This window comes from Branchiostoma belcheri, unplaced genomic scaffold (genome assembly GCF_001625305.1).
Source record: "Branchiostoma belcheri isolate BF01 breed outbred unplaced genomic scaffold, Haploidv18h27 scaffold29, whole genome shotgun sequence".
Lineage (NCBI taxonomy): Eukaryota > Metazoa > Chordata > Leptocardii > Amphioxiformes > Branchiostomatidae > Branchiostoma > Branchiostoma belcheri.
Window position 1 is genome coordinate 1,947,670 of NW_017803898.1, and position 72,089 is coordinate 2,019,758.

The 72,089-nt window shown below is 39.4% G+C and overlaps 5 protein-coding genes across 5 annotated transcripts in view; all 5 read right to left on the reverse strand.

Moving 5' to 3' along the window:
- Nucleotides 1-9,809: 9,809 nt before the first annotated feature.
- LOC109473065 (neuronal acetylcholine receptor subunit alpha-7-like) lies at nucleotides 9,810-17,060 on the reverse strand. The gene is made up of 7 exons (XM_019772972.1): nucleotides 16,956-17,060; nucleotides 16,390-16,434; nucleotides 15,844-15,953; nucleotides 13,693-13,891; nucleotides 13,226-13,304; nucleotides 12,664-12,918; nucleotides 9,810-10,580 (listed from the first exon to the last, which is right to left on the reverse strand). The coding sequence occupies exons 1-7, from the start codon at nucleotides 17,049-17,051 to the stop codon at nucleotides 10,000-10,002; spliced, it is 1,365 nt and encodes a 454-aa protein (XP_019628531.1). The 5' UTR covers nucleotides 17,052-17,060; the 3' UTR covers nucleotides 9,810-9,999.
- A 15,546-nt stretch (nucleotides 17,061-32,606) lies between these two features.
- LOC109472949 (cell adhesion molecule 2-like) lies at nucleotides 32,607-34,424 on the reverse strand. Its single transcript, XM_019772815.1, has 5 exons — nucleotides 34,415-34,424; nucleotides 33,843-34,139; nucleotides 33,041-33,319; nucleotides 32,802-32,843; nucleotides 32,607-32,632 (listed from the first exon to the last, which is right to left on the reverse strand). The coding sequence occupies exons 1-5, from the start codon at nucleotides 34,422-34,424 to the stop codon at nucleotides 32,607-32,609; spliced, it is 654 nt and encodes a 217-aa protein (XP_019628374.1).
- A 6,088-nt stretch (nucleotides 34,425-40,512) lies between these two features.
- LOC109473039 (tyrosine-protein kinase receptor Tie-1-like) lies at nucleotides 40,513-45,800 on the reverse strand. The gene is made up of 11 exons (XM_019772931.1): nucleotides 45,769-45,800; nucleotides 45,516-45,569; nucleotides 45,163-45,207; nucleotides 43,356-43,530; nucleotides 43,151-43,261; nucleotides 42,665-42,846; nucleotides 42,252-42,365; nucleotides 42,003-42,114; nucleotides 41,664-41,760; nucleotides 41,167-41,266; nucleotides 40,513-41,015 (listed from the first exon to the last, which is right to left on the reverse strand). Exons 1-11 carry the CDS (start codon nucleotides 45,784-45,786, stop codon nucleotides 40,941-40,943), a joined length of 1,083 nt encoding a protein of 360 aa, XP_019628490.1. The 5' UTR covers nucleotides 45,787-45,800; the 3' UTR covers nucleotides 40,513-40,940.
- Nucleotides 45,801-46,175: 375 nt separating this feature from the next.
- LOC109472951 (basement membrane-specific heparan sulfate proteoglycan core protein-like) lies at nucleotides 46,176-52,841 on the reverse strand. The gene is made up of 14 exons (XM_019772816.1): nucleotides 52,805-52,841; nucleotides 52,048-52,401; nucleotides 51,482-51,787; nucleotides 50,923-51,207; nucleotides 50,543-50,809; nucleotides 50,138-50,425; nucleotides 49,508-49,783; nucleotides 49,078-49,356; nucleotides 48,057-48,341; nucleotides 47,619-47,894; nucleotides 47,030-47,341; nucleotides 46,779-46,891; nucleotides 46,599-46,657; nucleotides 46,176-46,371 (listed from the first exon to the last, which is right to left on the reverse strand). Exons 1-14 carry the CDS (start codon nucleotides 52,839-52,841, stop codon nucleotides 46,176-46,178), a joined length of 3,333 nt encoding a protein of 1,110 aa, XP_019628375.1.
- Nucleotides 52,842-70,495: 17,654 nt separating this feature from the next.
- LOC109472952 (tyrosine-protein kinase receptor Tie-1-like) overlaps nucleotides 70,496-72,089 on the reverse strand; it is a 5,754-nt gene continuing 4,160 nt past the window's right edge. Inside the window, exons 8-9 of the mRNA XM_019772817.1 lie at nucleotides 71,059-71,158; nucleotides 70,496-70,716 (exon numbers count right to left, since the gene is read on the reverse strand). Of these exons, the coding sequence (XP_019628376.1) occupies nucleotides 70,642-70,716; nucleotides 71,059-71,158 (175 nt within the window). The 3' untranslated portion in view covers nucleotides 70,496-70,641. The remainder of the gene's footprint in view (nucleotides 70,717-71,058; nucleotides 71,159-72,089) is intronic.

A 72,089-nucleotide genomic window follows, 5' to 3' on the forward strand; every position in this document is an offset into this window, starting at 1 on the left:
AATTGGATAGCAACGTGCGTGTAAGAAAGACAAATCATTTATTTATTTCCAAGAAGGACAGAGGTCCAGAGGGATGTTGTTGTTGTTGTTCTTTACCTCTACCAGGCTTCGGGAGACGACTAGAAATCAGTCAAATAGAGAGATGACATACCAGGGTCCGCTAGAGAGCACATTTGGTGCGGCAAAAATCCCTCGGTATGTTATCTCTCTAATAATTTGACATTTCTACTCTTTCCGTCTGTCTCCCGAAGCCTGGTAGAGGCTAGTTGTTCTGGCAGTGGCAGGTCTAGACCTGTTCGGGCATGACGCACCCGCCATACACGAGTCAGGGGTAGGAGGAACCCCTTATATCCTTGACTGGAAGTCCTCCTAATAGATGTAATGGATAGACATATTAACATGGATAGGTCTTGTACTATGTGATCGGGGTGTACAGTTCTAATAAATGTGGGTTACATTTTGAATACGCATTTGTGCTGAGCGTCTTTGTGTTGGTAACTTTGCGTGCTGCATAGACCATCCACAAAAATCGATACGAAAAGACTGAAATGGCTTCTTGACCATGCACTAAGAATTGATGACTCAAGAAGACCCAAGACAGCCTAAACTGGAGACCGTTTGGAAAAAGAAAAAAAAGAGGCAGGTCTAAAAACACATAGAGAACAACTGTGACGGACAACGTGGCGTCCATAGGATTATCCTGGCGTTCAGAATAGGAATTGTGCCAAGAACAGGCCCAGACGGAAAGAAAAATGGCTCACCAGGAATATAAAGAATAAATAAGTAACCATCAAGTGTACCAAAGTATCCAACTGTCTGGAAGATAAAATCGCAAACAAAAAAGGGCAGGAGCTTATAGAGTTACTGACCTACGTTTAAGCATAAGTGGCTTCACGTCTGCATAATTCTTTACACGGGTTATGAGTGGCGAGGGTGGGAAAAACAAAGTTCGCAACAAAAAAACTAGAAGCCTTTTATAGGCGCCAATGTGACTTTGATATGAATGGCCCAGTTCCATTTTAAACACTTGTGACTTCAGGGTTAAATGCTGTCTAAAGTCGATATCGTCTCCGACACGGTCCAGTGAGGATTTATGAGTCCTGATGTAAATTTTCTTTCACTCTGCAAATGGTTCCACTAACGTTCACCCAACCAAAACGGTGACAATGTCGTCTCACAGCCACCTTTTAACCCGAAATTTGAATTACCATGCTGAGTACAAAAAGTAAAAGTCACCATTAAAAATGCATCTAAGTCCATTCTGAAAATGTAGACCATTAAACTTCTGAAATTTCCTACTTAAATATCAAATATCTTTAATAAAGCCTATCATATTTGTAATTTTAAAAGAATAGTTCCACCGTCAGATGTATTAGTATTAGTACCCAAATGCATCGAAAATTTGCTTCCATGTTAAACCATACTGGATCAAATGTGCTTCCATGCCATACTGGATATTAAAACACACTTATTCCTCAACCAGCCTGATGCCATATATACACACCAACGGTACCGTCTGTTAGAGAGAGCAGTTTTATGCTTAACCAGTGGAAATAATTTCCATCATTAATCTCATTTAAACCAAGCGGCAATGCGGCATTGCAGCATGTCTGATTGACGACGGCCGTTACAATAAGTGGCCCCCAAGTGGAACATGTGTCTTAATTAAGAACCGGGTCCCGCGCTCCCTGGAGCCCGGGTGTCTGCAACGGTTACTGTCGCCGTGATTCGTTTTAAAATTTGTCCCAATACTAATTACTTTCTTATCTGCTAGAACGCATAAAACGGTCTTTACTGCATCGCATGCTGTCTGCATGCACCCTGCATTATGGTGAATTACTCATTTAATGCTAATGCCACCCCTATTACCCCACCGCAAAGTGCTTTTTCATGATAGAACGCAGCATCGGCGGATGTTAGATGATGTTAGATATCGTCTCCGTAAGATTAAATTGCCGTTCAATGATCTGATGACCTTCCTGATTACATGATGAAGTTCATTAGTCATTTCTGTCTGCTTAGTATTTACTGGCCCTTTCGTCTGTGTAATGTCATAATTCATATAACAGTTTAGTGTGCCAGTAATTAAACAACACGTTTGTAATCTTGAACCATTTAATATGAGTGTTTTCTGTGTTTTTCAAGGCACTGTCAGAAGGTTTGTCTTTCCTTTCAAACAGTTCGTCGACCCCTCACATGTACAGCTGTTTGAATTCTGTCAGAGGGAGGCGCGCGAAATATTGGCCAATCAGCGGAGGCTTCCTGGGCATGAGAGCAGATCGGGTTACACCTTTCCCGACACACCCTCGTCTGCACCTGGTGACCCAAATACTGCACCTTACTTCTTGTATGCTGTGTTTCTGTTGTCTAAACTTGTGCTATTTCGGTCAGCCTTTACCTTTTAGATGAGCATTGAGCACGTGTGTGAAAATAGTAACATTTAGGCTATATAATTATACTCACCCCTTTATTATATCCTGCTAATTCAAAACTAAATATAAGAGGAGAAGTCTCGCCAACAAAAGCCATTTTTAGACCTGGCATTTTCATCGATGCATCAGGCTTTCTTGTTTGCACTAGCACCTTTTTGTATGCCAACCAAATTCGCAGGGCAAATGGTAACTGCCTGGCAAATGGATACTGCCTGGCCAATTTGATACTGTCTTGCAGTCACCAAAAGAAAGATCTGCTTGGAGATTAGACTTCTTGATCCCGTGCCCACAAGCCTAGCCACTGGACGCCATGTCCCAAAGACCTCATCAAGCTTAAGCAGCAGTTTCAGAATAAAAGATCACGGGCAAGACGCTGGCAAACCTTCAAGTACCAGAGTTATCAACCAAGGATTGAGGTGTTCAAAAATTCATTCTTTCCAAGAACTATCGCAGAGTGGAACTCGCTGTCACCAAGTACTGTAGGGGCATTATCATTAGATAGCTCTAAACGATGTTAAGAGTTAGATGTTCAAGGGTTAGGTGTAACAAGTCGTTCGATGTAATATAGCTAGCTGCCGCCGCGCAGTGTGCCTGCGAAGCTGGTGTGTTATGTCGCTTTTAAAGGCTATACAGATACAGACAGACATGGACGCAAGCCAGAAACCGTATAAGCTAATGTCTGCACATCCCACAGCGTGTGGTAATAGGAAGATAGGGCTCGTTTAGGTCCAGATAACGGAGAAAAGTGCCGTAAGGGAGGCATCTGTGTCTATCAGCATTGGCACTAAAACATTAAATGCGTGGCTGGAATCCCCATTAACTTTATGGTAAGTTTCAAGACTGAAAAGAACATGTGATAGCTTTTGCGAAAAGAGACGTGATATTACGGAAATTGAGTTGCACATTTCTATGAATCTATGGACGCAACAGTAAGACGAGGCAATCGGCTTTCTCTGACAGATTATCTATATCGTATAGCATAACCGCTATCAGCGCAACACACCAGCTCTACTAAGGGCACCAATTGTTTGATGAGAAAACTTCTATATCATTTTCCTCATTCTAAACCTTACTAATATTTGTTACAAGATCGAAAAATAATATTTTACGTCGGCATTGCAGACAATTGAAGGGCTTGGTCACATTTGCCGTATGTTTACGAACTGAGAACTATAAAATCCAGCTTCCCTGATAACAAAAAAATGACTGTTTCATATTCCTATTGACCTTTGATTCAGCCACAAACTGCTGGTTGACCCACGACATAAAAATCGCACAAAGACCTAAAATAAATGTTACAGTGCCGTAAAAGACAATTTGAAGCTCACAGTAATCACGTACACTCGTTCTAAAGTCTGGGCTTAAGTACAAGTTCGTGATCTGCTTTGCTTTAATGTCAAGGCCGGGGTACGTACCTGTCTTTTATCTGTACCTGATGGAAGGCCATGAAAACAGACTAAGCATCGCTGAAAATTGCAAAGCCTCCATCAAGGCGAAGGCCAGGTGGGGTCAGGACTGCAGGTAATGAGAGCGGCGACTGGGTAAGCCTGGCTGGCAATCTGTCAACCGTAAGGCCACAGCAAGTATTTTTTATGGATGACATCAGCGCGCGCATTAATTTTCGCCAGATTTTGAAAGAAAAAAGAAACTTTGTTGCCCTCTGACGGTGGTCAACATGCCGAAAATGTCTGTTGCCATGCCGGAAGGTTAATAGAAAATAACTTTGAAGAGAGGTGATTTAATGTTTTGTTTCTTACTTTGATGCAGTGATATGTAAAGGTGGCTGTGTATATGTTCCCACTAAATAAAAACTATTTGTACCATGATTGAGTCAAAATTTAAAACTGTAGAAACCTACTTTTATTCCATGACCCGCCTTGTTTTGTTTTCGCCCACTCGCATTAAATTTAAAGTCTGCGGAGGATTTCATCCATAGAATTTACATGCTGCGGCCTAACAGAACGCCCGAGGAATTAAAGTTATGTCTGCAGTATTGTCTCTTTGTACAGTTCAGCAGTTTCTGACAGGCAGACATGCAGAGATGAATGCAAATACAGCATTTCGCCTTACAGTGCACATTGTGTGTACTATTAATATTGTATGTATAGCTTAGAATCTACGTGTAAGTTGTACTTAATGAATGCAGTCGGCTAGTACGTAGTCTTGTACAGCTCTTTGCCTTAGATTGTACCTGTTACAATTTGTTGTAGAATGAACTTTGACTTGGCTTGACTATTTTTGGTTGTGGCTGTTCAATGATTTTCTGAATTTCAACTTTTTTGTTCTGTTAATTTCTCCTGTGTACAGTCCGTTATTTTGTTTTATCTATCAGAATTTTGATTTTGTTTTATTTATCAAAATTTGGATGATACTGAGTTTTTTAATGCAAATGAATAAGAATAATATATATGTAAAAATATGCTGACTGAGTCGATTCACATTTTCTTGATAAGGCCATACAAGTCTAGCCCAGTAATCTTTGAAGTTTTGATATGAGACTCTTGTTTTAACGTAGAGTACTGACAGCTCTAGGTTTGCGTGAACTTCAAACGCTATCAAGTTAATTCAAAATCTGCTCTAGAGAACATTTTCAATCGAAAAGCCACCATATGACATATGAAAAGCAGCTACACAGGCTCACCTCAGCTCATATTTTAAACCTTATCTTACAAGACATCTTAACCTTACCTTAACCAGAAGATATTTCTATAATGAAAAGGTCAGTTGTACAACCGGTTGGTATTTTCGCCTAAAGCTGTTGATAGTGAGTGCGTTAAGTTGTCGTGGTGATGACATTTACTTCTGCACCTTTCTGTATAATGTGACGCCATGCAACGTATGTACTGCAAATTTATACCCAACGGACAAAAAAATAACGGCTCTTGGTGGCAAATGTTAGCAAATTGGCGCACCCAATCTGTAGTGTGTTTTGGCACACACGTTGGCAGATTAGCCAAAGAGGCTCGGTGGGCGTCACTCCACCGTACAGGGAGGGAAGTCGTGTCAAAGGTTTTTCCCAAGCGCACAACGCCGGGACATTGTGAGTATCGAACCCGGGACCTGTTGGTTCCGAGTCCAACGCTCTTACCGTTGCGCCAACAACGGATGATGTCAAAAATATCACAGAACTTGTAATTTTTATCAAATTATACCTTTATTAGGTAGTAAGCTAAAGATAGTTACGTTTTCTTTGAAGGCAACGGAAGAGAAGACGGTATTCCCACATCTTCCGTGTAGGTTTCTTGATTGTTAAAATACATTTCCTCTTCTCTTCCTCTGTAATAGCATAATCTCATACACACACAACCCAACTGCATTATATGGCTTTCCTAACTTCGTAGTATTCTATCAGCTTTTATGTTACCAGCAATATTAGTGTGTGGGAGGGATGATGCTATCATACACACACACACCGCCCACCCCTACTCCCACACACGGCGGTGTTCTATTTGAAAGAAGAAGCCATAGAGATGCACTGGGATGAACCCTGAGTGTTACCTAGAGTAACGTCTACTGCTTTGCTATCTGAGGTAAATTAGGTCCCCTTACTACAAGTAGAGTTAACAGTCTAACGACCGTGTACGTTATGTACTTTTCGTTTGCTGACAAATGGATGACTGCAATTTAACCGAAGTAATAAGAAAAACACAGAACAAATCCTACTTTGGTTCGTTAGAAGTTACACTGGATAACGAATTTAATCCAGAAGATTCATGAATGTATAAAATATTTAGTTTGACTCCTCTGTATCCGTATCAGTGTGGCAGGTATAACGGCCCTTCGGTGTAAGACACCAGCTTCCCAAGCGCGTGTCACAGCAGCCACAGCCAAATTAAATGAAAGACTCATGAAATCTTGCCTTGGTGCCCGACGCTGGCGTTTCATAAGCGATACATTTTTGGAGAAACCCTAATGTCCGCTACCAAAAGTATCCGCCCAAGCCCTTTATCTTTCATGCCGGTAGCGAGGAGATCGACTAGGTCCTGGCGGGGCGTATGGCTTCCGTGGCCGAAGGAGATTATCACTCACTCGAGAAAGGGGCTGGCACCCAGGCTACAGAAAATCCTGAGCCCATTATTTGTGACTGGCAGAAGCGGAGTCATTGACCACCTTACATTTCGCTTTGCCACCCTCCACACGCTTCGCCATCTTATCTGACTCTCCCAGCAAACGTTTATCTCCGCACAAGTTATAAAACCCAAAGGTCGAGCGGCTTTCATGCTCCTCAGATTACATCAAAGACGCGGAGAAATTTCCGTGCGTGGGGTTAATCCGGCGGAACTGATAATTCAGGAGAGAAGCGGCCTGTTCTATCGACTGCGGGCTTGCTGTCTCCCTCTAATTCAAGACCAGGTCTTTAACCTCTAAAAGTGTACAACGCATACAGACTAGGTCAAGTAGAGGATTATCTATCTTAAAACCTGTAGCTGTGAAAAGCTCCGGAACTGATAATTCAGGAGAGACGGGGCCTGTTCTATCAACTCGAGGACGTGCTGTTCGTCCCGCTCTGATTCAAACCAGGGTCTTCAACCTCAGAAAGTGTAATCTCCAAGCAGATCCCTTTCGGTGGCAAGACAGTACTAGTATCCATTAGCCAGAGGAGTTTGCACGGCCACCGTGGCTAATTGGCACTCCTCTGTCCAATGAATACTGCCTTGCCACCGTATGATCTGCTTGGAGATTACAAAAAATAAAAGTGTACAGTGCATTCAGACTTGGTCAAGTAGAGGGATTATCTATCTAAAAACCTGTATCTGTAAAAAGCTGCGGAACTGATAATTCAGGAGAGACGCGGCCTGTTCTATCAACTGGTGGATTTGTTGTTACATTTGTCCGTCCCGCTCTGATTCAAGCCGAGGTCTTCAACCTCTAAAACTGTACAACGCATGCAGACTAGGTCAAGTAGGGGGATTATCTATCCGAAAACCTGTATTTGTGAAAATCTGCGGAACTGATAATTCAGGAGAGAAGCGGCCTGTACTATCGACTGCGGGTTTGCTGTTCGTTTCGCTCTGATTCAAGACCAGGTCTTTAACCTCTAAAAGTGTTCAACGCATGCAGACTAGGTCAAGTAGAGGGATTATCTACCTGAAAACCTGTATATGTGAAAAGTTGCGGAACTGATAATTCAGGCGAGGTCGACATCTGATCTTTCGACTGGTGGGTTTGTTGTACCTTCGTCCGCCAAGCTCTGATTCAAGCCGAGGTCTTCAACCTCTAAAAGTGTACAGACTAGGTCAAGTAGAGGACTTATCTACGTGAAAACTCGTTAAAAATTATTAAATGATTGCTATGTTCATTGTGTGTTAAAAGAAAATTATTAATATCAGGCATCCCTATCTATATCTATGCAGTTTTAATTCAGGTGGCGGTCTTCGACCTAACATAGTGTCGTAAACATACAAATTAGGAAAAGTAAAGGATTGGTTCATCTAAAAAATCGTATTTTACATGGTCACCATTAATATTGCGTGTTGACAGGAAAGCTTGGCACGCACTTTGCAGGGGATTCTTGTTCTGAATCGGGTCTTTAACATTAACCCAGCAGTGTCTCATACATACAGATTAGGTCAAGAAGTGACATACTCTTGTACGATAATTTGTGTGATATTTATGACGACCAAGTCAATTATACATCGTGTGTTAACAGACGAACATTCGACATCGAGAGCGCCAAGACGTGTACCCTTAGGAATTTTCTGTCCTTCGTTGAATCACAAGCTCTTTACCCCACTTCGGCACTTGGTGTTTCGTGCATACAAATTTGGTTAAGCAAAGGGGTTGTGTATCCGGAAGTTAGGTATTATAAGGTTACTAGTATAAAATCATTATTAGACGTACATTGTGTCCTCCGCACAGATATCAGAGCGTTCACTCTTCTCCTCTCCACCTTTTATTTCTTATGTTTCTATACATAGTAACCTATACTAATCCATATAATAATCAATACGTACTAACCTTTCATTTCTCAAGTCAAGTTTCAAGTTTATTTACTTCTCTAGCTAGGGAATATCTCAGATCTCCTTCTATTTCTGTCACAGTATTATGTTTTGCTGCGCGCGAAATGTTAGCCAATCAGCGGTGGCCACCTGTGTAAAGATCGGGTTACACTATCTTCCGCCACACCCATATTTGGCTTCGCGCGTAATGCTGGCCAATCAGCGGAGACATATAGGGTTACACCTTTCCCGCCACACCCTCCTATGCACCTGGTGACCTGAATACTGCACTCTGTCTGCATGGTAGGTTTCTGTAGTCTAAAACTGTACTAATACCCTTGATTTTTTTTATTGGTATTTTGTTAGAGTTGACAGGAAAGTTTTGCTCGTATGTGACTAGCTTCTCAAACAATATGGAAACTGTTGGTTACGGAGGTAGGTGAATTTTTCCGAACGTGTATACTAGTAAATAGTGGCTTTTAGGGTCGATATGCTAGTACTACTACCCTTCATTGCATTTCGTCGACAACCTAAAAGAGGGTAGGGTGCTTTGTCTAACTAGAACCCACTTTATCTCAGCCTGCTAACCAAGAAGTCAACAGGAAACGTTTAACCGATATGGACATTCTGCGGAAAGATGCAGGACCAACTGAAGTCGCTAGATGGCTACGGTAAAGTGGAGTTTTTGATGTGTTCTGCCCCACTTGATCTACATACATGTATAAGGCTGTTGTGTTTAAGTGTTGTTTATATCTAAGTCAGTCCAAAAACTACATATATTGCAGTGAATAAGAACAACACACAAACGTCAGTGTTGATAGAATAACATTTATTACATATAGATATTTTTCGACATGGACGTCGACTACAATACATTTATATTCTGGGGTGGTGTACAGTTCTCTTAGTCTATATAGAAGAACGCCCCTACAGTATGATATGAAAACAGGACTAGTATGAACAATTAATTCGCCATAGTCAAGTGACGTTTCTAAATCATCCTCTGTATCATACAACATTATTTACAACCGTGCAATGTGAACTATGTTTGTATGTGTTTACATACAGGTTATGAACATTAAAAGCACTTTACAGTGGACATCCGTATATTACTATACATACTCATTTATCTATCTAAATAGATACCTATTTACAGAGAAATATACCTATTATGTAACATTTTATTTTACAGGAATCCTTCACGTACATATTGCATTTAGTAGCAGCCAAACATATATATTGTAGTTGAAAGAGACAGATAGTGAGCGAATGTGCGTTTATAGTCAGGTATTTACAAAGGCATCTTTATACAGGGAGTGCAATATCTGAACCAACGGCTTACTCACTAATTGGCTAAAGATATCCATGAATTGTATTACACTTCAATTGAATAAAATTCCACCATTCAGTCTGCATACTACAGAGTGAATAACTTCGCGATTGAATGCAGCTGCTATTCTCTGTGTCATACCTTGTATATACATGTAGAAATATAGCTAGCCTAGGGGTTTTACATATTGAGCAAGAGATAGGCCGTAATGCAGTAATTTTTTAGCAACTGTTATGTTGGATTGAACAAACCAAATGGGTCTTTATTAATTTTTTTCCCACGAATCCAGCCTGACTTTTCACCAGTTAATATTTGGAACCTGTGCAAACAGACAAACACACGTCAGAACCGTAGCCACCGTGAACTGTATCATCAAAACTCGGTCCATCACCTTAGCAACAAGTTTCCACTCATTCGCCAAAGCTCTTTCCGAATCCGCGCGATGGAATCTCTCGTTTATTATGCAAATTTCCTTACGAATGGACTGCAAAGCATCCATAAGGTGGATTTGCTGCCCGTTGATACTACTTACGGGCGTTTCGTGCTTCGATTCTTTTCGGCAATCTCCAACTTTTGGAGTGAGTTTTGGGGTTTCTTTTGCAGTCTCAACAGTATCGATATCGCTACGTCTGTGGTGGTGGGTATCGAGTTTCAAAATGGCGACCGGGTTCTCCACCTGGTGGTGGCCAGGGTTCGTTCGCGTGTTCTTCGACTTGGGCACCTCCATGCGGCAAAGTCTCGCGAGATAGGACAGCACGAGATTTCGGATCCAGCCGGGTACCTCTGTGGTGTCGGCTGCGCAGTGGTGGATGTTGAGAACAGCGATGGTCATGATGGTCGACAGGCCGACAAGCAACATCGTCACGGTGTAGTACACCACTGCAGAAGGACAGAATAATACGAAAAAAATTATCTATTAAATGATTTACTGTCACATCATACTTTACACTGCTTATTTGAAGCAACAACATCAAGATGTTGGGTAGATTTGTTTTAATAAAAACAAAACTTGGGTAAGTCTCAATTCCGTAATCTAAGTGTTGGAAGTTAATTTAGTCTTTATTTCATAACATCAAGATGTAGTTAGTCGTAGCACTACATAATTGCAGTATGACAGCTAGAGGGGAAAGTAGAGCAAGGTTGAAATCACTTCTAATTCTGCTTCAGCTATCACAAAATTGTTGGATCTATTTTGGCAGCTGTGACCATATAATTTATCGCAGAGTAGTCAATAGTCGATACTAAGTGTGTTACAGAATGAAATACTACCAAAGTAAAGTGCGTTACATAAGTCTATTAGTGGTACAGCTACAAATTAAACGAGCCAGCTCTACATCTTGTCTCGTTTGGTCTTCTGTTGTCTTCGTTATCAAGTGATACGTCGTTTTCATCGAGGTGGATCCAAGAAGCAAGCTCTGAATCTTTGCCACGTTTGGTCTTCTTTTAGTAATTCTTCATCAATTAGATATTTTAATTAAGACGAATCCGAGAATGGGAGCTTTCTAACAAAGTTAAAATCCAACTGCAGTGATATTTCCCCTTATATATTACGGGGGCATTGAAGAAAACGTATCCTTATTCCATTTATTATTATTGAATTCAGCTAAATTACGTGTCACAAGATTGCGTTTAGACGCAACTAATGAAGTAAAACTTGTCAGCCTGACGCACCAATATAGATTGAGAATCAGAACAAATGTTGCCATTTTCTGTTACGCAACTGTAAAATGACTATTTTAAGTGATTTGCTGCGCCATGGATGGCAACTGCCAATTTCGTAAATGGAACGAAATTATTTTACCGACACAAGACAGTTAACGGTAGGTACATCCAAACGTACTAAAATATAATTATATCGATGTATATGTATTGATATATAGGTTGGTGCATTGAGTGATTGATTGATTAGTTTATTGATTGATAACAGCTCGAAAATAAATTGCGCCCTCCCCCCCTCTCTCTCTGTGTCTCTGTCTCTATCTCTCTAGCTGTCTCTCTCTCCGTCTCTCTCTCTCTCTCTTTCTCTGTCATTTACAATGCTGAAAAGAAAACTCTACTTCCATGCTGAATACAAATTCCGTACATCCCCCATTTACTCATGCACCAGTTATCTCCTTTCCTAATACATGATGTAAGACATGTTACGCAGTTATGTAACGGACGCGGGGGTATTACGCGTGGAAGGAAGGAGTGCTGTTAAGGCGAGAAAACGTGCATCAGATAAAAAAAAATTGCAATAGTGTGGAAAGCAACTCGCTTTACTGAATTCTGATTGAATAACACGATACAAAACAAAGACTTCAAAGTAGCAACTGTGGTTGTTGTGACCATAAAAGGACCGTTTGGAATTTCGGTCATGTTTTTGTTTTTAACCCTAAGATGTGCGTAAGACTACTCCATAGGGAAGCAATTAGTGCTAGAAAGAAGAAATGAGACGGATAATGTTGGTTGAGCAGTAAACAAGTCACGGTTGATTAAGCTTGTTTTTGTTCTCATAGGACCAATCCTTCCAGTATAATTGTTGTCTAATGATATAAGTCCTTATTAATGGTTACACGCAAACAAATTACGGTTTGATTAGTGATGGTCCAGTTCCTGTACGTCAATGCAAATTGGCAAAAGTGGCCAACCTGTCAGCTCTGATTTGTGACAAAGTGTCGAACCGCACTCTTATTGCAGTACATATCTCAGATATGTATGTATCGATCTTCAAAACTGCAAGAAAATGCATCGCATCAAAAGCTTGTATCTAATACAGGGGATTTGAACAGGATTTGCAAAAAGGGAGTACATACTTAACTCTTAATCCAACAAAAAACATGAAAAAAAACTGTGTTCCACGCTGGTCTATATTGTCTTTGATAAAAATTATACAGAGTGATTTTTATCAACATATATGGCTTCTCATAAAAAGCTGGTTCTCACTCGGAAGTTTGTAAAGAAGAAACAAAAAATACCCTACCGATGAGTGGCACAGTCCGTGACGTGGGCGGCATCCACTCCGACACCATCAGCAGGAACACTGAGTACGAGAGCAGGATGGTGATCCCCAGCCCCACTCGTTCCCCGGAATCGGACGGCAGGTAGAACCCGAAGATGGCCAGGACGGAAAGCAGGGCGCAGGGGGCCAGCAGGTTGGTGACGTAGAACAGGGATCTTCTCTGGATCTGGATCACATACGTCACTTCCGGGTAGTGCTCCGGGCAGCACTCGTACACTTGAATAAAGTAGGGAAAATTTAAGAATTAAAAGAAAATCAAAAGTGGCTTAAAAGGTTCATTAAAGGGTGGACATACATGGAACAACTAGGCTTTTTGGTCTTGTACCACTATTTATAATTTGGTTTATTCGATGATGTGCAACTAAAAGCATAAAAAACACCTGTTTCACAAAAGGCAAATTTCTACTTTGTAGTGCCATCAGTTTAAGAGGTTTTTGCAGCTACCATTATCCAAAGAAAAATTTTAAAAGGTCCTGATAAGCTGTTCTGAATTATTAAAATTCATATTGCAATGATATCATACCTTGTACGTGTCTCTCTACGTGAATCTCCACCAGTTTCCACTCATCGTTGTCCACATAGTAGGACTTGCTCGGCGGAACCTGTGACAAAGACGAAAAAATTCATTGTAACAAGATGTTATGCCTTTCCTTGTAAAACCGACACAATGCAAGACTTTGCAACATTAGTAGATTTTGTCTATTAGATCGATTGAAAGTAAAAAATGTTGATCTCTCTCTCTCTTGATGTGTATGCTATTTGTATTTAAATTAAGCGATGAATTGAAAAAAAATAGAAAGGTAACATTTGCAAAGCAAATCTAAAATGTTTGAAATGACAGGCCAGTCTAAATCCCTCCTGCTTTAAAATTGCAGCATGATGTAACCCAACACCAGTTACCAGATGGTCTCAGGGTATTGATCAGGTCAGTGTTTGGAGGGGAAGAAACAGCAAAAACGATATGTTTTCCTTCAGTGAACATAAACAAACCTCTTCATGAGTCAGGTTGATCTCGTTCCCACTGTACGTCCATGACGCAAAGGTCAAAGTGCAGTTCTGCTCATCGAACGGGAAGTAGTACGTGTTGATGTGACACGAACTCTTGTACATCCGGGTCACCAGCCACGTGACCTGCCCGTCATGGCTGACGATGACGTTTGTTTCCGGTTGGTCATGATTCTTGCCAGCACTATGCAAAGAAAAATAAAATAAACAATAGAAAAAAATTAATGTATCAAAACTACTCAATCGTAAAACGTAATGAACTTGGTTTAAATTTCGTCAGACTTCACACGATTAGGTAAAATGCAATTTTACACTCTGAAACACTTCTTTTCTACTCTGAAACACTTCTTTTGTACTCTGAAGTACTTCTTTTAGACTCTGAAAAACTTCTTGTATTTTGTTTCTAGGAACTCTCTTGAAAGCTAGGTCAGTTCCCTCATTTTTCCAGGAAAAGCCACAAATGTAATAGAAATCTGAAGAAGACCCTATCTTCTTACATGAAAGACAAGCCGATTTACATAAAACGCCTCCAAAAACCATTATTTTTTTATCAGATCTTCCCACACAATATCCTCCTTCAAAGCTGTCGGCTGTGACTAGTGGTTACAGAAGGAATACCGTAGCGCTTTGTTATCATAATATAACCCCGTAGCCTCCAGTTTTACGTCCACTTTAGGAAGAAAGGCCAACGCTTTGAATCCTATCCAAGAGGTAACCCTTAACCAAAGTTAGGAAGTTAGGCACTCATTTTCTAAAAGAGGTGCAAAAGACCATAGAAAGACCAATGAAGAGGGCATAGAATTAGGGCCTGCCAGGAAATTAGTTCATAACGGTCCTTCAGGTTTTAAGTCAATGACCCCGGTTAGAAGACCACCTCGCCACTTTATTTGATCTTGCTGCAATACTCATCTCACATAAAAGTAAAGACGACTCATATAGAGCCCCCGAGAAAGCGTTTCCTGTTTCAGATTTACAAGTGCCATATGCATTAAAGTAAAGACGATCCACATCAGACACCCGGAAAACCATTTTTCTGTCAGATCTTCCCACACGATATCCTGTTTCAGAATTGTTGCCTTTGACTAGTAATTACAAAAAGAAAGCCGCAGCACATCGTAATTATTAGACAGCCTCCAGCTTAGTTCCAATTCCGAACCTTGCTAAAACACTAATTATTACTGACTCACTACATGTAGACTGCATAATTTGGCTGTCAACACTACGGAAATTAGTGTAAAATGACTTTTCCAAGGAAACAACATTTTTGTGTGTGAGGGATTTAAATCCATAGCTCTTCATAACCTAAGTCAACAACCCCAATTACACCACCGCCTTGCAACCTCATTTGATCCTGATCCGCGACGCCCACATAAAAGTAAGGAAGTTCCACATGAAACAAATTGTGGAAACTACTGCCCTGTCAGATCTACCCACATAGTTTCCTGTTTCACAAATCTTGGCCTCGAGTCAGATATTATATTTCGAGAACGTATTAGATGTTGCCAACCGCCAACAGCATTACGTTGGCAGTTCAAAGGCGGAAGGTGGTTGCAAGTTTTCACTCACGGCTGGCAGACGAATATTATTGAACACATTAAAATCATATTACACGTACGATATATCCCTCTCATAGGATGATTAGGAGAGTTCATCGTCTCTATTAAAACTCAGAAAAGCCATTTTTATGCAAGAACTATCAGCAGTTGCTGAGAACTTTGTATCAGTCTATAGCTACTGCACGGTAGTATAGGCTACTGTGGAATCCTACCACTACAGCTATCAACAGTATGGTTACAAAAACTTCTCAGTCTGAAAACAATTGGTCCATGTTAGTACAGTGTTTTCATGTTCCCAATTCCTGGCGTATTTAGAAGTGTTGTCCATCAAGCTTCTATAAAATGGTGTAAGCATCATGTAGGAAGACTACCAACAGTAAATGCATAACAAGAAGGACAAAACATTGCAGCCTTACCTTTTAATGAGGGTGATATGCATCAAAAAAGGCAGAGCGTTGGCACTATTGCAGTTTTATATTTTAGTAAAGACGATACGCATCAAAGATTGACAAAGCATTTCAGTTTAACCTGTCAGTGGTGACGATATGCATCAAAGAAGGACAGAAAAATGCAGTCTTACCTGTTAGTGAGGACGATGTCCGGTACCCAGACTGCCGAAGACGGGATGTTAATGAAGGTCATCCCGTCATAATCGTCAGGGTTCCATTTCAGGTCGTCATCCTTCCAGTACTGGTGGTGCAAAAAAGAAAAATAAATAAAAATAAATAAAAAAACTCAAGAAGAATAAAATGTGTCTGACATGTTTTTGCACTATTAGGGGGGGGGGTATATTTTATTTTGCAATCATACAGAACACTCGTGTCTTACAGTAATAGTGTTTCATCCCATTAAAATACAGTAGAAGACCATGGACCACCGAAAGATGAGACATAAAGATAACTAAAAGCGTGTACTTTGTTGCCCCATTAGCTGTTTTCTGCCAAATGCACATAATGTGGGTTTCTGATAACAGATAAAACGTACCAAATCGCTAACAGGTCAGCACGTATACAAAGTACCTAATTGATGTCCCATTACCTGTCAGATGTGCAGAAGAAGTGCAGAGATATACAGATAACTAATGGGAACTACGTATTTAACTAAGTATCAAAGATGAGGTGTTTACCTGTCTCTGCCAGATGTCACTAGTGAGAATCTGGTTCTTCTCATCCTGTGCGACAAGAAGAAACAAAAGTTGCTTTTGTTGTTATATCTTTTACTATAAAACAGTCGAGAACTGATCAAATGCATCATGACTTAGCTTGACTTTCAATTTTTATGGAATGAACAGAATGCATTGAATTAATTGAATTTCATTTCAGGTACAATGGCCGACTGCGACATAATATGTACATGTGCATGCATATAGGGTACTCTTATAAAAATTCATTTATATTTACAAACATTGTTACCGTACTGATAGTCTGACATGAGAAAGCATGTTATTACAGTACTGTACTTTGTTATTGGTGTTAAATATACTATTTAAGGTAAAAGTATCCAGATTGCAATACTTATAAGTTCAAAATTAGCTGATGACAGTGCTAATCCAGCAAGTTATTTGTAATATTTCCTTTTCTGGCGGCAAACCATAATTACCTGTTCACCATAAATACTCGTAAACCTTTACCAAGTGTTTCATTCTTGTTCAAAGATTCAGAAGAAAACGGATGCAAAGAAAAAAAAACCTACCAGGTCTATGATCTGGCGGAAGTCCACTCCCAGTTTTAGAGGTGTTGGCTGGGAGTAGTTGGCGACAGGCCGGATCCCCCGCTGGTAGTTTTTCATCAGTTCCTTCAGAAGCTTTTTACCCTCAAACAGTGACTCCGCTCGTTCAACTATTTTCAAAACAAAATAAAAAGACAAAGGCAAGGTTCCTTTAATTTTCGCAACTTGTAAAAACATAAAACGTTAGCGCCAGAAATTTAATTCAAAAGAGAGAAGAATTTTAAACCTATACAATGCAAAAAAAAATAAGTAAAAGAATCTGCAATTGATATCAAATCTTTGATTATTCATCAGAATACATGAGATTGAGGGGTGAATTATAGAATTTAGCCAAATTGACGACAATGAAATTAACGCTTTAATCAATAGTGTCACTATAATATTACAATTAAGCTGTCTTTAAAACTATATGCAATTTGTTGTCTCCTGTACATTGCTATGCTTTGAGGCAAACGGCGTATGTATCTGGCATTCAGCCCACTTTTTTGTGCCAGCGAATTTTTTTTAAGTGACAAGTCAAGAATGACAGCACCTTTTCAATCGCGTTAATCCAACGGGTAACAAAGGTGAAGCAACGTGAGGCATATAGAGCCACACAGGCGCCAAGATAAGCGTACATTGCATAAGAGGTTGCTGACATCGTCAAACAATCACCTACAAGTCTACGAGTTATATGCCACTACATGGATCCATTTAATACTACAAGCTGAGATGTTCAAATTGTAAGAAATGATATTAGGTGATGATGCTATGATGATTATTATTAATTTTATCATTCTTTCAGTTTATTTAGACGTCCTTTCGACGCCCCTTGGCCACAAAAGGGGCTAATCTTCCAGGGCCCCTGCACAAATTACATAAAGGTACAGAAACAGACATTTGCAATTAAATTATGCAGACTGAGTAACAAAGCTATCGACTTTGCACATCTGCTTTGTCGCAACAACGTACTACACAGAGAGATGACATGCGTTAAAAACATAATCTACGTTATCTTTGAATCTGCAAGGTTGGAAGATCTGATAGCATCAATAGTTACAGGGCCTTACCATAGATGACGACGAGTCCAAGACTGAAGATCAGGCATCTCGCAAACAGCATCATCTGGTCCTTCTGACGTCACAGCTTCTTTCATCCACGTCTTTGTTCACCCTTTACTCTTCACAGCTGCGCATCCTGCAACAAGCATGAGGAAGAAGATGCGAATGAAAGATTTGTGTTAGTGAAGACGACAGTAGTGGCTGTGTTACGCCGAAAGGCGGTTATGCCGGCTATACAGATACAGATAGTATTCTGTCTGTGGCTGCCTGTTGCCAACTGTGGAAGGTTGCCAAGAATACGCAATGACCGACAAAAAGGTCGTGCGGGTACGCTTCTTCTATTTAATAACCGCCAGAGGGATACTCATCTTCTGGCATTCAGACATTCTTATTTTGTGAAGCAATTTACTGGATGCCATTAAAGTCCTAGATTCTTCTTTTTTCATCAAAATAAATTGCTTCAGCCTCTTAACGTTTATTATGGAGAGTTAATAACTGCAATTCTTATTAGATACGTATATATCTCAGTGGGCTATGATAAAAGCTCCAGGCTACTTTCTTACGGTAGCGCTTGGTTGGGTTCATCAGAACGAATTATCTAGAAACACAATTACGCACTTGCACTGTTTACGGAAGTACAATTTGCCGCAGGTGTAGTCTGGGTACCCGCGTTGAATAGTAAAGAAAAAATTGTCTTTTATCATCAGAACAAAACGCTGTCACTGTTTACAGAATCCAGAATAAAAGCAGAATAAAAACATATCAAAACCCCCACAGAATACCATATCATGCAAAATACATTTTTTCACCTCAAATTTTTAATGGCAGATACAGATGCAAGCTATTTTTTCTTCTTCCGTAGTAGCAGTCTGTTGCCCATGAAAATTAGGTTTATTCCACTTCGAGTTAGTTAACCAAAATAGTTTTTCTTACGTCATATAATTTGATACCAATGGCAAGAAATACTAAAGCTGGTATGCAAAACCTGAACTAACCGAGACAATGTTGGTATTTTCTAATTTAGCCAACCTCTGCACGTCTTCTAACAAGGTTTACTCCTATGTCAGTGGCTCCATTGTTGTTCCGAGTATTCATTAAAGTATTCTGAGATTCCTTTCATCGATTCTGTTCTGAATGGGAGGTTGGATTAATGATGAGGTCACCCCTGCTCTGTGACCTCTGTCAATGCGAGACTGCAGCTTGATTAATGGCCTGCCAGTAACCCCCCACTGACTTTGACTTCCACGAAGTCAAGATAGGATTGGTTCTGCATTCAGATAAACCTATAGTTTTTGAACTAGGATTAACATTTGGACCTTTTCATCCGTCTTGGTGTGAGTTTTTTTTTTGGTGTGACGTTTTTAGGTCGCAGCAAAATACACGTACAAAACTTTCGTACAAAACAATTATAATCAATATTTAAAGTTGACATAGTTCAGCAAAATACAATTTGATATGCATCACCGAGTACAATAGGTACTGGAAACAGGCAAGGTTATGTAACGGATGTTAAAATGAAAAATAAAACGGGCAGGAAAACGGAAGCAAGTAAGGTAGTAAGCTAGTAGTGAATTTAAATAAGATGTAGGGACATCCTACCATTTCAAGCCCCATTCCTACTCTCAATAGCTGTAGATTTTATACTAAAACAAACACGAACACATGTCAACAATCGGGTAGATATTGCAGAATACGTAGATAAAGTATTGCAGAGAGATAGAAAAAGGTACTAACCAATGCACTGTCCTGGTAAGCAGTGTTCCACAGCACTAGATCATACCTTATCGTGATTACTTATAATCACCAGTGTTCTATATACACGTCAGAAAGCTCGGGCAGGATGTAGAGTTGAAAGGACAATGATCAAAGCCGTCAGGCCCGATCACAGTTGCCCAGCTATCATTTTTAGATGGGACCCAGAAAAAATCAGTCTTTGAGCTGTTGTTTTGGTGAAAATTTAGTATCAGACCGGACACGTGTACCATCTTGTTAACTGTCATCCCCTGACAAATTTAGAACATCCATCGTTGTGTTTGATCCTGACAACGTATAATTATGGTTAATGAGAGGCTGAAAACTTGGGTCACGACGACAACAAAGAGCTGCGTGATGAAGCCGCCAAAAATTTACATCAGAGAGAGAGATAAATGAACAACACTGTACACCATCCTTTGAAAAGACGCTTCAAAACACATATGAAGGGATCGAGTTTTTTCTTCAGGGAGTGAAACATGAGAGAAAAGCGATGGACTAACAAGAACAAGCTGCGCACCATCCTCTGAACAGACGTATCAAAATTAGATGGATTTCTTTCTGCAAGCAGGGAAATATTGTAAATTTGAACTTCCAAAAATTTGTCTTCACTTTATTTGCATATCAATCAATAGGTTGTGTTTATAAACCTGCTTTCCCCTCTGGTCTCTCAGTCACTGACGAAAGCTAGTGGATACTAGCTGAAACGTCTGACGTTTTCAAAATCATATCCAGTTGCTTGAGTAACTGTTTTTTGGCGTATCGTATTACCTGGATGTCTAACCTTCATCGACGTATTTCTGTCATTTATTTTACAGATCACTTTCTTTGTACGGTCTTTAATGTGCTTTATTTTAAATTCAGCATACAGTAAACAAAATTAGGGTACAGGACACAGTGACGACGGGCTCAAGTTACGTAACTTATGTTAGCGCCGCCACTAATAATACTAATAATACTAAACAATGCAAAACACTAACGAAGAATACATGTGAAAGAAAAAAACAAAGTTGAATCGATAAAGCGAGAGTACGCATTCCCCACCCAAGATGAAAAGGACACAAATAGAATTAAAAACGTTTGCTAAAATGTAATTTTGGGCGGTTGACATAATGTTACAGTTAACTCTAAAGGAATAAACCGGGGACCGTTCAAAATTAAGTTGTTTTTTAATGTGCTTCTCCCATATTGGAGCTTCTTTCATCTATAATGCCATGTTATAACATCATAGGGGCAGCGGACTGAAAATGATTTTCAAAAGGGTGACAGCGTGAATGATTAGCGCAGGTAGAGGCCATGTGTTTCCCTCCAGCTCTCATGTTCTCTTCTAATTTACTCTCGTGGGACAAAAACAGTGACCAGCTGCTTACAGATAGGCAAGAAGATCCACAATGAATTGGGGACAAGGCTTTTGTACTTTGATATAATATGGCGAGAGATTAGGTTTCCTTAGTACAAGATTATTTATACCAGCTATACAGCAAGATGGGATATTCTGTGGTTCGGTTCTTTGTTAGATGATGACCATATGGGAAGACTTTGCTGGTTTAATTAGAAATGACAGAAATCACTAATACTTGCACCAAGTAGAGTTACATATTTGTGCATCGTTTTAGAGACTTCTCACCAAATAATACTGTTGAAATAGTAAGTGCCGTTTAAGAAAAAAATGACTAAAACATATTGCATATATTGAAGAAAGCATTATTGTACGAACCACTGCATTTTTTTTTCTCTGCTCGGCCATTGAACGTACTTCGGCTCTTGACATTTGAAAAGACCTTTCTGAGAAAAAAAGCAATGCAATGTGTCTGTCAAAGTGCCAAGCGGTGAACTATGTGGCATTTTCAGCTGCAGCTGCTATCGTGCCTTCTATACGTAAGCGACCTGCAGGCGCTAGATGGCAAGATGTTGGAAAAGGTCACAAATAATCTATTTTAGCTGTTGCTTATAATTCGATTTGCCACATGACCTCGAAAAAAGGCAACTGTTGTACCCTCACCTTATATGAACTCCTCACTTTGAAAAAGACCCTACATGAAATTATTTTTCTATATTCAAAAAAAATCCTAAAAAGGTACTGGTAAGATGTTTGGGGCTGCCATGTAACTTTGGGAGGACTTATGGATAACTAAAATTTACGTATTTCCTCAACCCAAATCCCCAATGTCTATTTATTTTTATTTTTTATTTTATTGAAATTGCAACAATGCAATACACGCGGAGCAGAGGCAGCTGTTGCTGGTGTTGTGTCCCGCACATAGAAACAAATAATGGACAGACAATACTCATTTTCACTTGAGTCTAGTGGGGAAAGTCGTGTAAAGTGCCTTTCCCAAGGGTACAAGATCGGTGGCATGTCAGGACTCGAACCCGGGACCTCTTGATTCCGAGCCGCGCACGCTGCCATTGCACCACACGACCCCACATTTGATTTGGGCGATTTTGGTTGATTGTCAGCAATCTAGGACTCGGCACTATAATAGAGGGAGTCATTTAAAGAAAGTAGTCTTGCACTTGACGAGTCATGTAAGAGACTTCGGTGTTGAACAAATTTAATTCAAAGGAGGAATAGATGTTACAGTCAAAGGCCTCAAGCAGAAATTTGATTTTGACATTGAAAGATTGTTCAATGAATATGCAGAAAATAATGGCCTTGTCGGTCAAACGTCTAGACAGCCTGTCACCATTAATTGATTCCAGGAAAATGTAATGGATCATATATCAAAGAATTTTCTTATTTTCGAGGAACGTCGTTGATAACCGTAGTGGACCGCAATTTTTTTTCAAATATTGTATATTCATTGAACAATCTTTCCAAAATTTCTGATTAAAGATTTTAGATGTAAAATATATCAAATATGCAATATAATCCAAAGGTCTGGAGTGATAGATTTTACATCTAAAGGCTTTAATCAGAACTTTGACTTTGAAAGATTGTTCAATGAATATGCAGAAAATAATGACATTGTCGGTCAAACGTCTAGACAGCCTGTCATCTCATTGATGGATTCAAGGAAAATGTAATGGATAATATTTGAAAAAGCATTATTTTCCAGGAACGTCTTTGATGGCCGTAGTGAACCGTAATTTTTTTCAAATATTGCATATTCATTGAACAATCTTACAAAGTCAAAGTTCTGATCAAAGATGTAAATTCTATTAAATATGCAATATTAATGATAATACAAAGGTCTGGAGTACTAGATTTTACATCTAAAAGCTTCAATCAGAACTTTGACTTTGAAAGATTGTGCAATGAATATGCAGAAAATAATGACCTTGTCGGTCAAGCGTCTAGACAGCCTGTCATCTCATTGATGGATTCCTGGAAAGTGTTATGGATGATATTTCAAAGAATTTCCTCATTTTCCTGGAATATGTTTGCTGAACGTAATGGATAACTTCTCAAAGAAAATACTTTTGGTTTCAGACGGAAACTTAATTTATTGATTGGGGTCAACAAAGACTATATTATCCTGGAGTTACTTCACCCACGCAAGCTAAAAGTTAGTGTTGATAAGTTGAACGTTGTTTAGTGTATATCTTCGAACGATGCAAGCAGTGAGAACCAACTGTTGTACAGAGCCCCTTGCGATTGCCTAGTTAGATAGTTTGTTGCTGATTTAATATTGTGGAAGCTTTAAAACTATGACATGAGTGCTGGTGCCTACAAAATGTAAGCAAGCCAACGGTGACAGCCATTTCACAAAACAAATTTACAGTGCGTGTACAATTCTTCTTAAAAGTCTGTATGTGGCTAATTTACAAGACCCAAACTGAATAACAATGTCAGATTCTTAGCAATTTGTGAACTGTTCTTGGCTAATAGCTGCCGCAGATGGCAAAGCTCTAGTGCCGCCACAGGGGCCTCTTACTTAGATCCTTCAAATGCAGACATAGATACAACCTGACAACCCTAATGCTCTCCCTGTGGTCCCAACAGCTTACCCGGTAATGTTCTGCCAGACGTTCCTCATTAGCATACATGTATAAACGCTTTTCAGCTGTTCTTGAGTTAGGTCAAGGCAAAAATGCACAAAAAAGAGCCACGGTAAAACGTGAGTTGGAGAACAACAACAGGCTTTCTATGAAATATTATTGATATACATCTGTACATATTTGACTTGATATTTTATATGGGTAGGTATTCTAGAAGCCGTCGAGTCTGAAATAAAACAATTATTTCTCTCTCCCTATTACGCCTCTCTCTCTCTCTCTCTTTCTCTCTCTCTCTTTCTCTCTCTCTCTCTCTCTCTCTATATATATATATATATATGGCAAACTTATAAATGGCGAACTTATTCAAATTGTCGAACAACATGCAATACTTTGTAGGTCTAAATGAAACTGCTTCACAACTTGACTAGGAATCTATTGACATCTGCCCAAAGCAATTCAATCAGGTAAAATAACACCAAATGAAATTCTATACAAAATACATTTACCGCATGAGTGGTAATCAATGATATTGACAAATATGCCATCACGTATATCGATCCAGATCATATCACATTACATGGGATATGTAATGTAAAACCAGATAAAATTGTACACAGAATCCAGGACATGTTGAGCTGCAATGGCCGGACGTGCAGGAGGACATAATAATTATGATACATGCAGAAAGATAGCCCTCGATATTAACTTAATCGTCCCATAATTGAGATTAATTTGAGTTCTATTACAGCTAAGTGCTTAAACCAGTAAATTAAAAGACACGATATAACGCATCCGCCCACCAAATGACACACACACACACAACATACATGTACACTAACCTAATCCAGAGATGCCAATGACACCGCAACATGAATTAATTATGATGTTTAACAAACACATTAATTAACAAAGAAGACCATACACCTTTCCTTGCCCACCATAAAAGCAAAATGTAAATAGCATTTAAAAACAGAATAATCTAGTCATGTCAACGACACTATAGCATGCATAAAATATAATCAAGCACAAACTATTAATTAGCGACGACACCACCGTACCTCTTTGCTTGCCATATAAGACATACAGCCATTTTAATCACGCACCTAACCTTCGGCGCCGGTGTCGCGTCCAAATCGTTCACCCGCCAAATCTGCGAATCCGGTGTCACCTCCCCAGTGTTCACCCACGTAACTCTACAGATCCGGTTCGGGCTTCAAAAGCGTTTAACGATTGCCAGAGTGATTATCAACCTGCAACTCCGCCTAGAGGCTCTCCTTCCAAGCCATTTGCGTGTCTCTCCACATGTGAATCCCTGTGAACCCCTTGCTTGATCTTCAGCCAGCTAGAACGTCGTTCCTTATCCACCAAGGGCAATTGGCGTGAAGTCCTGGCAGCCGCCCAGGGTTGCCGATATAGCAAGCTGCGCGAGGCTTCTGGTATTTCTTTCCGTATCTGTATAGCAGGTATAACCGCCCTTCGGCGTAACACACACCAGCTTCACAGGCACGCGGCGCGGCGGCAGCTAGCTATATCACACCGAACGACTTGTTACACTCAATATTTGCACATTTAATTTCAGGAGTTGTTTAAAGCTGCCTAGTGATGATGCCCCAACTGCTTGGTGGCAACAAGCTCCACTCTACTAGAGGGAATCAACTGGGGGTTCCACGGTAGTTTTTTAGTACAGCTAAGCTACAGCAGGATTCCTACCCATCACTGTGATTATTTCTGGTTGAGATCCTGCAGGCTGTTGCCTTGGCAACATCTGCTACAACGATAGTCTATCAGGCTGTAGTTTGATACCAATTTAGCAAAATTTGGGACGTGCAGAGTTGACTCGTTAGCTCTGGTGTGCGGCAGCTCCATGTGGTTGATATGTATCATTTTACAAGTCGTGATGATTCTTTTCAACCGTCGTTTGTAACTGGATCAAAGCAAGGAACACGGCTCACTGGACCTTGAGAATAACCCTATCAACCTTCACAAACAGTTGTAAACACTGTATAAGCTTTCAGAAAACTCAGAAAACATTTTTTTTAATTTTGGGGCGTACACAGCATCCATGACATTAATATGTATCATTTTACAAGTCGTGATGAGTCCTTTTAGTCGTCGTTTGTAACAGGATCAAAGCAAGGAACTCGGTTTACTGGACCTTGAGAATAACCCTAGCAACCTTGGCAAACATTTGCAAATAATGTCTACGCGTTCACAAAAATCATTAGCAGTATCGTTCACAAAAATATACAGGTTTTAAAGGCGTCCAGTGCAGTTTTAAGGGCTTGAAAGCCCAATTTTTTTCAAAGCCAATATTCTGGTCATTTATCTTCATACTGAGTTGAAACAACTCTATCCCAATGTATATTGACCCTCATGGAGCAAAATTTACCAAAATTAGAATGGTCACTGGAAGGGCCCTGGGGCTTGCTTCTGCAGTTTAAAAAGCCAGAAGTATGAAATACTGACTCAAATGTGCTAATGTGCAGCAGTATGTGTCAATATCACAAAGATTGCCTTATTCGGAATATTTCCAGTTTTGCTGCCATGAAATCGCATTGAATGCCTTTAAAAAGAAAACATATCAGAAGTACCTGTGTGGATTATATGAGATGAGTACCATTGTGACTTGGCACATGTTGTACAGATGGAACATGAGCATGTGTTACAAATGGAACATGACGTGCATTTCCATTAAAGTGCTCTGTATGACTGACGGACCAGGGGCACACGAAGGGCATTATCTGTAGCCAACATACAAAATACGGTGCATTTAAGGTAAGGCATGTTTGTGAGAGAAAGCTATAGTTACGACCTATCTTTCTAATTAGCAAAAAACTACAGTTGAAGTATTTTATGTTATTTTCATCTTGCCATTGTATCAATTCTAAGTCCTGTACATCAAGAATCCAGACAGACATCATAAAAGGGCATTATCTGTAGCCCACATACAAAATATGTTCTATTAGAGGTAAGTAATGTTAATGAAAGAAAGCTATGGTTACGACCTACTTTGCTAATTTGCTAAAATTTAAGGGTGAACGAAATGCAGTCCTTAATGTACTCCTAATGCAACGTTAAAATGTTTCATGGTTTTTCCATCTTGTGGTCACATCAGTTATAAGCCTTTAACGCCGAGAAATAATGTTTATGAGAGAAAGCTATAGTTACGACCTTCCTTTCTAATTAGCCAAAGTCTACTATTTCACTACATGCCGTCCTTAATCCACTTGTAATGTAGATCTAACGTTACTGTATTTTATATTATTGTGATCAGTGGTCACATTGTCTCTAAGTCTTTTACAACTAGAATCCAGACAGACATCATAAAAGCAATTGCAAAGAACCAAAGCTGAAAGGAATCTTCATCTTACTGGAGTGTGACATTGCTGTATTGTACCAGGAAGTATGTATGAGGGTAAGAGACCCTTCCCTGAATGGAGAAGTCCGAAATTGAGATAATAAAATAGTAGCAATAGAAGGTCTTTTGTTCCATAATTTCACTCTTACTTTTGTGCTGTGGTGATTGAAAAGAGTTCATATAATATTACTAACTATTATTCGTAACCCCAACGACCTATGCTTTGTTAGGTCTAGTAAAAATGCCCGACAAGCTCTAATAGACGTTTAAGTAGGGTACATTACAAACTTAACGAAGCGAATGTGAACATCCATAATATCTTTTATGGTGGTGACTAAAATGATACAATAGACTCTCTCTTTTCTATATCTCTGAAAGACACCATTTAGTTAAAGGTTTAAGCTTAATATATAATATTATATAGAAAGTAGAACAGGATTTACAAGTTTCATCATGGCAATGCAAGTACAACCAATGGTTTCCACCAACTTTCCACTAACACTCAATGAAAGAATCACGATAAATAAGACATCCATTTTATCTATTACCTGGTCTCAGGTACCGTGTCCAATTTCATATATCTCTCCTGGTTTAACGGAGATCGGATTGTATTAAAAACAAGGCGAGTAAAAGTAATACATCAGTAGGAGATGAGTGATGTTTTCTTTGTGGTTACTCGACGGTCCGAAACGTCACGTTGGTGGAGTAATAGATCAAAATGATGAATGAATTTACCAAGGTTTCATTTTTTTTCGCTTCAGATGCAGTTACCAGTAAAATACTTAAGTCGTCACAAGCCTATAGTTAGAGGCACTAACCTAGAGTAGCAAAGAAGTAATGGAGCAAAGTGATTGAAAAAAACACGGAGGTTTTATTTTCTTTGAGGGGGGCCTTAGAATTACATTTCTATGTTAAAAATTGTTACGGTAAAATAAGTAAAATCAAAGTAATTTTTCTCGCCATATTTCTTGTTGATGAGTGATGAGTTTCATTAAGATTTGGCTGACATTTTTTAAATGACTTACAGAGGAAACCAAGTCAAAGGAATAGAATAAAATTACAGTTGATGTCTCTTGCACAGTTATGACAATTTTAATTACAAATTATAACCTTTAATGAGCAATTCTAATTAGTCGTAATGTCAGCCATTAGTGTACGATTAAGCTATGTAATTCTTCTTCTAATTACCACGTACAATAAATGAACTGATCCTCTGTATTACCAAAGTGAACAGACAGCACAAGCGGGTGTTTTGTGCTTTACTCAAATGCCAAGCAAATAATGTAATTGCCTTATTAAATGGAGACTCATTACATTTTATATGGTAGTTTGTTCGCAGTTATATGGTTGTTATTAGTGGTTAATAACAGCTATTAGGGGCCGTCATTCCGCTTATGTGTAATGCATGATAATTATATAATGCATGATTGGTAGGCAAATCGCAATTAGAGTCGCATAGTTCCTGCATTTTCTGGTAAAGGAAAGGTTAAAAGCAAAATCAGGTAATTATATGATTTGAAAAATGAACTATTTTGAAATCATGCAAGAGATGGTTACTTAGTAATTATTTTATACGTGGCTAAGAGGCACTGTATACAACACTACAGAATATATTATTACTCCATAGGTTTGAAACCCTTTACACCTCCTTTATACCAGAGGCTAGGATTGAACGACCAAATGTTTTACACGTCGCTCAACGAATTCAATAGACAAAGAAATCCTTCAAGTTTAAATTCTTTTCTTGTCTTTAAACACCATATCCTTTTCATGTTAATCATATAAAATTAACGAAATCCAACTTTGGTTGCTCTAGTATGCAAGAGGGCAAAGTCAATATTGCAAACAACAATAAGACGTTCCAACACAACACAACACAACACAACACAACAAAACTCACCTTAACTTCTTCTTTTCACACTGCAGTCTTCTTCTGGTTCAAAGAGCTCATCACTTAAAAGCACGTGACCTTTTGAGTAATGACGTCAGCAAATGACGTCAGCAAAGTTCCCTGAAGTCTATACCGCCCCCCGGCTTTGCTAAGTCTTAACTGTCGCGCCTGGAAGTAGCCAGCCCCTTTTATTCTCTTCCTTACTACCAAAGATTGCCTACTTATGCCCTGCACGTCTTACCTCCCTTCTTCAACCAAATGACAGTCTTGATAAATGTGAAGTAAGACGCTTCCTTGAGTCCAGGCCGACCGTAAGACGGGAGACTGTCCACCTGAGCACTCACGTCTCTCTGAAGGATGGTCTCGCCGCAGCTAAACTGGAAAGTCGATGTTTCCAATTTTACAGTAAACAGCAGGATCATTTATCAACTAAGTGGCAAGTCACTGTCTTCGCGTTGCTTCCAGACATCAATGTAGTTTAAAATTTATCGCTTTCATTATTAAGAGAACAGTTTCCCCCATAGATGTTGTCATATACAAAGTAAAAGTCTGATTAAAACAACGGCACTTTCAAAATTGTATATGTCATTTTATTTCTTACATTGTGCCTTTCGACCTACCCTTTAACCCTAAACAGTACACCTGGGGTCCGCGCGGACCCCAGCACTATATATTCTGTAATATCTTTTTTGTTTCTAAAGATTTTTTTCTGAAATTTTAGGTAATTGTCACCCACAAAGTTGTCTCTCAATACAGTGCAGAAAACTCCGTTTCTACCATTTATAAAAAAAATTATATCTGATTTTCTTTTGGGGTCCGCGCGGACCCCAGCCGGCTTTCGATCATAATGGCGTTCTTATACATTACCTTATTTCCGTTTTTATATGTTTTTATGCATTCATCGTATGTCTACTAAGTTTTCAGAGAATGGTGTAGTAATAGAATTAAATTTTGATAACTTTGGTGTAATTATGACGTCATATGACGTCAGAGCTAATAATATAGTCCGCCATATTGGATTTTGACCAATGACGTCATCAAATTAGCATATTCTATGTATATTAAATGATTTAACTTATATTTAATTATGTAAGATGTTATTAATGTTGGAAAAGAAGTGTAATTTTATATAAAACTCAGAAAATTTTTATGTTTAAACCAAAATTACTTCTATTTTCAAAAAAACTACCCGTTGCCATGGCAACACAAAAAAATATCAACTTACTAGTATAAAACTAATATGAACTTTTTTCCAGAGACATTTTAGGAAAGGTCTCCAAATTTGATACTTCTAGCGCAAGCCGTTTAGCCGCTATCTGAGATCAAAGTTGGGCCTCAAAAGCCCCTTCAGTCTGAAATGGTTTAAAAATCGGGTATTTCTTCTTGTCTTCTTTTCTTCACCAAAAAATAGAAAAAGTTCAAAATGTATGATTTTTGTATGTAATGTGGACACAGAGGTTCCCACATCAGTTTGCAAAACAATTGAGCTGGTAGCATGTTGATAATTTCTAAAAATTAGCAAAAAACTGCTCTGGGGTCCGCGCGGACCCCAGGTGTACAGATTAATCAGTCCGGGAAGGTGTACTGTTGAGGGTTAAAGAGTTAGGTCCACTGCCTGCTCACATGAAATTGGTCTGCACCAATCACAAGCGGCATCTAGCAGAATGTGCTTGTACTGCAGGCCATCAATTTGAACATGCATGATTCATGTGTTAAAGATTTCGGACTTTTATTTGAAAAAAAAAAAACAATCCAAAACGTTTCTTTGCTAAATCTCTTTAATGAAAGATTTTCCCTTGTAATCTTACAGTTCATGATCAACCGTATCAGAAGTGAAATAGAGTTATAACATTACAATCTTGAGCTAAATCTATTTCTATTGTATCCTAGCACTAAGCCTGCAGTTTTAACAGCACACCAAACTTAGAAGCATACCCTATATATACCACCTTTTCCAATACAATTTGCTTTGCATGTCAATGCCTTTATATGTGGCTTGTTACCGCTAGTATTGCATATTATACATTCGTCAGTCGCTAGAGCTAGCCCTGCAATAGCGTTTGACTAGATAGGTAGCCCAGGCTGTATGTCTTTATACAACAAAATCAAATTTAGAAAAAAAGTCTACTCTTAGTGCAGATTGGGTGTCTCAACGTGATTTTTTTTTCACAATAAAAACGTGTTCAAAATCGTCAAAATTATACAGTCAGTTCATCTGCACTGGAGATCGGATTGTCGTAGCCTCTTTCTCGGTCATCGAAGGTCACCCCTGTGGATACAAGAAGTAAAGGTCAGACCAGCTTACATATCTTCATAATTATCTTCTCTGCCTTTTAGCTAACATCGGAGGACTATTATCGTTAAAATTAATTCACTGCAGACGACCCATTGTCGAAGCCATTAGATCTAGCAAGCTAAAAACCCAGGGAAAACTTCACAAGTGCTTAAAAAGATAAAAATGTAAAAGACGCAGGATAAAATTTGAAAGAAATAGAAGACTGTGCTACTTGGAAGTATCTTATGGAGAGAACCAAGGCCCAGTCGCTGCTGGCCTCAACACTAAGGCATTAAATCATCAAACATAGAAATATGCGATAGTTCATTACCTGCTCGGTTGCTAGGCGACGGTCTCCCCTGGTGATTTGGTGGAGCTGTAGGTTCTAAAGAAACAAAAATTGAAATATTACATATCTAAATGTACACACCGTTTTTTTCTCTCTATTTTTTGTTTCTTGATAACATAACAAAACGTTGCAAGTAGAAACCGAAGTTTGAACCGAGTATTTTTATTGCAACAAGAACGTACCGTTTTGGATTGGACGTGGTGGTCTCTCGCGGGGCACGGGAACCACAGGTACTTCTGAAGAAAAATTCATTGATATAATTTAATGTCAAGACATGACAATTTTTTATCCTAATACTTCATTAAATACAAAGCTTGATACAAGATCTGTTAACACTTCTTCATATTTGATATATTGGAATTATTATACAAGCTACCAATAACAACGATAGTCAATAACAGAAAGCTTAAAAAGATAGCATAACCACTGCATGAAGACAGAGGTAGGGGGAAACAGTCGCTTACCTTTTTCTAGACCACGCGGACCCACGACCTCCTTTGGCCCTTCTGCATCGGGAGGTGCTGTAAAAAAAGTTGTCATCTTTCATTCGTAAAATTAAAACTTTCTTGTTATATCAATACTTAACTGTTGTTGCAATATCTCTACAGTCATACAGTATATGTTGTTTCTGTCTACATAATCTGGCTATGTTGATAAGGCAGGAGAATACAGAAGTTTTCTTGTTACACTGCTCACCAATGTTCTGAAAATCTTTCTGCTGCATTTCTCAAGACTGGAGTTCTTGCCTGGGCCGCTAGGTGTGTGCAAAAAAGTCTCCAATAGCCTGAATCTGATCAGACTTTTTCAAGGCTCCCCTACCCTTCGACGGCTTTTGTTGAACGACCAGTATCATTAGTTCTAAAGATAACAGAGCTTTATTTTGTGAACTCTTACCTTCTTCGTCCTTGCTGTCCCTCCTCTTGCGGACGTAGTATGCGGCTCCGCCAAACGCTCCAAGCACGGCAAACACACCCAGGACAATCAGCAGCGTGTACTCACCGGGAAGACCTAGATGTAGACAATATTTCTTATACCTTCTTATCAATGATTCTAATTTAAATTCAAATTTAAAATTTTCTGTCATTTCCACATTCATATATATTTTGATAATTAATGACATTTTTTATTTCTTTTGTTAAGAATGATTAAGTATTTCAAAGCATTGCATATGCATCGAAACACATGACGAAACATAGAACTTACCTGTTGCCTCTTGTTTCTGTGGCTCTCTTATAAGCGGTCGCTCTGGAATAATGAAAAAAAAATTATAACGTTTTCAACAAATAAATGTGTAATGACCCTGATAACAACATGAGTGAATGAGTGAGTGAGTAATGAGTGAGTGGGTTAGAGATTGAGAGAGTGAATGAATGAGTGAGAGAGTGAGTGAGTGAGTGAGTGAGTCAGGAGAGAGCAACATCTTATTATGATATAAAACTCACCCTTAAACTGCAATCTTTTCTTGGCACCACTCGACCCCAAGACGTTAGAAGCTGTACAGATGTAAGTTCCTCCGTCTTTTGGAGAGGCAAAGACAATCTTCAGTTTGTTCCCGTCAGCCACCGCGCCGTCTGGAAGAGACCCACCCTCCCTAGTCCAGCGCCAGGTCGGCTCCAGGACGAGCCCGCCTTCTATTGCGCATGTCAGGGTGACGTCATCGAACGCCATGAGATTGTCGACGTTGGCCGGCGATGTGGTGATGTTTCTGACAATTGGAGGTCCTATAAAAAAGGAAAATTTTACTTAGTATAGATTTGGTATCTAAATATTTTACGTCAGTCATTTCCTACTTTTGACTTTATGACAATGTTTCTTTTAATTTTTTTCTTCAGGGATATGGCACATATTAACACCATATGAAAATACAAAAAGTAAGGAAATATAGTAAAAAAATCTATATGGCATAATATACTGGCATACACATTTGTGGCTATATTATGAAACGTTATCTATAAAACAAGAATAACTTATATTACAAGAAGTAATTTTTTGTAAAAACGTATGAGTGGATTATCTGTTTTATAATGCCAAACGTGTACCAATTATCTAGTTATAAACATGTAATATGTCTATTCATTTTGTTGTTTAGCTAGTAATGAATAGATAAAAGGTATTCAGCCACACACACACACACACACACACACACACACACACACGCGTAATTTTATATACACAAATATGTACAAAACTTGCGCAATTTAGAAATTTAATAGAGTATAAAGAACTTTATATAAAAGTAATTACCTAGTTTCCCTGACGCTTGCAAGGCGGTAGTTAACGCCGGGTGGCTGGCATCACACCTGTAGATGACCGTCCCCGCTCCCGAGCTGTTGGCCGAGACCGTAAAATTGACGCTGAGCCTCGCGTCCTGGTAGCCCTGCTGGTCGGGCGAGACGGCGACCCTCCCCGCCGGGACTGCTGCCCCGTCCCGGTACCAGGTCAGGTTGGCCGCGGGGTAGCCGTGCCGCGCCGTGCAGGTTAGGTTCAGGTGTCCGCTGGCTTCGTTGTAGTCGCCGGTGATCTTTGGTGCGTTCGGGGCGACTGGAGGAAAAGAATGTGTGCGTTAAAAAACATTGAAACCATTAAACTTTTTAAAGAAATATATATAAGTTGATCCGACCATGCGAAAACTCGGTATTTCTCGAGAAAAATTGAGGAAAAAGTGATTGGAAACAAGTTTAGAGTGAAAGCCCTGATCCTTGTGTCCAAAAATTATTAGGCTTGCAGACTGAAGTTTGTAAATGTTCAAAATGTTCCAAATTAGAGCAAAGGTATTGTCACCTTGTTGACAAAGAGATACCTTATAACTGAAACACGTTGTAACATTTTCAACACGTAAGCGTAGAAAAAACTTATAACTAATTCATTGATTTCATATCGAAATTTTACACCGAGCAAGACAAAAGTAAGTCAAGTAGCTTATTAATAAAATAAAATTAAGACTTACCGAGTACAGTGAGATCAATGTTGGTTGTGCTCTCCTGCGGTACAGACCCCACCAAGGCCCCGACCAGGCACTCAAACTGTCCGTTATCAGAAAACCGGGTATCATTCAGTCGCAGGGAGGCGGTACTCGCGTCGGCAGTCACTAAAGAAGCCCTGTTCTTGTACCCGTTAAAGGTTGTTTCCTGTGTAGAGATTACATATTATTCGGATAACATGCAATGAATGTTGTACAAATAACTGTAAAAGTAACTGGGCGCCAGTAACGGTCTGAGAAACGTGTATCAACCAATCGAAGTGTCCCCAGTCGCCCTGTTCTTGTAGCTGTTAAAGGTTAACGTTGTTTCCTGTTTGAACACCACAGAAGGGTCGAGTAGTTTACAATAAATGCTGTAAAAATTGCACGCTGTATCATGTAATAAAAGTAAAAAATTTTGCAAGGTGTAATTTGACATGCATGGAGGTGACGAAATCATGCACAAATCAATGATGTTAGAAATTAGTTCCAAGAACGAACGAACATGCAATAGTAACTCCCTGTAACAGTTTAGCTTGAGTCAGTGTTTATAGTTGTTTGAAGGTATCAGTTACCAGTGATGGTCTCAGATTCCCGCGCGCGGGAAAACCTGTAACCCGATACTTTCTGTCATAACTTCGTGCATCTGTTGTCGCCGTGTTTTGGCGGGAATATTGATCTGCCAATCATCCAAGATGCAAAATGCTGATTCAATCACCCAGCGCTGATTTTGTAACTTCTGGCGTTCTTTACACATTGAAAATGGCATAAAAATACTAATACTTTTGTGTCGTTAAACTAGATAATTCACAGAATTTTTATTGATTGATTTATTGCTTCACAAGTTTGCTTACCTGTTGAATGTCGCTGAAGTAGAATAATACGGGTACCCTGTCCCCGCTCATAGTTCTCTCGTACCATTTGAACTCCCTGATGGTGCCACCGCCGCCGCCTAGTGTGTAGGTACACGGGAGGACGGCCGTCTGACCGAGGGGCACCTGGACGCTGGGCTGCGGGCTTTGTACAGACAGCTGGGCCAGAGCTGTGGGGTAAGAATTGAACGTAAACAAACTTATTTTAGGTTATTAAACGTTAACAGTTCCTTTACAATATTTACAGAATAAATTTATTGCACGACAAATGCACATCGTACAGAGTATGGCAACAACAAATTACTGTATGTAACGTCAAAAATATTTGCATAAAATTGGCAACCAATTGTAACAGATGTATCTACAGTCGCAGAACAGAAAGACAGGCAGTGAGGTTTTATTTCGAGTTTGTGGGTAATACAGACAACGTATACAATTAATATCATATGGATTAAACGTTTACTGACAAGAAATGGGGACGAACCAAAGGTATTTTTAACCAGTTTGCCTGGGGGTATATAATCTAACTGACGAGAGAAGCATTTTGCAGTGTAGACTGGCACATTGGACAGATTGATGTTTACCTACGTTGACAGTAACATACTGTTTAATTCCACCGCATGACAGCTGAGTGTTTAGGTTAGAATAACTACAACAGTGTTGGATTTTAATTTACCCTACCACTGACAGACTGTTCTCTCTCTCGAGAGCTGTCACAAAGAGGAACAGACTGAGGCGCATGCATAATGTCAAAATACCTTCTAAATTTTTTTACATTCTGTCAAAAGTAGCTTGTATAGATTTGAAAAATGATGTGTGCGAGGTACCATGAGTACAACTTGTGTACAATATTTTTTTTATATTTGACTTTCGATAAATGATTTTAAGCCCGTTTTGAATGTGGCATGTTACCACAAAAGGTGAAATTGTCTGACTTGTAGCATTATCGTGCGCTTGTTGCAAAAGAAGCTAAAAGAAAATATAGAACTAAAAACGGAAAACAAAAGCATTTACGATACATGCATGGGTCTGTGTATCTCCCTAGTTCTCATTGGTGAAAAAAATAGTCTTTGATAGACTATTTTTTTCACGTAACCCTAACCTTATTTCAGCAATTCCCCCAAATATTCAGAGCTAAATGCTTGCCACTTCTGACATTTACAACAGGGGCCACGGATATGCCACGGGCCACCCATTGTACCTGACAAGCTATCCTCTCGTCGCTACAAGTACTGCAACAATAGGTCACGAACTACTGTAACAATAGTCCGCGAACTGTCACAATCCTAACGTACTTGTCGTGCTTGACTGGTTACCCAAAACACCGGCGGGCGCTATGTAAGCATATTTACCGGTTCAGCCCCCAAGGTATGCTGTGACCGGCGGTTGACCCATTGAAGGTGGGCCCTGCCTACCTGACATTTTTACGATCATATCATAGACGCTATATATATTGTACTATTGTATGAAAAAGGACTTACTACATAGTTTTGAAGGTAGATTCCTCACATAGTGTGTTTTATATAGTAATGGATGGTGTAAGTTGTTGCGTGATAAAATTAAAGTGTAACGTTATTATTCAAATTTTCAAATAGGTCAATACACTTCGGAATGGTTTCATCAGGATTGTAAACCATTGTGTTTGGTGTTTTTTTTACACCAACAAAAAGAGATTTACCCAGCTAACGGCGTTTCAGTCTACCGAGGAAGGTGGCAGACGGTTACCGAAATATCAATAGTACTAGTATTTTACAGGGCTGTTCAATTACTTGGTTTACAGGACGGCTACAATTAGAAGACCGACTAGAAAGCTCTTGCATGTCAAGAGAGGCCTATGCCTAAAGACTGGGGCAGATAAAACACCTCTAAACTAACCTGTGGAGAACCAGTGTGGTAACCAGTGTAGGCAAATACCAACCGGTTGTGTCAGCTATCAGAAGAAATTAAAACTCAATAATCAGCCAATTTAGATTTCTACATACATGGGTATGCCTTTGTCTTTCATATTCTTCCCCGGTTTTTCTTGACTCACAACTTATTCCCACGACGACCTCATAATGAGGAAAATGATGTGGTCTCAAATTAGCTCCCACCGGGGTGCCGACAGCCCGACAGGAGGTCTTGTTACTGTTTAACCTAACATGCGTTTAGGTCAGGTCTGTGCAGTCGAGTGTTTGCAGAGGTTTGGGTTTTCGCTTATTTTGGCGTGCTTTAGGCTTTTTTTATCGGGGTTTCTGTATTTTTTTTACGCCGACCCAAAAAAATTCCAGTACAAAAGTACAAATCCCGATAATTGAGTCTAAAAACACGCCGAAAGTTAGCCAAAACCCTAACCTCTGTTTGGATAGTATTTGCAGAGTGTTTATATCCAGACAGTGTGCACACAAGCGGACCGCAAACGAAAAGAGCAAGCTATAAAATGTTGAAAGCTTCAATTGTACTATATAAATTAACTCTGCAAATCTCCATACAGTTTAAATAACGACCCTGGCGTATATATGTACGTCTGAAGTTGTTGTCACGCACGAGTTATGTTCTTGACTTTTCTGCAGAAGATAAAAGTTTGCAAAATGTGTGCCATATTTAGATGGCTATCCCCCAAAAGTTTAGTTACAACAAGGTTTACGTTCAGAGAGAAGTCCGACGGTTAGTTTCTGACGTAACAACAATATACCCGTAGAGCAGGTTAACACATGGCCACCTGCCCCCCTGTTATCGCTAATGACAAACATAAAGGCACCATAATCGCCTTTTTACCCTGAATCAACAAAGCCTACGTCCAGCGGTTGACCACCCGGCGGTAAGTTAATCCTAGATACTAACTTAAAAAGCAATCATTTCCTGTAATTTTGCAATTATGGGGTGGAGTATTTGCAACTGTGGAAAACATCTACTGTCTACAGTGCATGTAGGTAACATGGCCACCTGTTACTCGCATTGAAGACAATGTTTTCTTTCTTACCTTTAGTGAAGAACAGAAGAAGAACAAGCAGAGACGCCAGGTGTCTCATCATCTTGTCTCAAAGTCTCAGTTACAAGCCCCAAGTATAAGTCTCCAAAAAGTTTCAAGAACAGGTGTTGAGGTTGCTCCTTTTTCTCACAGGCGCAAAGTTCACGTCCAGATGGTGCCACTATAATTTCTAGTTGATCATTGACAAAAGCCCGTTGCTGTTGTCGCAGTTCTGCAGAATTGTGCACGAGTTCACATCCGATGATTTAAAGTCCAACACGTAACTTGCAGTCGGGCTAGCCTCGGCCAGGCTTGTACGCACGCGGTTTTTTTGCACGATTTAAAACAAAGCTAGGCTAGACAAACTGCAGAGTGCAGACAATGCTTTCCAACACAGGAACACAGGGCAGCTACAATTTCTGTCAACTACGATCGGGTTACGGTGAAATAAACGCGTAGTACTAAGTACACAATTGGTACAGTAACTACACAACAGGTGCTTGACGTGAAGACGTCTCGACAAATGGAGCTTTTGGGTTTTAACTGACACCAGATTCTGCTGAGTGTTCAAACCTGTAGCCGTTGTGACCCGGTGATTTGCATCTGAAAGGGACCAGACCCACATGAAGTGACCCGGGACAATTGTAATCAGACACCGCAGGTGTAACCAGACACCACAGTGGTCAGCAGTCTGGGTCACCTGATATCCAAGCAGATGCTAGAGTGGCAAAAAATAATCACACATCGACATTTTAAAATAAAACATTACTACAGCTATCCTGGATACCGAAGTTGTAAATTCGCGGCCAGGTGATGACCCCTATATTCCTAGCAGATCCTAGGGTGGTAAAAGACAGTATCAAATTGGCCAGGCAGTATCCATGAATTCGCCAGAAGGGGTCATACGGCACTCCAGTGGGACTTTTTGCAGATCCTTGGGTGGCGTATTGGACCTTCTCTGGCGAATGAATACTGTTTGGCCAATTTGATCATGTCTTTTGCCTCCCTAAAATCTGCTTGGAAGGGTCATCACGAGGCTATGAATTCACAAGTCGGGTATGCAGTAAAGTTTCAGTTTAAGATGTTGATGTGTGATTTTTAAAACCGTTCCTGCCGTTTAATTCAAGAAACCACAGGTCAATATAGAGGGTCATATGTTTGAAGGCTGATAACAAGTACTTTAAGCTATCACGCATGACTGAATATATATATATACAATTCTGTAATTCGCTTTACATGAAGTTTTATTTATTACCTTCACCAAGAAGTAAAGAATTATCTAGTTTAACGACTCAAAGGTATTTCAATTTTATTTTTAATGTATAAGAACGCAAGGCTAGTTTTAAACAGGGCAATTGAACCAATCATAGTGTTGGATTTTGGATGATTAGCAGATCAATTCCCGCCAAAACACGGCGACAACAGATGCATGTACTTATGACAGAAAATATCGGGTTACAGGTTTTCCCGCGCGCGGGAATCTGGGACCATCACTGGTAATAGTAAAATCGTGTGATATTGTGTGATCACTAAAAATGTATGTGATACTAAAATGTGGGATACTAAAATGTCATTGTATGAAACTTGAAGATATATTTTCATCGAACTTTTATTGACGATAAGAAAGTGATGCACCTATATTTATATGCGTGTCTCTAACTGAAAAGATAACAGACTTAAAGATTGAGGTAGTATTCCTCGTCCCTGCCTGCTGTTCTTACCTAATCTGCTAGGGGGCAGCAATAGGCCATACAGACTGGGCTTCCTAATGTACACTAGGAAAGACATGTTTTAAAGCCTTAGAATATATTGGTTGTTACTTTATATTTATCAATTGCATTGTATTATATAAAATTAGAAAGTTTGCTGATTTCTTTTCTGGTATTATAGAGTAGCACGATAAAACATTCAATGGTCAACACCGAGTACTCTATATGAGTTGGGCGCAAGAAATAAGTGCCAAATTATGGTTAACCATTTTAATATGTTAAGTTTAGCATTAAGTCATCATGCTGTGCGTCCTAATATTTCAGGGCACCTATTGGACTTGATGATGGCTTTTGAAAAGCCTGCACATACTTGCTTAAACCGCTAGCCGGCACTTTTGAAACAGCATCTGTCCTGGAAGGGAAACGCATCAGCACCAAGGACAACAGCCACCAGTGTACTGGAGTTGACTAAGTGATAAACTTATAATTTGATACGTTGTGCATTTTTTCAATTTTCAAATACGGAATAAACGTAATGTTTGAAATGTCTGGTTAAAATAGTTTTTGGTGAACTCTAGACTACAAAAACAATAATGAAAGACTAAAAAATTTTGTCAAAAAACGTAGACAATTCCTACAATATTTTTGAAGCTATAGTATCCTCATCAATCTGCTATTGACGGTGCTTTGTTTCTACTTCAATCACATGTTTTGTGTCAGGACATACCAGAAGGTATCCTACTCATGACAAAACAACTAACCATCCAGTAAAACAGACAAAGTTTACAGATGATACAACAAACAAAACACGAATATCTCTATGCTGGCTCTCCTGTTGTTACTTCATGTGTTTTAGTATTTCTCGTCCATTGCAGTTTGCAGGCTTTGGTAGGTGTTCTCGTCCAGACTTGCCAGATTGATGTAGTCCTGAGTAAAAAAAATCAAAGGAAAGACATGTTTCCACTCTAAAGTTGTGGTCTCCAGCATATTACGGCTGTTTATTTGTCAAAAGCGTCGGCTAAACATATAATTCTGTATTTGAAATAAAATTGAATGAGAAAATTTTGTATCTCCTCACATGTTCAGTCTCCATAAGCGTATCCAGGGTCCGCTGAATCTTGCGGAACTCTGGCCTCCGGGCGGGGTCGGCATTCCAACAGCTCAGCATCAGGGTGTAGCTGTAGAAAATATAGTTCCTTCGTATCAGTTAGTCTTGCTCCTTGTATAAGACATATAAGAATGATCATGGAACGGGTGTATAGGACTTATTGTAAAGTCATTCATGTGTTATTTAATTAAGTCTATCCAGTTTCTTGACTAATAAACCATGGCATCCAGGAGCCTAGATTCCTGTTATTATTAAGATATGAAATATTAATCAACAATGCATAATTGAGAGACCTCATTTATAATTATTCTAGATTCATTGGCCTGAAGAAATATTTTGTGTAACTAAAGGCAAGTGCTGTACTCTACGTTATGAAGATCATTTATTATCTAAGTGTATCGAGTTTTCTTCTAGAAAAAATGAGAATTCGTGTACATATGTTCAGAATCAAAAGCAGTTCAACTCACAGTTTCTGGTCACAGTGTGGCGGCTTTTCCATCCTGTATCCCTGTTGAACTCCGTCCATAACTTCGCGTTTGGACATCCCAGGGTACGGAGTGGCACCTGTTTGGAAAACAAACAAAAAATGGTTTAATCCACAGTATTTCCAACGTACCTTTGTACACCTCAAGTTGCCAACATCAATGTATCAGTAGGGAACTGTTTCAGGTAATTTTTATGGCACATAACAGCTTATAAGACGATAGAGCTAGAACGTTAATATCATAATACTTAAAGATAGGTTTGGAACAAATCTCATCCTGAGGATTTTGCACAGGGAGGAAAGTATAATATAATAAACCCACCGAGAGTGACGATTTCCCAGAGCAGGACTCCGAAGGCCCAGACGTCCGTCTTGGTAGTGTACTTCCGGTGGAACAGCGACTCGGGAGCCATCCAGCGGATAGGCAGACGGGTCTGAGGTAGATTTGTACAGAATTCAAATACTACTTCAGCATTGAGAAATTTAGAACAGAGCGATGCAGTCTATTGGTAAGTTCTGTTCTTTATCAAAACAAGGAAGGGGATGAAATAAACACCACTGAAGGACATACCTTGGTGGTCCTCTCGTACTCATCCCCCTCCCGTGAGAAGCCGAAGTCTGACACCTTACAGGTCTTGTCTTTGGAAACCAGAACGTTTCGAGTCGCCAAATCACGGTGGAGAATCTAGAGAAAACAAAAAGTATTAAAGTTTGAACAAATGCCATGCCCACTTCAATCTAACCAAAGGAATCACTAATTCTGGACCATCACATCATCAAAAACCTAAAGCTGCTCATATCATATATTAATCTGATGTTTTGTCTTCTCAGCAGGGTAAGCCCTTTGTAATAAAAATATAGCCACATAGTTGGGCTGCCCTGGCTGTGTGTTTTGAACAATAAAAGCACACAGACAATAAATAAATGAAATCATTTCTGGCATGTGTCAACTTTGTAGAGTCGTGACGCCAGGTTTTCACTCACCTTCTTTGCTGAGAGAAAGGTCATCCCCTTGGCGACGTCCCAGGCGAACCTGGTGAGGTCCCGTGAGGAGAGGGACTTGCTGCCGCCGTGTAAGTTCCCGTATGTCTGCTGGGTCCGGCTGGTGCGGAGGGTGGACTGCAGACTTCCTCCGGACACGTACTCAAGCAGCAGGTAGAACGGATCTGGGGACACATGAGAGGACGACTGTGTTATACTGCAAACCTTGGAAAGCATTAGCCTGGTTACCAAACCTATAACACCTCCCGAGTCCTAATGTTTCATGCTCTCGGCAAAGAATGTAAGACTTATGAGCCATAAGAGGTTTGGTAACCAGGCTAGCAAAACATATCCATAAAAATTCATGGCATCGTTTTTGTCTAAAGATTTTAACATGATACATTTGCTTACCAAAAAAATAGCATCAACACTGTATATTCATCGTACTCGCAACAGTAAAAAAGCTTGAGGAGGACGTTGTGTACTAACCTGTGTCTGTGCAGCAGCCAAGAAATGACACGACATTTGGATGAGTTCCAAGAAGCTTCAGTACTGCCAGTTCCTTGAAGAATGCAGTCGAAGCAGCTGGACTTGTCATACCTAAGGGATATTAGGCAATGCGCGTGAATGAATGGATATTGCACCAAAATGTGTAATGTTTTATTAAATTATCAAAAAAGTTTTATCCTCGCACCTTTCAGTTCCTTGACAGCCACGGTTGTCACACCTGCGCTTCCTGATATTTTCCAGGCGTCTGCCTTAAAAACACTCCCGAACTCTCCTTGCCCAAGTTCCTCTTTGATATTCAGTTGGCTACGGGCAAACTCTGACGGTTCCTTCAGATCTTCATACGCTCCATCGGATGTTGGCTATATAGGTATATCAGAGAAACACATTTGTATAATGAAGGCTCAAGCAGAGACGTGTCCGATTCCCAGGTCACTGTTTCAGGGCGAGCGGAGAAATCATCTTGTCACTTATTCTCTGGAGGCCTAGTGGGAAAAGTTATTCTAGAAAACTGACCTACCCAAGAACCATCTCCAGAGACACGGGATTTGACATAGAATATCTTAAATCAACAACGGCGGACAGATCCCTGTGGAGTACGGTAGTGCAGCAACTTACCCCGCCCAACGGGGACGACGGATGGTGATGATGATAATTAATGCATCACATTTATCTTTTAAAAACCTGAAGGATATACTTTCCAACAAATGAGAACATTTAAAGTATCATTTGCTAAAAACTGAAGACAGCACATCGATGAAGGTTAGACATCCAGGTAATACGACATGCCAAAAAACAGTTACTCAAGCAACTGGATATGATTTTGAAAACGTCAGACGTTTCAGCTAGTATCCACTAGCTTTCGTCAGTGACTGAGAGACCAGAGGGGAAAGCAGGTTTATATACACAACCTGTTGATTGATATGCAAATAAAGTGAAGACAAATTTTTGGAAGTCGAAAAAGGAACAAAAGTCAGACAAGTCAAGACAAGATGATGCAAATTAGTCTGAAAGCTCCTGTTATACAGGACAGGAGCTTAAGTGTTGTCTGTCCTCGGGACTGGGAGTGCCAAATCCCAAGTGCCGGAAAGATCGACCGGAAAGATAGACACCTCCGAGGTGCCCTGGCTAAATGTGGCTACCAAAACTGGACTTTCAACAAAGCGCTCAAACCTTCAGATCAGTCTAAGAAAACCCAGAAGTGCAAACCTTTGACCAACAAAAACAAGGCCAACATCACTATTCCGTATGTCCAGGAGTATCTGAGAAACTCCGACGGATCTTCCAAAACTTCAACATAGCCACTAACTTCAAACCTCACTCAACCCTCAGACAAAGACTGGTACACCCTAAGGACCGACCTCACAAGGGTACCAAGGTGAATGTTATTTACAGACTCAAATGTGAGGAGCCCAATTGTAACAACACCTACATCGGAGAGACAAGTCGACCGCTTAAAGTAAGGTACAAAGAACATTGCCGACCTAGTGCCAACGGCTACTCCTCAGCTATTTTCCACCACCTACAACACAACCAGGGTCACTCTTTCAAACTCGAGTCCACGGATGTCTTAGACCGCGAAACACGCTGGTGGGAACGGGGTGTTAAAGAGGCAATATATGAAAGAATGTACAACCCCACCCTCAACAGGGAAGGGGGGCTACGGGTCGATCTTTCCGGCACTTGGGATTTGGCACTCCCAGTCCCGAGGACAGACAACACTTAAGCTCCTGTCCTGTATAACAGGAGCTTTCAGACTAATTTGCATCATCTTGTCTTGACTTGTCTGACTTTTGTTCCTTTTTCGACTTCCAAAAATTTGTCTTCACTTTATTTGCATATCAATCAACAGGTTGTGTATATAAACCTGCTTTCCCCTCTGGTCTCTCAGTCACTGACGAAAGCTAGTGGATACTAGCTGAAACGTCTGACGTTTTCAAAATCATATCCAGTTGCTTGAGTAACTGTTTTTTGGCATGAAGACAGTACAGTACCTCGTTCCCTCTAATCGCCATCAGCCCCTGATATGTGTGATCAGACTAAAAAAAATAGAAAAACAGAAACTTTTCTGAAGTGGAGACCATTTTAGAATTTTGTCTTACTTCTATAATGCTCTTGTAAGACCTGCTTCAAGTCCTTTGATTAACCAGCATCAACCATTGTGCGAAACATCACATGAGACTAAGTGTAAATGTATCATTTTTTGTGAGACTTGTACAAATTAAAATTTGATATAGATTTACACGATTTTTACATACGTCGATACAGTACAATCTTGATACAGTGCATACGCACTTTAATATGAACCACGTACTAAGTACTTAGTAAAATAAATTGCTATTCTTACTGTTCGCCTATGAGGCATCTTGACACTTTGATACCCGTCGTCCACATCACCTCGCTACAAAAAATTGTTTTATTCCATGTTAGTTACGTTTGACAAGTAAAATGTAAACTTAAAAGAAAACCCCTCAGCTTTGATTCAAACTATGAATACTCGGTTCGAAATAGGAGCTAATAAGTAGCATTTCAATCTAGCAATACATTTTGAGAAGTACACATTTTTGTCCAAGACGAAAAGCATTGGGGTACTCACTCACCACATTATCCAGCTCCATGTTGTTTGGACGATTTTCCGCACGTTTTTCTGAAACATCAAGATCATTCGTGCATGGTTAACTAGCAATTAATGTCAAAAACGACTTTCTCACATATTTTCAATGCAAAATGTTTTTACACTTACTGCTTGCGGATTTCCGTCTCCTGACAACCACCACTGCAACAGCGATGGCAGCCAAAAGCACAACTCCACACACCACTGCTGCAATAATGATGACGGTTGTATTGTCTCCCCCTATATCAATGTATGAAAGGAAAGTGGAATTGAAAATCAACAAAAATCTACCATTATCAACATAAAGGTGAACACAAATCTAACAATGACAAACATGTCATAGACCAAACCTAACAGTATAAGGTGTCATCACATCGTATACATATACATCATTCAATAGAGCTGTACATATATTTTGCAGTTCAGAGCCTCACCAGTAGAAGGATTTTCCCCAATGCTGGCCTTACTGCTGTCCACAGTCCAGCTTCCCAACTGGTTATCAGTAAGGCTGTCAGTAAAGGCCTTCTGGGCTGATTCTGACTCGGATTCTCCCACTATTGACTGGAAAGCTGCCACCACACTGCCTTGACTAGAACAAAATATTTCATTGAAAATTTTATGTCAACTTCAGAATACTTTGAATAAGTTAGGATTCAATAAGAGAATTTAAATTACATTAATATAAAGGGATGTTTAAAGACAAAGTTAACCTTCTTTACGGCATATATACTTGTTGCAATGCACATTACAGTTTGCTACTAGTACAGTAACTGTAACATTAAGTTACAAATGAACAAATCTCAAAAACAAACAAACCTGTATCCAGTGACGGTCGATGTCTCATAGCCAAGAATGTCCACAAAAACATCATTCAGCTGTGAAATATAAACCACATCATGCATAAGAACAACTTCACCTGTAAAAGCCGTAAATTGACAAGTTTCAAAAAAGGTTTTACAACCATTGTTGATATCATCATCAAGGGCCTTTCTGTACCTCATTGATGATTCTATTTGTCAGCCGGACTGCAGATGTTGACTGAAGATTCTTCAGCTCATCGCTGAACGTCTCACTTGTGAGGGGGAGGGACCCAAATAAGATCTTTGCATCTGGAATTAGTAAACTTTGGTTATAGTTTAATCAAACGTTGTGAGAATAAATGATCATAAAAAGTAATAAAAGAACACATGACACACAACTTGGTACAGACTGTTAAAGTACATTGTACTGTAACTGTACTGACAAACCTTCTATAGTCACAGACACCACATTAGAGTAAGGCACATTAGATGCTGTAGGCTCTATCCCATTGGTAGCTCTGACCCGGATGTCGTATATTTCCTTCTCTGGGAGCTGGAAGGTTACACTGAACTGAGGATGGTCGTCACTCGCCGATTCTAGTTCCTGAGGTCCATTTTGCCACGCCCCTGCGTCTGTCCTGTACTGTACTGTGTGTGTTGTGTCCCGCCCACCGTTAAACCCCGCTGTCCACTCTACAGTCACATAATGGCTGGAGTTCTTCATGGTCACTGTCAGGTCTGTTGAGGGCTCAGGGGCACCTGGGGAAAATACAAGCAGGATTGATTTTTGAAAAGGTACATGTAGATAAGTAAAAAAGAGACGCCTGCATTTGGAACAGATCTCTCTGTGCTACATAATTAACTACATTTTGCATATCATATTAAGCTTTAAAAAGAACTTTGCATAAATTGTTGTTTATAGTTAAAAACATGACTTTCAAATTGTGTACTAATTAAACAACTGCAATTTTCAGATGTTCCTTATACAGAGATGTGCTCATGTACAGATTGTACATGCAGACTAAACGAGACCTACTTTCAGCTGCCAGCTGAATGTCAGTACTATTGCTGCCCATGATGTTCCTAGCTGTACAGTTGTAGAATCCGTAGTCAGTCTTTGTCACTGCTGTGTAGCTCAGTGTGCTGCCCAGGCTGTAATTTGTGATGGTAGCCCAGCCTGGAACACTCCCACCGTCCTTAGTCCAGCTGAACGTCACAGGTGTTGGGTAGGCTGTGACGTTACATGTCAGGGTCACCGGGTCGCCTTTTGCAGCGGCGTATTTGTCTCGAACTCCAACAAACACAGGGATGTCTGTGGGAATATTCACAAAGTTATGTACATTATCTAGGTTTTCATCTTCTTTTCAACATTAGATACATTGTTTATGTTTGAAAATTGTAAATAACACTAAAACAAAGATACTTTATGTAAAGGAAAACAATCTTTAAGTCTAAGGGATAGGAAAATACTCACAGTTAACCAAAAGCTCCAGGTCCCGTGAAGCAGCCTCCCCGACCCCGTTGGCAGCCTGACATCTGTATGTTCCTGTGTCCGTGTAGCTCACAGTCTGTAAGGTGTGAGAGAAAGTTCCGCCCTGTCCTGTGGCCTGTGTGACGTAACCTACAGACCCTGCCCCCACCCTCACTATGCTGACAGAAGTCGGTTCAGGGTTGCTGTCCACGGTACAGTTCAGGGTGACTGGGCTGTTCTCATCTACTGGGTTGGGGTCAGCTTTAAAGCTGACCACTGACGGTGGATCTGTGGAAGTTAGCAGGCGTGATACATATTAAGCTTTTTAAGTTGTGCTAACCTTAAGCTTGATTTTCAAACTTCAGCCAGATTTATCGGAAATCTAACATCAATGCATCAAATGTTACATTCTTTGATCAATTTGATAAAAAAGAGATTAGTTTAAAAGTCATATACACGTGCCTCTTTAACTTTTGCCTGGAAAAGAAGGCCCTGCACCATATTGCACTTTATTTCCCTTTCTGCTGGTTTATATATCATGAAATGTTCAATATAAATTCAGGTGTTTAAAAATATGTAGAAAGACTGAGATAAAGAATTGACGAAGTAGAATATACAACAATCATACCAGGATACATTTGAAGTTCACTTTTTAACAAGTTAACAACATGCATCAGCTAGAAAATCTGGGACAGATGATATTCAGTACACCCACTGCAGAACCCAATCACCAGTAAACATTAGTCTTATAGCAAGAATGGAAGTTCACAATAAGGTTACCGTACAGAACAAGGATTCACTCAAAACAGCCTTTTGACATGATCTAATGTTTACTGCTGCAGACATAATGAGGTACATGCAGGCATGTTGGCGTAGGCAAAAGACAGCATAAAAATTCATGTCACAGCTGAGGTTAGACTCTGCAACGAGCAGCAAAGACCCAGAAATTCACTTGATGTGTGCAGTAGTTGACACGTGTAGATATTCAAGGCAAAGGTGTGTGTTGTAAGCCATAAATGCTCACAGTTGAGAATGATGACAAGACTGGCATGGTTGGACCGCTGTGTCCCTTTGATGGTGTTTGATGCTGTACAGTTGTAAGTCCCTGCTTCAGTCCTGTTGACTTGTCCCAGGTTCAGAACACTGCCCTCCTGTGTTGTACCGTCCGGTCTGGTCCACACGACAGTAGCATTAGGGTAGGATTGTGCTGTGCACTCTAGTGACAGACTCTGTCCTTCCGTGGTTGTGTGAGAAGTTTGGCCAGAGCCACCCGGGTTGGATGTTATTGTGGGCTGATCAAGATCTAATTGTATTACCAAAATTACACTTTAAAACCAATGCATTTACCTCCTTTTCTTTTAAAAAAATGCCAATACTATACGTTCATGGTAAAATCTGAGAGTGAAAATTGAAAAGGATATAAAAGTACAATCTTTCTGACTCCATAAACTCACATTGCACAAACAACGGGTATGTGGCATTTCCGGAAGAGGAAAGACCGTTTGAGGCTGTGCAGATGTAGGTGCCGCTGTCTTGTCTTGTTAGACCAGTGATCTGCAGCTGGTTTGTAGTTGAACCCTGGGCACCAGCAGGCAGGGATCCCACAGATTTAGACCAGGAGTACTCTTGAACTGCTGGGTTGGCAGCCGTGACTGAACAGTCGAGTGTGATGTTGTCTCCTAGTTCCACTTCTTGTGGTTCAGGTGTGATACTCACTCCTTCTGGCGGGACTGTCCATTGGTAGTGTGGAGTTATGTCGGATATTTGGAGTCTTCAAAACTAAATGTTTTTGCTTTTGATTTTTATGATACTAGATACTCATTTCTGTCAAATCTCTACTAACAGTGCGTATCATGTTGTACTGTTGTAACGTGGTCGAGAGTATACTAGTTCCTAAATTGTACATTAAAAAATGGAAATGTTCAAGAGTGCATACATGTGTGTATCTTCATTGATCAATGTATTGATTTTTTCTGTAATGTTCGTTAAAGTAACACCCTATGAATAAACGTAAACAGTAACAGCATTATTCTCTAGAGCCTTTTAGAAATGTATTAAATCATGCAGAAATAAAATGAACTCACAGTTGACCACCAGCTCTGTTGCGTCACTGTCTGTTGACCCCACCACATTAGTGGCTGTGCATCTGTACTGTCCAGCTCGTGCACGCTGGACATTGGTTATGGTCAGTGTCCCTCCGCTGTCAGCTGTTGTCCCAAAGTCCACGTCCTGTTCAGACTGTCCCTGTGCTGTGAACTTCCACGTGTAGGTTGGGTCGGGCACAGCGCTGGTAGACCGGCAGGTCAGGGTCACAGTTTGGTTCTCCACTACTGGGCTGGGGGCGATGGTCAGGCTGGGTTTGGACGGTGCATCTGGAGGACCAGCATAAACACCATTATGTAAAACTAGAAGGAAATGTCCTATTTATCAAAAAGATGTAGAATTTTTCAATCATAACACAATCTAAAAAGGAGAAACCAAGGACTTACACTGCACAATGACAACAGTCGACGCTGTCCCAGTTCCAATGCTGTCATCATGCAGCATGTTACGTGCTGTACACACGTAGGTACCAGCTGCCCCCCTCTGGATCCTTGTGATGGACAGCGTAGCGCTGTTGGACACAGCTGAGGTGCTGCCCTGTTTCTTCCACTCCACACTGGTGACAGCAGGGTTAGCCGTGACAGTACACTCGGCAACCAGGTCATGGTTCTCCTCTACTGTCACAGTCACAGGAGCCGACACGTCTGGGGGGTCTGAGCGGGAGCAATATTATCAAAGTAAGTCTGGGAAAGTGAAACTTTATCTTACTTCATGTGTATAATGTATCATGTAGTAAAGCAATAGTCTCACAATCAGCCAAACTTACATTGCACATCCAGTGTTGTAGACGCCGTGTCCGCACTGCCAATGTTGTTGGTGACGTCACATAAGAAAACCGTGTCATGCTGGTTCCTCCGTACAGCACTGATGGTCAGCACACCGCCGTTCTGACTGAACTGGTCCTCAGCATCAGTGTTAATGGTCCTCCCTCCCTCCTTCCAGGTGAAGATAAACGTGTCGGGGTTGCCGTCAGCAGGGCAGGAGAAAAGGGCAGACTGGCCGGCTATGACTGTGGTGGTCGCCGGAGGGGTGGGGCTGATTTCTGCTGGGTCTGTGATAGAATTCATCATGTCAGATGGCGGAAGAATGGTACTTAAGTCTGAGCATAGAAGATGTTAGGTAAAATATATATTGCATAATCTGAATTTTCTTGCTACAATGATGTGCAATATATTTTTTAAGTAAATACAATCTGCAGAAATTGAGAGTGGTCTGTGCCTCCAGGTGAAATAATGTAAAATCTGAACTTTCTTGCTACAATGATGTGTAAATTGTCTATTTGTTTATGTAAAAACAATCTGCAGATATGTACAATACAAACTCACATCTGACATTGAAAGTGGTCTGTGCCTCCAGGTTACTCTGCAGCACAGTCTGACTGACGACACATCTGTAGGACACGCCGCTGTCGTCTTTAGTCGGAGTGAAGATGTACTGTCGTGATGACGTCACACTGCCATCAGACTGTTCCACGTCAGTCTGCTGCTCAGCCTCCGCAGTCCTGTCCTCCTGACCTCGGTACCAGCTGATGGTGGCAGGGGGGTAGCCTCCGGCCGTGGTGCAGGTCAGGGTCAGGGGGGACTCCGTACTGGGGGTCCCAGGGGGGGAGATGGTCGGGGACCCGGTGGGGGCTGGTTAACGTTGTAAATAAAAGATCTTCACTATTCAATCACTTACAAACCTGATTAAAATAATTATGGATCCATTATTACTCTTAGTATTACTCTTATTACTATTGGAATTGGAATGAGATCGCACAATCTTTGATGGACTGAAAATATCTGTATCTTGACTTAGAAAACTTACTCCTGATTGTGGTACTAAGTCCCAATCAATCTTTAAATTTTGTTTTGAATGTCTGATTGCTACTTATTTCTCTCCCATTTCTTACCTGAGACAGACAAGACGGCAGATTGTGGAGGCAGTTGGACAGGTTGTCCTGCTTGGATCACAAAAACTGCACAGAAAAACTCTCCTCTGTCACTCAGTCTGGTGGTCTGTATCCGCAGACTTGCCCGACCCTCAATGTCGATGTCTCTGTCGCTGTACTCGTTATAACGGCCATCACTGATTCCCTGATTATGCACCAGTACAGTTGTACTACCATCTGCCGCAGGAGGACCACCTTTAGTCCAGGTCACTGCAGCCTGCTGATCAGGATCAATGACACAGCTGATGATGGCCTGCTGACCAACTTGAACTCCCTGTGGTGCCGTTACTGTGACTGTTACATCGGCACGAGTAACTGTAAAAAAAAATTAACACGGAGCGTACACACAGCCATTGTCGCGTGGCCCATGATCTATTACTCCATTCCTATTTTCCTGTATCTCTTATGACACTTTTTATGACAATTTTCTGTTGAAGTAAGCTGCATATATTATGCTAGAAAATTGTCTGGACAAATGATGGGGCCGCCAGTGTTTGTGTGTGCGACGATATGAATCCCCAGCTTTGCACATGCCAAGTATGTCCTTTTAGAACTGTTAGAACATGTCTCAGCTAGGGATCTAAAAATAAGTTATCTTGTGACTATCGCAACCCCAAGCGAACTCAACAGGCCCAGGTAAAGAAGTAAGTTAGAAAATACTAAAATATTGGTACAGTCTGAACACCTAACAGTATGTAAATATTCAAACGTGTCTTACCTGGATAGACTGACAAAGCGATGAGTAATGTCCACATTACGAGTAGATATCGCAAAATTTTATCTGTGTCTGTGGCATAACATACACATTCATTGCGTTTGGACAAAACTCAGCTGGTTCACTATACTGAAAACTCGCTGTTAAAGACCCCAGCTTACTTCCGGGTAGTTTATTTGCCCTCTCCGATTCGGTGTACTGATCTGAGGTGCGTCACCTTCATAAAGAACTGGGAATTTGGGTTTGGCAATTGTCATGGAAATTAAATTCTTTTCTTCGAGTCATACGTTTTAGCGATAGCAGAAAGGTCGCAATGTCGTCATCAGTTGAATAATATACATTCTCATAAGCAGAGAAAAGCAGCACATTTGCAGCTGCATGTGTTTCTACTGAGTCAATGTATGACTTAATAGGTTACGAATATTGATTTTGGACTGTTACTGGAAAAATAACTGTCACAAGAAATTCTGTTTACTGCATTATGACATCATATCAATTTTTACATCATTTAAAGCCATCTTTTTATCATCAGTAAAGTAAAAGTACCAGCGGGGACCTCTATAAGCTACTTATAGAAAGTTCATTTCAATACTGTTTTTTTTATATCCAAGGTGTAGATACAAATATAAAAAAATAGCGCCCTGTTACCAAGTCAGAATCCAAGAGACTAAAGTGACCAATCACAGGTCTTTATTCCAATAAGTTTTACGGGCCCATGTGCGAATTATTGTTCTTTTCCTCCGATCTACAAATATTTATTACTATAATTGATTTCCATGCCATAAAGCTGGAGATTCAAGCCCTATGTTACGACAGCCCTATGTTACGGTATAAAATATCAGTGTCTGAAAAATAAATCATCCAGACAATTAAGAAACAGAGTCTTCTTTTAATGCAAAACAAGCACAATGCAAACAGCAAAATATTGACTTTCCATCTAAATGAAAGGATATACAAAATCTCTGGAACAATCCTACAAAAATGCAATTTTAATTACTTCACTGATAGTGCTGTATACCATATTTGCCATGCTCAGACGATAGACACATATAAAACATTGCAAAGTTATAATAAAATTTCGAAAAGTTTTAGAATCCAAAGTATTCCCCAAATCAGATTCTAGAATAACAATTACAACCAATTAAAAGTACAACCAAGAAAATTGAAAAGCTTTTTGACCAATCAGTGTTAAAGTTTTTACCACACAAGCTTAATTCCATAAACTAATTTCCCAAAGTTTGAACATTAGAAATCTGATGCAAGAGTCCATGATACGAGCAAGTCTGTTTGTATGCGCATTTTGTGTCAAATGAAGTCAAGAGTACAACAGTTCTAAACTTGTCGTCTAAGCACTTGATGCTTTGTGTCAATGCATGGTCTAACTCAGCACAGAAGGAATATGCTGCCGAAACACATATTCTACAATCCCTAAATTGCCCCTAAATACAGAGATTTTACAGAGATCCTGGGACGAACGACATGAAATTGTATTGTCTTGCGGATGTGAAGACAATTGATGTAAGATATTAGACTTGTTCATCAGCATTCTTCAGGATTTGTGCATCTTTTTCAGATGTGTTCCTCTTTCTGTAGAATAGTAAAAAAAGAACAAATGAAGTCACATAACTTCATAGAGTTTCCTGTACCATATTCGTGTTGCTGTGGTATATGTACAGGACATGTATATGTATAATTTACATTTAGGTAGAGCCAGTAGGGGTTGTAGTAAGACCTACCATTATCTGAACTCGTCATCACTCACATCCATTTCAAGAATGAGATCAGGAGATTGATTGTTGTATGTATTGACTTAAGGTAAGGGTCAAAAACTGCCAAGAGGATTAAAAAAGCCTTTGCAAGAAAAGGAAAATGATGATGATGATGATCAAATATGGATGAAGAAAAAATTACATGTTTGATAGTCCTAAGCGCACACCGAGCAACATGTTAAGGGGCCAACCTTTTCTTTCCTTTTTTCTTTTGTTTTGGAAGAGGATCAAGCTGTAGTGGTGGGAGCATGCGGGGATTTCCATGCATTGGGTTAGAGAGAGTGTCTGGAGCTGTCACCTCATTGTCGGTAGGCTCCACATGTTCGGGAGCAGGTGTTGACTGTGGTTCAAGCTTGACATTCTGTTGTGACCTGCATGGTTTATTTGAAAACCACACAAAATACATGATCATAATTGTTTCTCTTTTAACACTACTGCACATACAATATAATGTAGTCGATACGTATACTAGGTACATGTAAAAAATAATTGTTGTATATCGTTATGGTTTACCATTTTTAACATTAAAGCTGTTGAAATGCCTGGCTAGATTACTAGTATTCAAATGCACATAGTACTATTTGTAAATTCATTCTAAGCTGACAAGTCAGAAAATGTGCAGTGATGTTTGCATGTCATAATCAAATTACTCAACAACAACAAGTACAAATTTGTATTTTCAAATCGTTTTATTAAGCCTTCATACTGATTAGCAGAAATTTTTAAAAGATCAGTAATAAATAACTAAGAATTTTAAAATATGGTCATCATCAATGCCTACCTGTGTTCACGCATATTCCCATTTAAAACTGAAAGATAGAAAATAAACGATTAGATCAAAATTACCTTTAAACCTCACTCTTTCCAAAATTAAGGCTTATAGAGGACAGGGCGCAAGAGCTGGGTGCTATTTTCCAAATAGATAAGTCATCAATGAATACATGCAATCAGCAGACTTTTTAAATAAGTCCACTTGTGTCGTGTGTTTTGTGACGCGACTTCAGTTACACGATAATTGAACCTTACAATTGAATAAGATTAGATTAAGAACTTCTAAAATATATTAGTAATCTCTGGTAATTCCACCTATCAAAGTCTTAGCTCTGACTTATCACGATGAAGTCTTCATTTGCAGTGTAAGCAAGGGAAAACAAAGCTTTTTACACTTAAAGGATAAATGGATGACAGATAAGTGTTTAATGATGAAACCTTGAGTAAGGAATGGATCATACAATACTGTAGTTTGCACAAGTGCATCAACAATATGTGTATAAAGATCTCTGTTAGAGTACACTAAAGGGCTGTTGGAAGACTAGCAACAACTTGCGCTTGCGTTTAGATAGTACTTATAATGAATAATTATATAATTACCAATATTAGCACACATTCTCACATGTTTTACAATTAAACAGCTCCACTGTTACATTCAAATTTTAAGTTGTTTTTTTTACAAATAAAACTCAATAACTGTGCACCAAAGGCATTTTTATCACACTGAAATTAAAGTTACCTAATCTTTTTTCCGATTCAATCTTTACTACGAAAAGAAATTAGCAAAAATAAATACATCCTGCAACAATGTAAATACGCTTAACCATCTTATAGAGGTCTATGATTTGACTTACCATGGCTGCTCTGTTTCTCTCCACAGTAGACACAGACCATGAAATATATGAAGGCTGCAGCCAAGAGGGCAATAGAGACCGCTCCGAGGACAAGGCTAGGAATGTAATCCGCATTCCCTGAAAAATGCAACGTCATGACTATGGCTAACTGACTCCCATAAATGTCTAACAATACTGTGTATAGCAAACTAAAACGGCACAGTGTTCCATCTAAAAAGGTTAAAGATAATTACCTTCGCCAAGAAGGTTATGTTTTCAGTAGCGTCTGTCTGTCTGTTTGTTTGTTTGTCTGTCTGTCTGTTTGTCTGTTTGTGAACAGCATAACTCAAGAAGCTTAGTATGGATTGTTATGAAACTTGGTATGTGGGTAGGTCTTGATGAGACCTAGGAATGATTAGATTTTGAGCCCCCTGGCGGCTTTTGCTGGTACTGCAGCAGAACTTCCGGTTTTAATATCTCGCGATCTGGACATGCTAGGGTCACGAAATTTGATTGGTAGATAGCTCTTGAGGTAGGTGTGACATGAGTTTAGGCCCCGTAGCGGCTTGTTCTGGAAGTGCAGGAGTGTTTCTTGAAAAATCTCCAAAGGTGGATAACTCAAGAACCGATTGACGGATTGTCGTGATTTTTGGTATGTAGGTAGCTGAAGTGATGCTTGGCTTAATCAGATGCAAATCAGGAGCTAATTTGCATAATTAATGAGGAAATTCTATAAATCTGCTTCGTTCGATAATAGTACTATGAAACACTTGTGACATGTAATTGAGAACTAGAAAAACATCTGAGGATATAGATTATGTAAATGAAGACCTAATTTGCATAATTAATGGGAAATTGTTATAATTTCATAGTTGTAATTGCTGGGAATTTTATACTTGCCGCATTTGGAAGTTAAGTGAAGGTGAACATCAATGAAGATAATTTATTTACATTATGACCCCATTTGCATAATTTATGAGGAAGTGCTAGAATAGCCTATTTTGTTAAGATAAGGCTGCCATTGGGTGGAGAATATGATCAACTGATGTAATCCATGCAAATGACGCTCTTATTTGCGAAATCAATTATCAAAATTGTATAATTCGTCAACCGGAAGGGTTAACACCTTTTGGCGAAGGTATGAGATCGTGGAACTCTTGTTTTAGAACTAAAATTGATGTTACATGACTTGAAAGTGCACTTAGTTAAAGATGAGTTTTGCAGACACCTGTGGTAATCTGCTTGCATTCAAGTTATTTTTAAACACAGTGACAGCTAATATTATTAACAGTTAAGCCAACGTTTACTTTGATTACTCTTGACTACAATGAATAATCTATGGTATTATCACCTTGTTGTACATAGAGTGCAGATAACACAGTCCCAGCAATGGCAATTACAAACCCCTTTATCAACAGAAATGAAATGGCTGCAACAGGGAGTTTCACTTTCTTGTCTGAAAGTAGAAAGTGGAGTAAAAAGATTGCAGTGAATGATACATAATAACAGAATGAAATATATTGGTGACGAAAACATTTCTAGTTACAACACTAGATTCAATTTGTACCCTTTTTCAGGAAACAAGTAATCTCATCATTCCGCAGGTATAACCCTAGGATGACTATATGAAGAAAACAGTAAATCTTATGTTGAAAATTGACAGTGACTGTTCAAACCTGTTTCAGAATACAATTCTTCCAGCTGCCCGTACCCTCATTATGAAAGGCAAATGTTCAAAAAAATGTGATGATCTTGGGTTCCGTAGGTAGGGTACCTGCTACACTGTAATTTAATTGACATTGACAATAACAGCAAAACTAAGTATACAATACCAATAAGAAAACTTTGGTGGTTTATGTTAAGAACATTATCTATTCAATATCTATTTAACGAAAAAAAACACACCAGACTTTTTGAAGAGATGTCCAGCAATTGCTGCCCCAGTGCCCTTCAAAATCCCGACACCAGATAGCACGACAATGGTGATTAATGCATCACCACCTGTAAATGAATGAAGGCCTAATTATTAAAGACAAAACATTTCCATGATGATAAATATTTGACAGCTGTAGTCAGCATTTACAAATAGCGAAATCAATTTTTACTGACATATTATTAATATTTTTAGAATAAATTATCATGTTAAATGCAGGTGGTAAATGGCAATGTTTAGGCAATGTATTAAAAGGAAGAAAACTAACTTGATAAAGAAAGTACTTGTATGAAAGCAATTGTACTCGTGCAGTTTTCTAACCATGTTTTGATTGAAATGATATCTGCCACCATTTGTAGTTACACGTGATTGTGACTATAATACAGCAAGAAAAAATTCTCAAAATGTTTCAGATTCGACTCCTGTGTATATCGCCAATTTGCTCTGTTCATCATTTCATTAAGAAATGAAGTCCTGATTACAAATTCAACACCACTTGTGAACAGAGACATTTGTTGTGCCACACCTGACCATTCCCAAGGTTCAGCAGAGAAATTGAAAGAAAAATTACTTACCATTTCCACTGTTGGTAACAAAAGCCAGTATGATCACAACCACTGCCAGCAGAACTCCAAAAAGTGGCCCAAAACGAGCCAAGTTTCTTACTGTGTCATGTGTACTCGAACTGATCCCTATGGAATAACAATATTAGAAAGGACAGTAACAAATAAACACACTCTTGCAAAAGAACCACAAATTTAACTGATATATTTTCAGCGCAGTTAAGCTACAATTAGTCTGCATTTGTTTTAAATTTCTAAAATTAAGGGACTTTACATTTTACTCTTTATAGTATAAAGGTCATTTTGTATAATAAATGGCATTTACTGATTTAGGACACAATAACATAAAATAGACCAAGGTACATGTAGCACAAAATTAAGTGAAATGTTTAAGACACTTACAGAATCGTTCTACCACCAGTATGGCTACCACCAAGATGGCAGCCCACAGGGGCATGCACAAAAACACAATAACAACTTCCTGGAGGATCAAGATGGCTACAGGTAAAAATGATACAGGTGGTTAGTTAACAATCAAGTTAATTACTGTAAATATTCTTAAAATCTGTCAAAAAACGTTCTTCTAATTAAATATAACATTGTAGAAATTTGGGTATTGTTTTCACTTCAGCTGCAACTAGAGTTCCACGACCCCATGCTTAAATGAATCCCAAATGACATTAACGTTTACGACTTTTCAGTCGATCAAATTCTGTACGAAATGGCAGCCTTATAAGAGAGAAATCGATTCTAGATCTAGCAGTGTGTGCAGAGTGTGACAGAAGTTTTTTTTTCTTTAAATCAATCCTTCATCACACACAATATTACCAAAAATCTGGGGTAAAAAATATGAAAACATCCAAAGGACCAACAAAAGAATCTCAACACCATGATTTGCCTCTCAAAATGTGAGAAATTGCGTTTTTGAAGGCTTTTGAATCCGAAATTTCCCGGGGCGCATACCCCAGGACCCCGCTAGATTTCTCAAAATCTATCGATAAACCTGGGTGGACAGAAAATTCAAGCTGCCACTGGAAAGCCCTTCTTTTGTGGACGCACTCGATCAGGGCAGGCGAGAAACACAGGGAGCACTAGACTAAGTGTGAAGTACATTTAATGCGTGCTCCATCATCACATGTAAGGTATGATCACTTTTTCCTACAAATTGTGATATACCAAATCTAGTGCAGCTCCAATATAAATGCCTGTCAGTTTACTGCTAACCGTCCTGAAGTTACTATCAAGCGTTATCGGCCCTGTTGAATTTGCCAGAACTCCCCATGCAGACCCTCTACTATATCATGTTAAAAATCTGGCTATACCTTCGGATAAGATGGTAATGGCAGACACTTGTAAGTTTCCAATCTTTCCTGCGTTGACTGCTTTCATCAAGTGGTCCAGAGCTGGTTTCGCCTCTGATTGTCCAGTGACAAATTTAATTTCTGCAGTCACTGAACCAGAGCTGAAACAAACACCATGGAAGCACAGTCGTCATTAACTCTGATAAAAAGTTAGGCTTTCCTTGTTCATGTGTGTGGGTAATGGATTGTCTTGAAAGAATACCTGAAGGCACACCAATTTTATTTCAAATTTGTTGGTTTAATAAAACTCACTGATTTGTTTAAATAATTAAAGAGTGCGATTAAAGTAAAACTTGAATTGAAAAAAAAAATATAAAACTAGACTTTGTTGTATGATATGTGTCTGAATGAAACTGCATCCAGTCCTGTGATGATGTTTGGCCATGGTTCCTCATCGAGCGCCACAATGAAAAACAACATTTAGTCTTTTTTAATAATTACATATCCTATATATAAGATGATATATACCTTGACTGAAACTGCGTGATTGTTATCCCTTCATATCCAATGACACCTAAATCAGCAAAGTGGGAATCCATCTGGAACAAAAAGGATGAGCTTTTGTACCTATTATACATATTATGCATAATACTTATTATGCATATTTAATTCAATACAGTTCGCCAGGCACAACAAATTTTTGATGCAATGCCATTAAAATAAATCAGAAAAACAGAAAATTTGATGTACTTGTAATAAAAGTTTCTAAAGCACTGAGGAATGCACAGAGAAGTTGTCTAAAGAGGCCATAAGGCAATCACGGTTTTACAGTAACAGGCTACTCCTGAGGAATGGTTCTTATGGTTACTGTCATGACTTCAACTTTGATACTTACCGCTTGACCAATCAGATCTTGTGCCTGAGCAGAGTTTTGGCTTCCAAGATTTGTGAAGGTTAGCTGGACATGTGATGTAACGGACTCTGAATACAAAAGAGGTTATCAATGCATCATGTCGTGCTTACTTTAGATGTATCTAAATGTACAATGTATGTTTAATAATTGAACTTTCAAATGGTTACAAATAACACTGATTAGTTATAAAACATTCATAGGACGTCTTGCCTTCAATCAGGACAGACACTGGGTCTGTGAAGTCGCTGAAATCTTCTGAGATGGGATTTACAGCTTGCACCCGGAAGTTGTAAGTGGTCTGTTCCAAATCAGTGATGTTGTGTGTGAGTGTTGCATTTCCGTACAGGGATCCTTGAACTTCTGTTGACATCCAAGAAGTCGAACCCGATTTCTGGTGCTGGATATTGTAGGTCAAAGTTTGCAAACACTGATCCTCTGCATTCTCTATCACCTTAATGACTGCATAGGATGGCCGTTTTTGTATTATTCCTGTATCATTTGGCATGTTTGCCGGTCCTGTAACAGAACAATAACAAGCGTTTATTAAAAGAAGCTGGCATTTCAGTCAGAATGAGATCGGTAAGATTTTCTTGGCATTAAGTTCAAAGTAATTCAACATCAGCATGAAAATTGATCTCACTGACAATAGTGTGTATAATACATGTGGAAAAGCTAATAAAACTGTTATCCAACTGAAAACATTTGACTCAATATTATAAGTGGGCTACTTTAGTATCCTTAGCGCACTCCTAGGATAGCCTGTACTGGTCCATGTACTGGGTAATATTATACTTGTTAGCACAGTAAAATTGGGGCTGTGCAGGTTAATAATTTCTGCACCTAACCTGCACTGGTCCATGTACTGGGTATATGCAGGTTAGTGCAAGTAAAATTGGAGCTGTGCAGGTATTTCTGATGTCTACCTGCACCTAACCTGCACTGGTCCGTTTACTGGTTATATGCAGGTTAGAGCGGGTAAAATTGTAGATGTGCAGGTATTTCTGATGTCTACCTGCACCTAACCTGCACTGGTCCGTTTACTGGTTATATGCAGGTTAGAGCGGGTAAAATTTTAGATGTGCAGGTATTTCTGATATTTACCTCCACCTGACCAGTGCACTGGCCTATGACAAAACCGGCCCTGGACACTAGATGACCTATGACAAGAGGTGGTCAAAACTGCATTCTTAAATGTGGGAATCATTGGATGACAGCAGAGAATTTTAAAAGTAAACGTGGTGAGACTTGGAACAGTTTTCAAAACATTTCAATATTGAATGGCATCATCATTATCATACCTTCGAAAGGTATGATAATCATGAAACAGTAGTGTAGGTAACATTTGTCTGGTGCTGGTAATTTTGAACGTTGCCTACACCATATGCAGGTATACAAATAAAGTATGTCATGTTTCTGAATACTGAGCTCAATTCAGGTCTGGTGAAGATTAGCATTTCAATTGGACATCTAGATCTGTACAGTGAGATTTTTGACTTGCCCTTAGCAGTGCTATTAACCCTATCTAGTCCTGGGGCTAAAAGTGCCCGCGCCAAAGTTTGATGTCGGATAGCGTCCGAACGGCTTGTGCGATAGCAGTGAGATAAATTAATACTGTTTTGTTGTCATGGCAACGGGTTTCTGACAGGCATTTTTTTGCAAAGTAATTTTGACTTAAACAATGAAATTTACTGGCTTTTATGTTGATTGACACATGCTTTTAATATGAATAACATCTTATATAATTTCATGTAATTTTATCAGTAATTATGCACAATTTATGCTAATTTCATGACGTCATTGGCCCAAATCCAAGATGGCAGACCATATCATTAGATCAGTACATTCTGGCTATTTTCCTTAAAATTTTATCCCAACTTTATTTTCCTTTAAAAAAGAAGGTTGATTTGAACCTCTCTAGTCTATTTTCATTGTATATTTAGAATTTATCTTGAAAAAAGTATTTTCGAAAATTCAATATTTACGATCCAAGATGGCGGACAGTTAATATATGCATGACGTCATTTTATGACGTCACTGGTGTTGCTATGGGTAACATATGATTTAGTTGACCATAATATTCTATCATAAACACTTTTGTTGAACTTGTGTTGTATACCATTAAGTTTTAAGGGAAAACGGTTCTAGGCAATAAATCACATGAATGACGTCATTACTACGTCATTTACAATGTACGTTATAATGATATAAAATTAATGTTTATGATTGATTATCACTAGCACACCATCCTCTTAAAATTCTCATAAGCTATACCGTTTACGAGTTCTGAGGGAGGGGGGCGAATGAGCCCCCCCCCCTCGTCTCAAAGATAAAAAAAAGCCCAGTCTAGATAGGGTTACTCTCAATATCATGCCTAAATGTAACCTGAAATCTATTTGATGCAAAAGAAGTCACGCCCATATCTCACAACTCACAGCTGTTTACAAAACGCTTAGAAGTAAAAGGAATTTAAATAAGAATAGTTTTTTTTTTTTGTGACCGGCTTTCAAACTACAGAAATAATGCTGCAAAATACTGATGCAGCCACACGAAAGTGGTGAAAAATGTACCTACTTGAGATAGAGTGATTGCCAGATAAAAGATTTCTTTCCGGACCAGCAACGGTTATTTGACAAGTATATTCTCCTGCATCTTCACATTTGGTGTTGTTGATCCTCAAGCTGGCTTGCCCTACTATGTCTGCTCTTCCCACAAAGTCACCATAAACTCCATCTGTAAAAGGCCCGGTCCCTTGTACGATAACATTTCTACCATCCTTTGTCCAGGTGATAGCAGCAGCTTGATCAGGAGCAAAGGTGCAGTTCAGTATCACTTGGTGTCCAGCGATAACATTAGTTGGCATAGATGTTTTTACAATTAATGTTCCAAATCCGAAATCTGAAAAATATAAAGCACAGCTGAATTGAGCAGGTCAGTATTGCCTCACTAACATCACTGGGAATGGTGGTGTCAACACTTGGTGCTTTAGTTGCTAAAATCATGTCAATATCATCTACCACTGTAAGGCTAGTATTATTTATCATTATACATAAATCATTTTCGAAATAAATTTAAGTTACTTTACAATTTTGCCTTTTATATATATTCATATGAAGTCTTATATGTCATCATGCCTTCTTTAATTTCAACTAAGTCATTATTTTATAATTTACTTGTTTCTTATACATTTCAAACTAAAAATTCCACAATTTATCAAGATTAAAACTGTCATGGCGGTAAGATATCAGTAGCAAATCAATATAAAAGGATATTAGTTCTATGATGTACTTCAAAATGTAATGAGCCTAATTACCTGGTGTGTGTAGCAGAAGACCAGCGAATAGACACAATCGAGCCCAAATGTTCACCTTGGGCAATTGAGCAGTCATAATTTGTTGGCTTTCCATTCTGTCTCTGAGGTTCCTGACTGAAATTCTGTAAAAATGTAACGTTATACCTTCAATATTAAGGTTTTGTAAGGATCATGACAACATCTATTACCATCTATCAACTATAATTTTTATAAAAAATTTAATTCTTAAATCTTAATTAAAGTAGTAAACATACTTGCTATGAGAAGATATTTCTCCATTAGTACAGATTTTGTTGGCACATAGTTTCATGTCTGTGCCCCCGGTTGGAAATGTGATCTCAGCATTAGCCAATAGCAGATGCTTCTTTTGCTTTTTGCTTAACTTGGGGCATAGCATTCTCTGAATTGAACAGACCCCTGGCATAAATTGTGCAGCCCGTGGATCGGCGGACGGGCGCACTCTTGGAACGGTAGAGATAATTCTGACCGAATTCCGGAGCGCTCTGACTGATTCGTACACACTGTGTGATCGCTTTCAAACAAACCGCGAGACCAATGGCTTGTACATGAGTTCTACTCCCGTCGGCCCATGTGCGAGCTGGCAAACTGTTAATAGGCTAAATAATGCAGTCGTAAACGTACCCTGGATCACCAACAACACATCTGGGCAGCCCGGAAATAAAAGGATGATTTGTGCCACCAGTAGACTGGATTTTCCAGTCAATATACCAATATCCTGGTAGCTTTAATAGACCTCATAGTCCCAACAGTAGTCCATTTGTTTCCAAGTATAAAGTGGCGTGAGCCAATGAAAGCAACTTTACTACATGTAGCTGGAGCAAACGGATAGCAAGCCGTCCAAGAGTGGAAGTATTGTCTTTATGGTAACCCTATATCGTCTTTCCACTACATGGCAACCATATCATCGGATCCATCTATGTAAAAAATAGACTTCTTGGGACCAAGTGAGCCTAATATAACGTCAACAGTGCAACTTCATAGATACCCAAATTAAAACAGCTCTGTGAAGCGTAAGGCTGAAAGAAGTTCAGCGAATTATTTGATTCTTCCTCTGACTGAAATGCAGAGTAACACATGTACAAACCCCATAATTCAGCTGTGTTTGTGAGGCTGTGAAGGGTTTTGATTTCTAAAAAAAAACATTTTGTCGGGCAAATCAACCGGAAAGTAATTTGCCCGCCTTCAGTTGCATTGTGTGCCAGTGCCCTGAAACGGGGGCAACGTCGCCAAAACACCTCGCGGGGCGTTTTAAGAGTTGGTTTTCTTCTTGTTGCTCAATTCATTTGAAAAGGTTCCACTATATCGATTGCAAAGTCAACAATCTCTAAATAGTTGTAGAGTCGTTAATCCTGCTGTTCATGAGCAATGAGAGGATCATTGGAGAACCCGACAGTTTTTATATGCGTGGGAACTTGATATCCGAGTTATTCTCTCGAATGACTTAATTTAGGGATAACTAGAAAGGTAACATTTGCAAAGCAAATGCATAATGTTTACCTTCGCATATGGTCTGCTCTGTTAACTCTTCCTCAAACACATTCATATATTTGGTCAGACAGGAGTCTAAATCCCTCCTGCTATAAAATTGCAACATTATGTAATGCAACACCAGTAACCATGGTGAGAGACAGTCTGGTTCAGTCAGGTCAGAGGTCACTGTTTGGAGACGAAGAAGAAAAGGAAACGTAGCAAAAACAATATGTTTTCCTTCGGTAAACATAATTATCACCTACATGTCCTTTTTTCTCCCCACTTAGCTGAACCAAGACCACATGCGCGACCAACTGTTTGTACTACATAGAAGGCATTATGGCGACCCTGTACCCAGCCACTAAAATAGCATTTTTTTCAGTCGCTACGACAAAAATGCTATCGGGGAACCTCACCCACTGGCCTCTCTATCTTTATTTACTGCCCATACCCATCCACTAAATACCATGCACAACCATCCAAAACTTTTGTGATACAGCACATACAACCAAAGATATATACACAAGCTATTCATTTCTCATTTATGTTGTACACACAATCAAACACACACACACAGCACACACACACACACACACACACACACACACATACACACACACACGCGCGCGCGCACACACACACACAGCACACACACACAGCACACACACACACGCACACACACACACACATACACGCACACACACACAGCACACACACACACACACACACACACACACATACACGCACACACACACAGCACACACACACACACGCACACACAACACACGCACACACAACACACACACACAGCACACACAACACACACACACAGCACACAAACACACACACACAGCACACACACACACATACGCACACACACACACCACACACACACGCACACACACACACAGCACACACACACACACACACATACACACGCACACACATACAGCATACACACACACACACACACACACACATACACACACACACACACACAGAGAAAAATACAACCCGTTGCATGCTTTGGTTACATAATCCTTGCTCACCTGTGCTCACCTACCAAATACCATTAAGTCCATTCACAGCTTCTCGACATATGCTGTAGACATACAATCAACAAATGTATAAAACACGGTGGTCAAATTTGGGCCCAAGAACCCAACCTGCTTTAGAACCCTATTCATGTCGGCTCTGACGTACTTCGAACTGAACATTCGATTTGGGGTCTCCGGCGGTCATTTACAGTAAACCGGGGTTTCAGACCCTTTTCACATGGGCACCTCCTAACAGACAAAAATCACATTATCACAAATATAAACCATTTTCTGGACAGTATATCACATTCTAGTGGACATATTTAACGAAGCGCCTGTTGTCATCGTGGTTGACTTGCATATCTCAAAACTTGTACACGCCCATACAACACCATCGCCCCGTGCGTGCCGAATAACATGCGTGCTTAAACAAGCAATGCCCAAGGTATGTTTTGGGCGTCTCAAAATGACCGTAGCATTTTACCAAAAATCGGGTTTTAGGGATTTCCCTAGATTTTGAATTATGGGTGATGGAGTGCGAAAAATGTGAAAAAATACCCTTTTTTCGCCCATTTGTCGGCAAAAACTATACTCAAAATCAGAAGTTAAGAAATACCTAAACACGACTTTGATCTTATTTCTGGCCGTTGAAAGATAAGAAAATCTTGAATTTTGGGTGATATATGTAACCAATTTTAAACGATGTTTGGCTAAAAATGTGGCGACGGAAATCCCGCAAATTATGGCCTTTCCGAGCGAAATCGAGCATTTTACTTAAGAAGTTAACATTCAAAGTACGTAAAGACAATACTTTTATTTCAACAAAATTTTCCTTTCCATACTGTTTTAATTTCAAATGTCTTACGCTTAGCCCAAGTATTACGCCTTTGTGCCTTGCCTAACAAGGGGAAAGATACCCTTGCAACCGACCACCACGAAAAGCCAACTGCAGTGTCGTTGTAAAACGCTTGATGGATCATTTTTTACCCTAAACTTCGGTTTCAACGACACAACAACCTTTCACAAACTAAATATCAAGAAAATCCACATCTTCTCGAAGTTTGGCGTTGACCTACATAAAGGCCCACACAACATCCACTCCACCATGGCCAAACAATGAAACATACCCTTCTGACGAAGGCAAAAAAGAAAACAATTAGGGTTCTGTTCTAACACTGTAGTCCACGACAAACTGTTAGTAAGCTAAACCATGCGTACGTACCTTGAAATAAAATGACGATCTGTGCCACCAGTAGATGTAATATGACGGAGTTTGCCATAGTCAATATTCCAAGCTTAGACCTCGCAGTCCCAACAGTAGCCCATTAACATCGGTTTTCATTTGTTTCCTAGTATAAAGCCATCCAAGAGTGGGAGTATCGTCTTTCCACACTCCTAACCACGCTCCTTGGGCCCAAGTGAGACTGAGATAATTTCATCAGTTAGAATACCCTTCATAGAGACCCAAATTCAGCTGTATGAAGCATAAAACTGAAAGAGGTCCAGCAGATTTTTTTCTCTGACTGCAATGCGGAGTAACACATGTACAAACCCGATAATTCAGCTATGTTTGTGAGGGTGTTGTTGCGAAGGGTTTTGATTTCTTAATAAACAAATATTTTTTGTGTCGGACAAATCAACCGGAAAGTAATACGCGTGACTTCAGTTGCATTGTGTGCCAGTGCCCTGAAAAGGAGGTAACATTGCCAAAACACCTCCCGGGGCGTTTTAAGACTGATGTTGGCTTTCTTCTTTTTGCTCAATTCATTTGAAAAGGCACTAGGTCACGCTAATAGTATGTAAAACCACACACAAAGTCAACAGAACATAGCCCAATGCAGTCTCTGTGGTACCATCTATCGCATTCATCATATCAAATTGCATTATGGGCATTACGTACTGCCTTGTTACAACTCCCACAGGGAAACTTTGGTGGTCCAGGCCCTGGGTTGATCTCAGATATCCCCGCTTAAGATCAGAATCATGATCAGTGAAAACTTTGTGCTACTATTGTGCAACAGCACTTCTTACGTCTACCAGTGTTGGCGTCCTTACAAATTCCACAAATGCAAAGACCTTCAAGATATATCAGTACGAAAATCTGTTATCAAAGTTACTAAAGTAACCACACATCGTTCTATGATTCCTAGATTCCAATGTCTATACTAGTATACAGTTGCCCTCCCCACACAGAGATAACGTCACTCGTACTCGTCGCCCTCCCCACTCGGTACGTGGCGGTTTACAGGACAGTAAAAATTGATTGAATTGAAAATATAAAAATGCCACCATTCACCGGTTTTAAAAGTCCACAATACATTCAAGTAATACTTGTGGGTTAATCTAGAAGAAAAACCCCAGCAAATTAGTACAATAAGACGTACAAATGAGAAAATACTCGGGAGCTCTCGTTTTTGCTGCTGCTCACCTCCGCGCTTGCGTTCTGTTCTCATAGTTGTAGAGTCGTTAATCCTGCTGTTCATGAGCAATGAGAAGATCATTGGAGAACCCGACAGTTTTTATATGCGTGGGAATTTGATATCCGAGTTATTCTCTCGAAGGACTTAATTTAGGGATAATTAAATGTACTTGTTTCTCCCCAGTTAGCTGAACCAAGACCACATGTGCGACCAACCGTTTGTACTACATAGAAAGCATTATGGCGACCCTGTACACAGCCACTCCCACCCCCTTTTTCCCACATTCCCACCACCCCATCCAAGCCTCATAACGCGTCCTTTAGAAATAGTAGTATAAGAAAACCTCTTTATATTTAATCAGGGAATCCGTGTTGACAACGTTGATATTTTATTTCGCGGGAACTATGCGCCTTTCCAACAAAAGCAGTATTCGTAGTGTTTGATTGTCGGGCACCCTCTTTCACAACGTAGACCAAGGAGCTCGAGGTTTGATTTAAAAAAAAAACCTTACAACCCTCCTTGCATAGGCCTAGTACAGAATTTGTTCAGAAAGGAAACAACAGCGATTTACGATGTACATAAGTTTCTTCAGCGGTTACTTTATGTTGTATTGTTATTATTTTATTGTGTTTGGGGATTGCCCCCCAGGGTGCATTGAAAACCGCCCTCCAGGGCGATATGTTTCTCTGGTTAAATAAACAAACATTACGTCGCAATCGCAATAATATATTCCATCAATATACAAATATATGTAATTAGTACAAAAGTTTCAGAGTTTAATACTTTAAACAGTAAATTATAAAACCGAGGAAACAAATTAGAGCAAATAAAATGCTTAAATGCTAAAATTGATGACAGAAAAATTTACAGGTACTTACTGTAGACGCGTACTCCTAACAATGGTAAAAAGATCCATAACTGCCAATTTCAAATATTGACAATTTCCTCAGTGTAAATAATGCAATATACATGCTGCAATATTAATACATACTAAAGCACACTAATAGTAAAAGATCCTTACACTTCGTACAACGCTGTCAAGATGTTTTCCCATAAGGGTTGAAAGGCCACGTCCTAAATATTCTGATCTGGCGGAAAAATGAAAAAATCAGATTTTAAGGCCTGTACATGTTTCCAAAAAACAATTATAGTAATAATATCTGCGCATATGCACACGACTGCCATTTGGCTTAAGTAACGCTAGTGAGTTAAGTTACAGTCGTCGAGAAATAATAGATAATAAAGTATAAAACACGCTAACCTGATGTGTGTTCATTAACTACATGTTGGGTAACTAGAGAATAATTATACATAGAATATAGAGTAATACATAGAATGATTATCGTGCAGGTCTTTCCCTAGTCTGTCTGGTGGCGTTGGTGTAAAGTGCCCCCCAAATCACACTAGGGTCTATTCATAATAACAACCATACAGTAAAACAAACACTGTCGGATGTTGGAAAAACAAAAAGCACATGTTATGACGTCTCCCCATGTGATTCAGTATTTCTCGTCCGTGGCGGTTTGCAGGCTTTGGTAGGTGTTCTCATCCAAACTCGCCAGGTTGATGTAGTCCTGGGTGTTATAGAAGAAGAGTATTAGAGTGACACAAAAAAAAGAAAATGCTCAGACGATAAGCATTGCAGTCTACCTAAATTACAATACTGTATTGACGTATGATAAAAAAAATACAACTGACTTTCACATTGCAAACTTTTCTGCTGTTATAACTTTTTCTAGATCATTTGCTTTGATATGATCTTTTTTATCTTCTGTTGCAATTAAAAACAGATTATAATTATTTTTAATTACAAAACTACCTTCTACAAAGCCATCGTATTAAGGGCGTTGCATATGTAGACAAGTCATTGCTGTAATACCAATGCATACGAGATCTAAAAGTTTGGATCCGCTCACATGTTCAGTCTCCATGAGTGACTCCAGGGTCCGCCGGATCTTCCGGAATTCTAGCCTCCGGGCGGGATCGGCATTCCAGCAGCTCAGCATCAGGGTGTAGCTGTAAATATCATTCGCAAGAAGATCATTCGTATCAGGTATTCTTCCTCCTTTAATTAGACGTATTTTCGCATAAAACATGACCAGCGAAGCACAACATTGCATTCACACCTTGCTAAGCCCATTTTATGACTTCATCTTTTATAACCATTATTTGCTCTTCTCTTTGCTGATGATACAAATCTATTCATGTCTCATAAAAATCTCAACACGTTAGTAACTACAATGAACGAAGAATTGGATAAAGTAAATAAGTGGTTCAAAACAAACAAATTGTCTTTAAATGTTAAGAAAACAAATTTAATAATATTTGCAGGTAAAAATAGAAATTACCCGAAGGAAAACGTACAAATATACATAAACAGCAACATTATTACTCAAGTAACACACACCCGTTTTCTAGGGGTTTTAATAGATGCAAAATTAACATGGAAAAATCACATCGATCTTATTAGTAAAAAATATCCAAGAACATTGGTATTATACGGAAAGTAGGAAATCTTTTATCTCCTAAAACATTTATCACTCTCTATTATAGTCTTATCTATCCTTACTTAAGTTATTGTAATATTATATGGGCAAGCACGTACACTACATCACTTAAACCGCTTTTTTTGCTTCAGAAACGATACATCAGGATAGCGTCAAAAGTTCCATTCACTTTCCCTACTGCACCATTGTTTAAAAAGCTCAAAATACTGTCCATAAATGACATAAATAAACTACAAACAAGTCTTTTAATGTACAAGATAATGAATAAATGTCCTTGCCTTCCTGAAACCTTCCACGACACCTACACCTTCTTATTAAACTCAGACATCCACAACCACTTTACACGCCAATGCAATTATTTAAGGCCATCCAATGCGAAATCGAATCTCCGTCAATTTACAATCACGTACAGAGGCCCAACAATTTGGAACAACCTAAGT

Bases quoted from the DNA above. Each gene is read 5' to 3' on its own strand.
- LOC109473065 (XM_019772972.1), bottom strand. From the start codon at position 17,051: ATGAAAAACTACCAGCGGGGGATCCGGCCTGTCGCCAACTACTCCCAG. The intron at 16,435-16,955 runs GTAGGTTTTTTT...CTTGTCGCACAG, and splicing joins TCCGCCAGATCATAGACCTG to GATGAGAAGAACCAGATTCT. The intron at 13,892-15,843 runs GTAAGACTGCAT...TTCTTTGCATAG, and splicing joins GACATCGTCCTCACTAACAG to TGCTGGCAAGAATCATGACC.
- LOC109473039 (XM_019772931.1), bottom strand. The intron at 42,847-43,150 runs GTTAGTACACAA...ATGTGTCCCCAG, and splicing joins TGGCTGCTGCACAGACACAG to ATCCGTTCTACCTGCTGCTT. The intron at 41,761-42,002 runs GTGGGTTTATTA...TTTTCCAAACAG, and splicing joins CTGGGAAATCGTCACTCTCG to GTGCCACTCCGTACCCTGGG.
- LOC109472951 (XM_019772816.1), bottom strand. From the start codon at position 52,841: ATGTGGACATTACTCATCGCTTTGTCAGTCTATCCAG. The intron at 50,426-50,542 runs GTAAGTCCTTGG...CTGGTCCTCCAG, and splicing joins GACTGTTGTCATTGTGCAGT to ATGCACCGTCCAAACCCAGC. The intron at 48,342-49,077 runs GTGAGCATTTAT...TAACTTCCACAG, and splicing joins TCTTGTCATCATTCTCAACT to ATCCACCGTCAGTGGTCAGC.
- LOC109472949 (XM_019772815.1), bottom strand. The intron at 33,320-33,842 runs GTAATTACTTTT...CCTTTTTTATAG, and splicing joins GCAAGCGTCAGGGAAACTAG to GACCTCCAATTGTCAGAAAC. The intron at 32,633-32,801 runs GTAAGTTCTATG...ATTGATAAGAAG, and splicing joins ACAGAAACAAGAGGCAACAG to GTATAAGAAATATTGTCTAC.